Consider the following 72089-nt stretch of genomic DNA (forward strand, 5'->3'; position numbering starts at 1 on the left):
ACAAACCATTATGTCGTTCCGCTCGTTTTGAACTACATATTCGTGACATTTTGAAACGATTATGACGTTAATATCTTTTATAGATGTGAGATGTTAACGGGCTCATGTAAGTAGATAAAGGTAGTACATTTTATATCAATAATCTAAAAAGATTACTACTCCATCATTAATTCATGGGATTTTCTAAATGGTTTAGTCATCTATTTATGGATAGTGACATTTAGTGTCTACATGTAACAATTCATCTTCAGATTGTGACATTTAGTTTCTACGTACATGTAACAATTCAGCTTTTTTGATTCTTTAGTTTTCCAAAATGAAATTTAATGATATTTAAGAATTCATTTATGTAATGTTTATTTAGAATAACAAGATCGTATGTCTATCTATAGTCAGAGACGGTACCAGGAAAAAATTCCAAAGGGGGCAAACTTAGAAAACTTATGAAAATAAATCTAAAAGAGGGCAAAATGTTAAAAATCTATAGAAAATTTTTAAAATTTTCTGAAAAATTTAAAAATACATGACAAAATTTAAATTTGGAGAGGGGCATTGGACCTCTTTGCCCCCCTTTAGTACCGCCCCTGTCTATAGTTAAGCTTGCTTCAAATATCAAGTCACCATTACTAGCGATATAGGGTTAAATCCCGTATTTAATTTGAAGTATTGAAAGAATTTGAGTCTCAAAATATTTTAGTTTGATTATTTCTTTTGAGTTTTATTTACCAATTTGTTCATTACGAAGCATAATTTGTAACTAAATACAACTTCAATTGGAGTTGATGTTTTAAGTTTTTCTCCTCATAGTAATTACCGGTAATTACTTAAGCAATATACCTTTTAGTTTTTCAATCCCTTAATATAGTATGTCTTTTTTTTTTTTTAGTTTCACTAGTAAATTAATTCTAGAATTAATTTTTGAATATTGAACATTTTAATTGTTAAATGAATTAGTTTGTAAATTAATGCTAGAAATATAATGTTAGAGTCAATGCTTAAAAATACTATCCAAAAATAGATGACTAAACCATTGCCCTAACCATTGGCAATGTTTAGAAAATCCCTTAAAATATTAATCACTTAATGTGTAATAAACACAATATTTTTTGGATGATCAAATTTAAATATAGAAACCTCACTGACAACACAACTAACTGCCGTAGGTCACGGCTTTATCCTTAGCGAGTTAGCGGTGCTTATCCATTTTTTAATGTAGTGGTAACCCTTAAGCAATTACCGATGCTTGCCTCTCTACCGATTTTATGTGATGGTATCCGTTAGGAGCAATTATCGTTGCTTTTAGCTAGTTTTGTAGATTGGCGAGGAGCCAAGGGATGAGTATTAATTCGATACATAGGATTAAGAGTACTACGTACCGTACTTTTTTTAAAATAATTAATTAGTTGTATATAGTACATAAATTTTGTAGTTTGAAAAGTACATTTTGAGAAAAAAAAAAAAAGAAGGTAAAATTAGAAACCTCCACTTTATAGGATCTCAAATTGATAATGTGAATATATAGTTTAAATTTACATATGAATCTTCCTTCATATGTACTATGTAGTACGGAAATAACAAATTGAGGGTCAATTAACAACCGTAAACTAATAATTTGATAATGTGAATATATAGTTTAAATTTACATATGAATCTTCCTTCATATGTAGTACGGAAATAACAAGTTGAGGGTCAATTAACAAGCGTAAACTAATGTGTCACACGGAGATTTCATTACGTTGATGATGGGAAGCTTCCTTCAATTCCCATGGGCCATTGACGACGTCGTCTCATGAACTTTCCTCTCTAGTCTTAACTCTCAACCTCATGATATAAATAGTAACTGGCTCTTAACATTTATAAATCACACTTTCTAAAAATCATCTCAATCAAGAGACACATTCGAAATACACTTATTACTACTATTATCTTTCATCATATATTTTTTCATCTATTCACTTATAATGGCTAAGGTAAATACATTTATTATATTGTTTACTCTTTTTAATTTGTTCTGTTTTGCATTCATTTGTCGATCTCAATTTTCATACATTTCATTGTTTTTGCAGCAAAAGATTGTCGTGAAGGTGACCATGAACTGCGAGAAGAAATCTCGCAAGGCTCTAAAGATAGCGGTTGGTCTTTCTGGTATGATCAAATTCCGATCTTCAATTCCTTTTTTTTTTCCGTATAATTGTATGTTTAATTGTATAGTATGAACTGATTAATTAACTATACTTTGAAAATTGATCAAAAAACAGGAGTTGAGTCAGCGTCGTTCGTTGGATCAGATAAAGACCAGATAGCAGTGACGGGTGAAGGCATTGACTCGGTCGAGTTGGCTACGTTACTAAGGAAAGGTGTCGGGTACACCGAGCTACTTAGTGTCGGGCCTGTTGAAGAGAAGAAGCCCGAGACCAAGGAAACAAATAAGCCCGCGGTTGTGTCAATGCAAATTGATCCTTCTAATTACCACTACTACTATAATAATAATGGCTATGCCATGCCTTACTATGTTTATGAGTGGTGATTGTATACCATCAATTGAAACAGAGCCAGAGATCGATATATGAAAAAAAAAAAAAATTTAAATATATGTGGTTGGACTTATTAATGCTTAGTTAGATTCATTTCACTCTCATTTTCTTCATGCTTTTACGGATTTTTGTAAGGATATATAGACTGAGGAGGTTCATGTATATATATGAGTACATTAGAATGCAGTTTAATAATACTATGTGTACGTGATATTCACGATTGTACGGTTTCACTAAATATTTTTTTTATATATAATATCTTCTTTTGTTTAAGTGTATCTAGTGATTATTTATCAAGTAGGCTTTTGTCATAGTTTTGGTTGATAATTAATTTACACCACTAGTATCCCAACCACAAAGTGTGAGCCCCCATGTCTATAATGGTATATATGATAGAGTAAAAAGCAGGCCCCCTGTCATTAATAATCTGGTCGGGTTACCAAAATAATGGTCGGGATACCAGACGCCTTAATTTATATGCTATTGTTTCATGGCACTACAAGAAAAAAAAACAATAAATGACCGGAATTTTTTCGGGGAAGGCACTATGTCGCGAAATGTCACTGAACGATAAAAATATTAATCTTTTATTGATGTTTCCGGTCAACAGACTTTCAATGACAATATTATCGTCGCAAAAAAACTAATTTACTTCAAATTTTCATTTTTTAAAATGCAAATAAAAAGAAAAAGAATGCAGTCTAATTGATTACTGTACCTTTTCAATAATATTTTGATTAATTGATAATCTTAAATACCCAAGATTCAACCCGAGACCAAACTCTTTCAAACCCAGATTTAATCAAAAATGGTTTGGGTGTTGGAAAAACATGGCGGTTTGAAATCAATTTCGATATTCGAATGTTAGGATTGGGTAGAGTTTCGGTTGGGGTCGATTTTGGGAGGAAAAGGCCCAACTTTTGACCAAAACTGGTTTCAAACCGGTTTGGGTTTCATCAAACTCGGTATTTAATACTGTTAACCAAAACCGGTACGGGTAAGGAAAAAAAATGATTCCAGGCACGCCCAGGGCCAATTTTCTTCTTTAACAAAAAAATATTTTTTTTTTCCCCCTGTGGACCTTATACATAAGCAAATTGGGCCCTTAAACTCGATACATCCATTTATAGTATATAGTTACTGTTGATCGAAAGCCTTTTACAAAATACAGTAAGAATTGTCTAAACAATAAATTAAGTAACGATTGGTTCATTACTACATTAGTCATCACCGTGGTTGAATGTTTAGCATTATCAATTTTACACCAATCATACCCATGAGTATGGTCCATATGAAAAGATGCAAATTTAGGTTTGGTCCAAATAGAATTTCAAAAGTTTGTATTAGAAAATTAATCTGGTATATAAATCATGTATTATCTGTATAATTTACACAATTTATATTTATACTATTTGCTGTAAAATTTGGCCATTATGAATTCTTGAGCCAATGTTAATAGAACAATTCTACTTATGAATGGTTATAAACTTAAAAATCAATTGACAAAATTGTAATACAAATTGTATATATAACAATTGAAGTTCGAACTTCAATTGTTTTTTAAAATCACCACCAATTTTTTTTAATTTTATTTTTAATATAAACTTTATTTATTTGTTTTTATAATCTTTACCAAACTTCTATAACTTCTATTTTTGACACAAACTTTGTTTATAGTTTCTTATAGCTATAGGAAATTTGGATTGTTTAACATTTTTGCCACAAAATTTTTAACTTTTTCGCTTTTGGCACAAAATTTTTTTTTATTTAGTTTTTAAACTTTTATTTTTTTCTAACTTTTGTCACGAAAGTTATACTCTCTTTACTTTTTATAACATAAATTTACTAAAGTTTTCGCCTTTAACTTTTTGCCCCTTACGTGAGGGGCACATAATGCCCTTAACGGTAGAAAATAGATGGATCCGTCTGTTTGGACTAAGATCGCCACTAGGTTGATATCACGGGAACGAAAAAGCGACTTTGCATACGTTTTGATGATTCTTGCAAATAAAATGATAACACATGGACCAAAAAATTTTGTTCTAAATAATAAATGTCACATGTATGATGTCATTCCATCAAATGCATTTTTCTTACCTTCAAAATTCCAAGTCACTTATGGACTTTTAACGTTTAATGAGTATTATATATTGGGCAACTAATTTATAACATAACATAAATTTATAAAAAATTTATACTAAAGTTTTACATAATTATGTTATAAAAAAATTATAACATAAATTTACTAAAGTTTTCGCCTTTAACTTTTTGCCACATCACTTTCGTTTCTTTTACTTTTCGCACGAAGATTTCGTTTTATTTACTTTTTATACTTTTATTTTTTTAACTTTTGTCACGGAAGTTTCATAATCTTACTTTGCACCACATAACTTTTGTCACGAAAGCTTCATTTTATTTAATTTTTATACTTGTACATAACTTTGAGTTTTTGCACATAATTTTCAAATTTTTTTAACTTTTTGCACAGAAGTTTTGTTTTGTCAACAAAGTTTCATTTTTTAACTTTTTACCACAAAGCTTTTAGTTTTTCAAGTTCAGCCACCAAAGAAACAATTAATATTTGTTGGCAACGACCGGATAATCACAGACTAATATTAGAATATAACAATATGAAACGGTGTTTCTATTATAACAAAAAACTTAGCCTTTTAATATTATTTTGCACTACTTTTTATTATTCGTTGTATACCTTTTAGCCTTGGTATGCTTTTGTAATATACATTTATCGTTATGCATGTATTACTACTTCATATAGTTACAATTTATACGTATTGCTATGTGTTTCGGGGCAACGCCGGGCACAAAACCTAGTATTATACTATTAATATATTCTCTAATTTATTTTTATTAAAATAAAAATATAAAGAAAGTGTTCGAAAAACTAGTTTTATCTACCAATATATATATATATATATAACAAGGTGCTAAATTCATTCATAAACAAACAAGAACTCTTGGATGGATTCCATCTTTGATTTAGAACTATTAGATCAAATTTAATTATTTCATCTTTATTAAATGACAATATTAATACTTATACTTTTTATAACTATACAAAAAAATCCCTCTTTATATTTAATTTACACTTTTTGTTTTTCCATCACAAATTTACACTTTTTACCCAATAACTTTAATATAAAATATTCAATAGATTAATAGCTAATATATATCCTAATAATAGAATAATACTATTTATCTTAGATCTTATTCAATAGAATAATAGTTAATATCATATGAAAAATATAAAACATATTTTAATTTGAAATATTTAATATATGTTTCATATAAAATATATAGATCAATTCTTTATTAATAAAAATAATAAGCTATATTTTAAACAATAATAAAATAAAATTGAATATTAATAATGTGGTAAAAATCTATATCTACAATATATATATATATAATGTCGGGTTTAGAAATTATCAACGACAGTGTTGAGAAGGCCGAGTTTAGCTTAGGTGAGTGACAACTTTGGGAATGTCAACCTTTAACATTGATCTGTAATTTTTGGAGCATGTGGTGACGGAAAAGTTGCGCTCTATTAAACAACATAAAATAAATTATCGAAATTAATGATATATAATTTAGCTTCTAAATATGCATGACTATTGTGATTACTATTATAAAAGAATTTGAAAAAAATATAACGTTTTTACATACAATGTACATTTACCCAAACAAAAAAAAACCCTTTTCCAACCCTTTTTTTTTCTATTCTATTAAAAATAAAAATAACTTAAAATTTTTACTCTAACAATAGAGGGGTTTATCTCAAAAATAATGTTTCCAACCAAGTGATGTACTTTCAAATAAGAGGCCTATGACAACAAAGTCAATGATTGTATGTATTCTTTATTTATCAATACTTTGTAGGAACAAATTACAAAAATACCATTAAAAAAGTTTACATTGTACCAAAATTGGAGTGGGAACTTCATCCATGGTTATACTTCATAAATTTTGCAAAGTTATTATATAACAAAATCTAAACTCAATACTAATGTGTTGTTTATGATGAATTCTAACTCGGCAATTCAAAGTACTTAGGATATATTATTTTTCTCTATTTCGATTGATAAATATCACAACTTCAATTTTTTTTTTTTGTAGAAGGGGTAAGGGAGGAGGGGGGGGGGGTCGAACTCGGAAGGCGATTGTCAGGTAAAAAAGTGGGTGGTTTAGGTTTTGGTGGTTTAGATGCTCTTAATTTAGCATTAATATGTATAAATGGATATGACATGTGGTTCAAAATCTGAATTACGTTAGGTTTAAAATCATCAATGTGATTCATGGTTCTAAGTTTGCGTTCTCGTGTAAAACAAATAGTAATAATATGTAGGCAGATATATGTTCCTCATTCTCAGAGACACACTCGATTGCTAGCCCCCTTAAGATGTTATTAAAGAACAGTTGGGAGTGAAAATAAGACAATATTCACCAAATTAGAGTGGGGACTCCATCCATGGTTATATTTCATAAATTTTGCAAAGTTATTACAGAATAAAATCTAAACTCAATACTAATGCGTTGTCTATGATAGATTCTAACTTGGTAATTCAAAGTATTTAGGATATATTATTTTTCCTCTATTTCGAATGATAAATATCACAACTTCATTTTTTTGGTGGAAGGGGTAAGGGAGGAAGAGGGGGGGTCGAACTCGGAAAATGAAATGTAATGGATCTACTAGAAGGCAATTGTCAAGTAAAAAAGTGGGTGGTTTAGGTTTTCGTGCTCTGGATACTCTTAATTTAGCATTGATATTGTACAAATGGATATGACATGTGGTTCAAAATCTGAATTATGTTAGGTTTAAAATCATCGATGTGATTCATGGTTCTGAGTTTGTGTTCCTGTGTAAACAAATGTTAATAATATATGGAACTTCATTCTCTGGGGCACACTCAATTGCTAGTCCCCTTAAGATGTTATTAAAGAACATTTGGGAGTGAAAATAAGACAAGATTCACCAAATTGGAGTGGGGACTCCATCCATAGTTATATTTCATAAATTTTGTAAAGTTATTGTAGAAAAAATCTAATCTCAATACTACTGCGTTGTTCATGATGGATTCTAACTCCGCATGTAACACCCCGAGCTAGGCTTGAAATGCACCGAAAAACATGACACAACATGGAGTTACCGTAGAACGAAACTATATGAAATTAAAAGGATTCCGTGAACCCAACAATTTAGTTATAATGTCACAAAAGCATAAGGAGCATTCAACCATCAAAAGTTTACAAAAAATAACATTCAAAAGATGGCTCATGATCCTAAGCAAATCCCATCAACGGTAATGAATCACGGATCCATGGTCAAGTCCATCATCTAGCAAAAACACATCAAGCTCTAGGATTCTCTTGATTACTTGAAAAGTGTACTAAACAATGTCAACACTAGGTTGGTGAGTTCGTAGGAAAAATTGAACCAGAACACGTACCAATGTCATCCTATACATAATTATATCAAACATAATCTAAGATTTTGCACACTTGTACACAATGTCTCTCAATGTCCGCATGTCGTCCCTAATGTCATCAAGTTCCCAAAAGTACTCGTAAAATGTCATCAAGTACATATCGTACCCGTATAATGTCATCAAGTACATATCGCACCCGTATAATGTCATCAAGTACTAAAAGTACCCGTTTGTATTGTCATCATGCACTTTATGGTATTCATTGCACATAATTTAATCATCCATGACCCTCATTGTCCACTAGATAACCAAAACACCATGTCTATATATACCTCATACGATACTACTTTTGAAAGGTCTTTGATGCTTATATATAGGGTCACCCGCAACCTTCCCACCACATCTCCAACCTTACAAAAGGCATTACCGTCTTCCGTATATACACGACGTACTAACCTATAAACATCTCAACATACACATACAATAACCATACAATGAAACACATATTTGCACGTCTACACAACCATCACACAACATGTAAAATCACAAATGTCATCATGCACGGAGTACACTTTCCAGCCCGACTCTTTAAGGGTAAGGGAAACTACGAAAAACTCACCTTTGTCGGCAATAGAAGTTAAGATGGATATAAGATGAGATTAACTGTGATTTATGCGCTCCACACGTCCACAACCTAATAATGTATAAAAATACATGCATTATTTTCCAAGACGAGTCTCTAGTTAGGTTTTAATTAAGAAACGTGGCTTTGGAAGACCCCCGAGACCCAACATGATCCTTAGAGAGTTCACATAGTAGTTTGGAAATGAGTCAAAGTTGCCTCAAGGTCGTATCGTCCCTAAACTATAGCTACACATAATGTGGTTTTGTTAATGTCATGCATTAAGTTTCAAAAATGACACTTGACTTTGAACGACTCGTTTGTGATGTGTATAGCACCAATAAGGTCTTAAGAGGATGCGTTGGAAAGGTTGGGACGATCCTAGGATAAGAGAAAAAGAGCTAGGAAATGAATAAGCTGATAAGACCTCCAATTGAGCCGCAATGAATGGTTGCACCGCAACTAGATTTTCTGAATTTTTTGTTGCGCAGCAACTTGGAGTTGCGCCGCAATGAGCCCAGGTCTGCACCAGCATGCAGATTCGAGCCAAGAACAACCAAAATTGACCCCAAAACTCACATAAGGCCTCTAAACCAATTTTGAAAGCTACAATACCCAACCTTGAACACAACTAAACATGTTTCATCATTCAAATCCAATTCTTTAACATATTTACATGTCTAAATCGTTCTTGACCCATTTGAACACAAAATTGACCCAAACCTAGTTTTTGGCTTATAATTAGTTTTGAGAAGCTCTTGAACTCGTTTTTGCACATAATAAACTCATTTGAACATAACCCACTCAAAAGATTCACTTCATAACATCACATCACTTTTGACTCTAAGTTGATTTTTGACCTAATTGAAGAACTTGAAACCCTAATTTTGGATTTTGAAGCTAGGAAGATCAAGAGTGCTTAGATTTAGTTGATATACAACTTTAATAACTAGAAGTGATGAGTTTGAGATAGAAAACACTTACCAAAACTTCCACAAGCAACCAAACCCGAATTTGACCTAAATGAAACTTTTTCTTGTATTTGAAACCTTGAATTTTTGATATGATGCTAGAATGATGATGAAGATGATGATTTTGTTATGATTTCTACTTGAACACCATTAAATTTGTGAATTAAATTAGAGAGAGATTGAGAGCTTGAGTGTGTGTGATTTGTAAGTAAATAAGAAAGAGAAAAAGATGGAGAAATGGATGGGGGAAAAGGGATAGGGTTGGGTTAACTTTGGTGGGTCATGGGTTGGGCACAATCCATGGGTAGGATCCATTTACATTTTACTAGTTAGCTTGAAAGTCATCTTAGTGAAAAATCGATTAGCACCTATTAATGATCTCGACTAGCACATAATTCTCAACTTGAACAATAAATTGGCCCATATGAACACATTGCACTCAATTGAACTTTAAATTGCACTAGAACATATATTAACTAATACTTAGTCAAAAATACACATAGTCCAAGAGTCAAGAACCACATTTGTTACACCGCAATTCAAAGTATTTAGGATATATTATTTTTCTCTATTTCAATCGATTGATAAAGATCACAACTTCATTTTTTTGGTGGAAGGGGTAAGGGAGGAGAAGGGGGGGGGTCGAACTCGGAAAATGAAATGTAATGGATCTACTAGAAGGCAATTGATATGTATAAATGAATATGACATGTGGTTCAAAATCTGAATTACATTAGGTTTAAATTATCAATGTGATTCGTGATTCTGAGTCTGTGTTACTGTGTAAAACAAATGGTAATAATATATCGGCAAATATATGTTCCTCATTCTTTGAGACACACTCAATTGCTAGCCTCCTTAAGATATTATTAAAGAACAGTTGGGAGTGAAAATAAGACAAGATTTTGGAATAATTATTGGCTTGATGGTGGCAAGCTCGCAACTCGGTTTAGAAGGTTGTATGTTTTGGCACCATCTAAAGAATGTGTCATGATTGATATTTTTTATGATATGACATGAAAATCTGAATAACAACGAGATATTTGTAATGACATGGATAAATAATAACTTTTAGCATTGAAAAATTTATATAATCAGTAAGACTTAATGAGCAACACAACAAGTGTTGTGAAATTATCACGGTCAAAAAAACAAATGTTAATAAAGTGAAATTAAATATTTTAATTTGTTAGTTGTTAATTAAGAAAATAGTATTTTAGATATATAGTATAAAAATATATTTACTCGCGTATTACGCGGGATAATAATCTAGTTACTTTATATAACACTCGTAAATAAATAAAAATACGCGTGGTTTGTTGGATTATATATTCACATAGACATAGATAGGAAACTTCCCTTGGGCCATGGCATTGACGTCGTCTCTGGTGACCCATCTGCTACGTAGTAAGTACACATCAGTGCATTACTCAGTTTTGGACTCTATAAATACCAACCGACTTGTAGCATTTTTTTTCTCACTCTTTAAGCATCTTCTTCTTCTTCTTCTTCTATTTCTTGCTTCTAACCTTTGTAGAGACAACCAGCCCAAAATACATTCATCATCATATAAATCATCGCAATGGCCAAGGTACTTATATATATGATCTACATATTTTAATAATAATTGTCATTTGCTTTTACATAAATTTTGCATATATTCATTTGAATTACCTAGTTAAATTTTAACATTTTGTATATATTGAATTTTCAGCAAAAGATTGTGGTCAAGGTGTCAATGAGCAATGAGAAAAAAACCCGTAAGGCTCTCAAGATCGCGGTTAGTCTCTCAGGTAAGATCTTGTTTAATTCATATATAGTATCAGATAAATATTATGCTAACAACATTTTATATATAGTCCAAATAAACTTTTGAATTGTGTAACTAAAGTGTAATTTGGGAATTAAATTAATAAACAGGAGTTGAGTCAGCATCATTCGTGGGTTCAGATAAAGACCAGATAGCAGTGACTGGGGAAGGAATTGACTCAGTCGAACTGACGACGTTGTTAAGGAAAGGTGTAGGATACACAGAGCTATTGAGTGTTGGCCCGGTGGAAGAGAAAAAACCCGATGCCAAGGAATCGAAACCTGCGGAGGTGTTGATGCAATTTAATCCCTACCAGTACTATTATAATGGCTATGACTTGCCTTACTATGTATATTAGATGTGAGATTTCATCAGCTAGAAACAGAGCTCTTTTATTAATTAGCTTAATTAATTTGTTTCATCTCCCTTTAATAATTTCCTTGTTTTGTATTTGGATTTTTTGTTTGCAAAAAACATATATAGCGAGCCTTTATGTATATATTGTTTCCGTGATATATGAAATAAATGAAAGATTCATTTTGTGACGATTTCTAATAACATCTCTGGTGCAAATCCCAGTTTTATCTCATAACATTGTCATAGGGCAAAGGGGCTAACGTCCCCTCTCAAAATTTGAATTTTGTAATATATTTTTAAATTATTTATGGATTTTTAAATTTTTTTTATAGGTTTTAAATATTTTGTCTTATTTTAAATTTATTTTCACAGATTGTTTAATTTTGCCCCTTTGAAATTTTTTCTGGTACTGTCTCTGACCATAGCATTGTGATAATACTGAACCCTTTTGCCTTCAATAGTTCAGTTTCATACATCACTTTTTAATTAAAAGAATCTTTATATTAAATTAAATAAACATATTTGTTAATAATGAAATTAAAAAATTATATTTGATTAAAAAAGAATAAAAACATAAAGCTACTTATCCAAGATGAATTAATAGAGATTTTATTAATTTTTTTTAAATTTAAAGTTTCATCTCAAATATTCTTGTGATAAATAGAAGACTAAATTAAGATGGGTTCATGATCTTTTGACCATAATGTAACACTTCTTTAGTCCTGTACTATCTTTAAAATTATCATGGATTAGAGGAAAGATAAAGAGAAAAGTAAATATCTAGTGCCTGTTTTAACAAGCTATAAGTCCTAACATCATTTTTGACTTTCTAAAAGGGACAAGCTATTAAGTCCTAGCATCATTATTGACTTTCTAAAAGGGTGATTGAGATAAAAATAGTTTTATCCATTTTTAAACTTTACCTAACAAAAAAAAAAATGATTCCGGTGTACCGGACATGAAAACCGAACATTTATTTTGTACGAATATCTATAAATATGAAGGCTCAAACCACTTGATTTAAAGATAAAAAAATTTTGATGTTCCACCTTATTTATACATATAACTATTGTCAACTCACACCCTATATATACCCCATATATACTTTCAAAATATTTTTCTAACCCTATATACCCAAACTACCATATTTTTTATTCTTACTATTTAAACTAAAATATCTCTGACTAATATACCCATGATATTATTAACTAGATTAAACCCGTACGTTGTACGGGACTCATCAAGAATATAAATAAAAATAATTAATGGTTACATTATCATTCATATTTTATGATAATATAAAAAGCTATTAGATTACGATTGTAAATAGTAAAATTATAAGGTTTCAAAAATATTGATCATGGTTAAATGTTTTTCTCAATTTACATTTTCAAACTTGCATCGAGATATATCTAAGTTTAATTTAAAAAAATCATACTCATATCTGGTAATTATTAGTACTCCGTATATAACTATAACTATATAATAACAATATAATGATAATAATCATAATGATGGTTAGTAGATAAAAATACATGGAGTTTTATTTTAGTTAAGAAAAATATTAATATTAATTTTTAGTTAAATACTAAGTTTAATTTTAAAATAACCAAAAATAAGCAAAATTTATAATATTTTGACAACTAAGCAAAAATCCTAGTTGTTATCTAAAAGTGGGTGCCACATAGGAAAAAAAATATATAATCTCTTAGTTATATAGAGAGATGATATTATTTACAACATACTCCTTTCTACCCATATGTACGATAAGTACATTATATTTATTTACATTAATTTCTTTTACATTAATAACTATATTGCTACTGCAACTGTCGTCGCTACACATCACCTTGCACGGGTGTTGTAACGTCCAACCATTTTATCTTAAGTTTAAACATTGTGACATCATTTACATCACACTTTTCGTCTTAATAAAACACAATTTTGTTTAGTTCTTTTATTTCCAAAAATATAACTTTATAAAACAATGTATATTCATTTATTTTTAGAGAAATGGGTGGACGTTGATATCAAATCAAACGTCTAAAAAATTACTTGTACCTCTAATCAAAACCTATAACTGGTACAAGTTTCATTCTCTTCAGGCATCTCAAACATCTTTTCTCATATTTTACCTACAAAATGTTTAATAACGACGGGGTAATTAAGCTTTACGCTTAGTGAGTATATAAACTAGTATTATATAGTTGAAGCAAATTAATATAAACCATTTATTTCTATTATATAGTTGAAATTAATATAAACCGTTTATTTTTATTTTTCCACGATACAAACATTAAATCAACCAATACCAATCAACATAAAAACCTCAGTATCAATCATGTATAAGTTATCATAGTAATTAACTAACATAACCACTCATGTTAACATTAACTTCATCGTGGGCCCACGTCTAACTTATCTTGTCATATGACAACGGATTTCACGATAGCCCCATCATCACAACGGCTTTCACGATAGCCCAATCGTCACAACAATTTTAACGATAGCCCAATCGTTTTCAAACGGCTTTAACGATAGCCCAATCGTTTGCATGCAATATTGACACATATACTCGCAATCACTTGATATATCATATTTGACAAGCAATCATTTCCATTTTAATCAATATAACTCAAAACATTCATCTAACACAATTATATTCTCTAACTCGTCACGTATATCGTATATGGCAACTATAAACCAAACTATCACATTACAGATAAATCCGACTTATATTTCTTTTGCATATATAATAATAGTTTATATACTCACCTAACAACGGTTATTCTGTCTAACTGACTAGCTATAATAACTCCACACTCAAACCGAAGTTATCTTATTTGAAATATGAGTAATCGTCTCATACGGTTGTCTTCGAACATGCATAGGAATCGCTCACTAAACTACTTCAATTCTTTGTATTTTTGTTTTAAGTTATTTCTTCTTCTTGTTAAAACTTTAGACAGCCTTTATTGTAAGGAGGGATCGAGGTAAATGGAAATGTAATTGTGTCATATGAAAGTCGGTTCTTAATATATCTATATACTATATGACCACTTCCTTTGTATGATTGTATCTAAGTATCTTTCTTAGTCACCTAACTCACATAATTTTCCTTTTTATCCCAAGGCTGCTTAGACGATCCCGAGTGTGCTTTTAGCATTGTTGGAACATGACTAAGCAATTTTGCTCACTCCTCAACTGCCATGTGTCCACCTCTTTCTGTTTTGGCCGATTATCTTTGTTTTCCACAGTTCGTATAAATTGTTTGTTTATTTATAGTTTGTTATAGTAAAAAACTTATACTTGTATACTACTAGTATTAATTTTATAATTTAATTAGAGTTATATTCGTTAGTCTATCGTCGATCCATCTACTTTTCGTTATTTCATATTATTTTTAGTAATATAAAAATATCTTGAAATTTGGGATGTTACATGTGTCTTTTCAATTTGCTGTACGTAAAAATGAAAAAATAAATTAGAGAGTGAGAAAAAGAAAAAAGGCCATTCAAATTCTCTACCTTTTTAAGCTATAATAATGAATACATAAACGTATATTCGTATTTTCAAACTATGATTCTATGGATGGACAAATTAATTTTCGTATCTTTAGCGGTTATATAACTTGGTTTTAAATAAAATAAAATAAGTATTAAAGTAAAATAAATAAAATAATAAGTTTATATTCACTGAAAATCACCATGTATCATGAAAATCATTATGTATCAATTGTTTCATGAATCTCCATGCATCAATTTAACAATAATTAAAGGGTCAAAATCTTATTTTACTTTAATATATACTCGTATTTCTTTTACATTATCCAACCCTAACTAACTTAGTTATATTAGTCATTATATATTCTTAATCAAAAGTGGTCTTTATATTCTTACTCGTGGGTGTGAAACTTCCCCCAATACTGTGGGGCCAACGCGTTGACTTCGTCGTTGTTTCTTACTCTGGTCCAATGCCCCGTTTGCATGTTGTATTGATCCAAAATTCCTCTATATATAAATAGTCAAATACCACCCTCACTCGTATTCTTAAATCTTCTAATTAATCTAGTGTGTTTAGTGTAAGAGGCAATACAAAACACACACACACGTACTGCTTATATTATCGCAAATCTTATACCAAAATGGCAAAGGTAATTAATTAAATACATAAGTACGTACGTATTAGAAGTTCAAGTTTTGATTATGTTATGCATTATTCAAATAATTATAATATGAATAATTTGGTTGTTTTTATAGCAAAAGATTGTAGTGAAGGTGACCATGAACTGCGAGAAGAAATCTCGTAAGGCTTTGAAGATTGCGGTTGGTCTTTTTGGTAAGATCGTATTTCAACTCGTTACTAATAATTTTGTCTAAATTACGAATATATATTTATATTATACATTTGAGCTAGTTGAGCAATAATTTTGTCTAACTAATAAATCGACGAATATATATATATAAAACAGGAGTGGAGTCCGTGTCGTTTGATGGATCAGAAAAAGACAAGATAGTGGTGATTGGTGAAGGAACCGACCCGGTTGAGCTAACAAAGTTGCTAAGGAAAGGTGTTGGATATACTCATTTGGTTAGTGTCGGTCCCGTCGAAGAGAAGAAACCTGAAGTTAACGAAACGACGAATCCCACGATCCTGCCTTTGCAAATTAATCCTTACCAATATTGCTATAATGGTTATGGCATGCCCTACTACTATTGTTATGAACTACGAGATTTCATCAACTAATACATAAATCAGAACACATTTGTAGCTTAATTTTTTTAGTTTCAAATTGTTAATTAGTTGCTTAATATATATATATAAGTGATTTGTAAAACATTTGAAAACCGGCAATGTCGACCCGCCTATAATCCGTCTTGAAGACAATACATGAATTCTAAGGCAATGTCGTCCAGACATACCCAATAGATCGATTAATTAGCTTTTGCATAAATAATTACATAGAAATGGCTGTGATATAAATATTTTTGTGATATAATTATTTTTGTTGGTCTAATATATATGGAGCATATATAAATGAAAATTTTTGAAATTTTGTACTAGTATCCTCTGGCTATAATTAATTATACAGTGTATAACTACTTCACTTGACTAATGCTCATAAATTCTTTCTTCTGGTTTAAAAAAGAGAATTAATATTTGTATCACAAAAATTAACCATACAATATAATTATTAAAATATATTATATAATTCAGTAAAAGTAAAACATATTTATGAGAAATAAATTAAAAATTATGATAAGAATATCACCCTTTTAGAAAATGCAATTTATAATAAGAAGTGAATATGTGAACCCATAATATATAAATTATCAAAATATATTATAGTAATGGATTTTATTCCAATTAACAGATTCCAGACAACCTATAACCTATTTGATACTAAAAGATATGTCGATCTCATGATATAAAATTGTTGTTATTTCTTCCAATTGTTACCATTATCAATCAACTATATATTAAAAAAAAATTCGACATGTTGGCCATAAGTAACAGGCAACTGAAGTTTAAAGAAACTTATTAATAATTTGGATATATAGTTAGCTTTAATTTTATAAAATAAATGTTAACTAATTAGATAATTAACTACTTCCAATTAATCGTTATCAATCTTCTTTTTTCTCGAGGACATTTATCACTGGATTTGTAAAAAATCAAGGTTTTGAAGCAATTTTCTTGCCATTGTACCTACATATAAATGGTTTAATTTTCGTGTTTCATTTATAAACGTGCACAAGAGAATGGTTTAACAATTTGGATTTCATTTTTAATTTTTTTTTTTTAACGGCAAATTTGGGCTCAACGGCATGTCTTTTCATATACCCAACTTTGATTTCAGAGGAAACTTATTGTAGGAAAACCCATGTCTCCATTCGTGGAAACATTTTGCTCACACCAGGACTTGAACCAAGGACCCTTTAATATTAATAAAAACATTGATAAAGTTACAAATATTTTGTGTTTTATACTTACAAAATATGAAATATTAAAGGTGATAGGGACTCAAGACTTAATAATTTTATCTTTGAGTGGAAACATTATTTCGGTTTAAACGGTTTAGCCGGTTTAGACCAAACCGTGCCCATCCCTACAAGGAGGATTTGGCATTACCTCGCGGTCCTCACCAGCATTAATTTGAGATATCAGAAATCACTACCATCGTTTCTTTCTTCTTTTTTCTTTTTTTAATTCTAAAAATGCTCTTCCTTAAGGATGTCAGTCATGATGTCATACGTGATACAGTATATGATTGTCGTCAAACAAACACCCACGCGTTTTTTTAGTTACAAAGCGTTCATGCATGATTCAAAGATTAAAAGTTCTTGTACGAATGTATACGACAAAAGAGAATGTTGGAGAATAGTTAGGGACGTCCCACTTGACTAATTTTTAGGATTATTGGTTTCTAATCTTGTTTTTTTTTTTTTTTTTTTTACTTTAAGAAAGACTACTGATGGCAACCGCGTATGCAAAGTCCGCAGCCATGTTACCAAAATTCGTTTTATATCAATTTTCTCAAGTAATAAAAAGTTTAGAAATTAATGTTTATCAAAATATAAGATCTGAATTAAACATGGTCCCTAACTCCGTATGGATCAGACATGAGTGTTGGTACGTTCGTACACAAATAACACAAACGCAAACACTTAGTTAATTAGAATTTATGCCAAAGTACTTTTTTCATCCCTATGGTTTTTCGAATAAGCATTTTTCATCATCGCTGTTAACTTTTGGCTAAAATCATCCCTGTGGTTTGCATTTTGTCCCTGCCGTTATAACTTTGCCGTTAACCCCCTCACATGCAAGTCACGGAGGGGCATTTTCGTCTTTTCATAGAGTTAAGTGCAAAAATCGTCCATGTGGTTTATGTTTTTTGCATTTTTCGTATTCGCCGTTAACAAATCCAGGAAAAACTTTCAAAAAAAACATAAAATTACAGTACCAATTTAAACCAAATAAAACAAAAACTTATATGTTTACATTTGAGGATCTGCTCAATCACTATCAAATGCAAACATGTACATACAATGTTTTAAATACCGGTTGTATTATCCGTAATACAGGTATCGGAGGGTACTCCGGTACAACTATTTCTGATATTTTCGGTAATACCGTTCCGGTACTTCACAATTTAAACTTTTTGAATTTTTTTAAAAATTATTTTTATAATATTTTAATGTTATTTTTTGTAATTTGCGAACTTTCTTGTATTTTGTTATAAAGTACTTATTTGGTTTTTTTAGTGAATTATAATTATATTTTGACTATTTTCGTTAAATTGTAGTAAGTTTTATAACATTTTCTAAAAAAATAAAATAAATTAAATTAGTTGTACCGGCCGGTACTGTAACACCCCAACAAGGCGGAATCATGAGGGTTATACAAATAGCACAACACGACATGGAAATTATGTAGAGCAAAGCTAAATGCATAAATAGGATTCAATAATCCGTTCAATCATTTAAGAATACAAGTACGAGCTCATACATAAACATAACCCTTAGTCGGGATAATGAATCACGGATCCATGAAAAGGTCCAAGTCCAATCCTAGCATCCAACGAGACTTCCAATACATCTTTAATCCACATATTCACCTGAAAAGTGTACTAAAACGCATCAACATAAAGTTGGTGAGTTCGTAGGGACAAGTATTAGGAAACAAGTGTCGGGATAACAACCGTTTAACCTTGATATAAACATAACTAGATCATTAAATGATCATATAACCTTGAAACCTTGATTTGGATCGATAAACGATCACATAACCTTGAAACCTTGATTGGGTCATTATATGATCTCATAATTGGGATCGTTAAACGATCCCCAAGCCTTGAAAACTTGATTGAATCATTTAATGAACCCCATAACCTTGATACAAACGCATAAAAATCATACAACCTTCATTTACATTTCAATCGAACACATAACCTTGATAACATAGCCAAACAATCACACAACCTTGATTCACAAAGAAAACGAACACATAACCTTAATAAACTAGCCAAACGATCATAGAACCTTGATTCACAAGCAAACGAACACATAACCTTGATAACATAGCCAAACAATCATACAACCTTGATTCACAAAGAAAACGAACACATAACCTTGATAAACTAGCCAAACGATCATACAGCCTTGATTTACAACTAAACGAACACATAACGATCATACATCCTTGATTGGACAGATAAACGATCCCATAACCATAATTTGATCAATAATTGATCATTTAACCTTGATACGAACATATAACGATCATACCACCGATGAAACACCATGTACCTACACTTCGTACGACTCTGCATTCAAAGAACCTTCGATGCTTATATATAGGGTCATCCGCAGCCTTCCCACCACATCTCCAATTCTTTGAATGCATCATCGTCTTCCATGTATGTACAAGTATCATAATCTCAATAAACATTCATAACCACAAGCATAATCAATTGAGTAACAAGTCTATACTTCAATCGAACAATCAATCAATCCACCAACAAGCGAACAAGGATGTACACTTTTCAACCTAAATCTCAATTGAGTAGGGAAGGTTATGAAACTCACCTTGATCAGCAAAAGCAAGCTAATTTCGGGTTAGATTTGAGTTATAAACGCTCAACAACCGGCACGTAATCACCACCTATCAAAGTATATCACATTATCATCATTTTTAACTCTAAACCCTAAACAAGTTGGTCTAGTTAGTTTAAGTCTAGTCACAAACCCACAAACGCTTCAACCACCTTCCCGGGCATGAACAAGACACTTTGACTCGGCATTTTTATAAATGGACAAGGATTCAGCCCCAAAAGGATTATACCATGAAAAAGTAGACTTTCTCACGATTCTAACGATAGGTCATATGACTCGATTGGACTTACGGATCAAAAGTTATAAGCGTTTAAAAACTGACGAAAATCGCAGCGCGAGAAGCACAAGTGCCTCGCGGCGCGACCCCAGGACCTCACAGCGCGATTCAGACCCCTGTGACACTCATTTGATCGAATTTTAGCCCTTCTCGACGCTAGGAAGCTCACTCCCGACGCAATTTAGTCCCGTTCAGCTCAAGCACGACCCAAACACCTTCCAAACACCATTTTTGACTTCCAAAATGATTTGTGATGATCCAAAAACCCATTTTTTATGCATTGCTAGACTTAAATAAACATAACCCATCGCATAAACTCAAATCATAACATCTAATCCATGTCTTAATTTTCCCAATCCATATCAAGAACACCAAAACCGTAATTTTGACCTAATTGAAGCTTGAGCCCGATTTTGATCAAGGAACTCATGGGTTCGACTTAGGAACATGATTACAAGCATACGATGATTATTTGAAATAGATTTGACTTACCAAAGCCTTCACCAAAGTGTTAAACCCGTTTTTGACCCAAAAGTGAAGATTTCTTGCACCTTGAAGCTCAAACTTTTGATATGTTGTTAAGATGATGATGAAAACCCCTAACAAATTCTTGCTTGAAACATAACTTTTGTGTATTAAATTCTAGAGAGAGAGTGTAAGAAAGTTGGTGTTCTTGCAATAAAGATAGTGAGAGTTATGGATAGAATGAGATGATTGGTGGAAGAATATTGGTGGAGATAAGGTTGGGTTGGGTCATGGGTAAGGGTATGGGTATGGGTTAGCCTATGGATTACCCACAACCACAATACTAGATAGATTATACCTTGACTAACATCAACATCCAAACTAAAACGATTAATCGACCTTGATTAGTACCTTGAACACAAATTAAACCACGAACAAAGTCGATCGTACATTTCTTGTTTAATATAAATTAGTCAAACGTACTTATATTTAACGGGTCAAATTAAGTCAAATTTCACGAACGTTACATGTACTAAATTGGATCCTCATATGTAGGTGTATATATAGGTTTTTGATTTGAGTTTGTTTTGGTTTTTGATTAAATTTTTGTTTGGAGGTTTGTTAAATACAAGGATGAAAAATGCAAAAACGACAAACCATAAGGACGAAATTTGCACTTAACTATAGGGACAAATGGGTGAAAAGACATATATGCCCCTCACGTGCAGGGTTAACAGATCCAAGGAAGAAATGCAAACCACAGGGACAATTTTAGCCAAAAGTTAACGGCGATAATTTAAAGTGCTTATATGAAAAACCACAGGGACGAAAAAAGTACTTTGGCCTAAAATTTAATTTGTATCTATGTCCGTTCGTTTAATTTTAGTAAAACAAACTCACAAACACGATCACTTAAAATCTTATATGAAATAATTTGTGTTAGTTAGTTCGTTTAGGTTAACTGAACATATATAAGAACATGAACTATTAGCTAGGTTATATTTTTGTTCGATAGTTGTTATAAGAATTACTTTTGTTGGATGATTGGTTATAAAAATTTGAGAAAAGTTTGATACCTTTGAAAGCTTAAAAATTAATAATTTTATTTTGGAGCTTGTATGAATATATAAAAAGAGATCCTTGATGGAATTATAACTAGCATTGTGACATTAGCATCACTTTTTAATTGACATTATTATAACTGGGCTTACAGCTATGAACTATATAACACAAATTGGACTAACTTTTGGGCCCTCAGGGTATGGTTCGTGTTTACTTGAGCAGCCTGCATAGATTCGTCTGGCTTTGCTTGTTGGTCTACACCCAAATCGAACTCTAAAATGGATATTCAAATACTTGTAGTAATAAAAAGGTATGAATAAGAAAGACTGAAAGAGGTCATAGACTTACGTGGAAGGCTTCCCTTTCATGGGCCATGGCATTGACGTTGTAGTCGTTTATGTATTATTTTGACCCATTACAACCTTAATTTAAGAACCGTCTATAAATACCTTTAAATCTTAATTATCACTCATTCTCAAGTCTCAACTACACTCTTGAGTCCTATTAATCTAGTTGTTCTCGTAAGAGAGGTAATACGAAACATACCCATACACACACTACTCTATATTGTCAATTCGTTACAACATTCGTGTAAATGGCAAAGGTGAGTAGTTAGATACACTTGGTTAGACGTTTAAGTTGTATATGTACGTTTTGCGCTTATTTAAATCCGCTAATCTAATTACTTCTATATATTTAATCATTTTTGCAGCAAAAGATTGTGGTGAAGGTGACCATGAACTGCCCGAAGTAACGTAGTAAGGCTTTGAAGATTGTAGTTAGTCTTTTTGGTAAAATCATTTTTTGTAATACTTGTCTAATGAATTGTTTTAACAAACGATTGAATGTCGCATTAATAGATATGTGAAAGAGTTTCCAAATACTGTTTAGCTAAAGCAATGAATTAAACAGGAGTCGAGTCCGTGTCTTTTGTTGGATCAGATAAAGACCGGATAGAAGTGACTGGTGAAGAGATGAACTCGATTGACCTAACAAAGTTGCTAAGGGAAGGTGTTGGATTCACCGAGCTGGTTAGTGTTGGTCCAGTGGAAGAGAAGGCCAAGGAAACGAAGCCAACAATTGTCCCTTGGCAAATGAATCCGTACGGGTACTATTTTAATGGCTATGGCATGCCCCACTACTATTAATGGAGTATATTAGATGGAAATATACTGACCATATTTTTAGCTATACATAATAAATGATACAATTATAAACTCTATCATATTCTTTTAAATGTCATAGATTAATTATCAAAGTCTTTTATACTAATTTTGATTGTGATTATTTTTTATTTGTATTATATAATAGTAGATGAAGTTCATACCATTGAATGATACATAAACCTAATTCATTTATATATTACATTAAGTGTTATATAGAACTAACAAATTTATATACAATAAAAATAGAAAAAGATAAATTTAAAAAGTCAAATTTGAATATTTAAAATGTGGCTAAAATACAGATTTAAAAGTTGTTGTAAAAATACCTTTCCAATATTTGATACCATGTATATATTTAGTTTAAAATCATTGCTTGAATAAGTAATTAGATTTACCTGTTCTTACTTTGTAATTGAGAAATTGATTGTGTCGCTTTGACTTTTTCTGAATTGTTCTATCAAAATATTTTCTCATATACTCCTCAAGTGTATTCGAGTTATAACCATTTAGGTTTGTAAATGTCTATAAATTAAGTGTATTTGACAAATATGACCAGTGTAGTAAATATTGTGAGAAAGTATATGGTGCCGAACCGAAACTTTGTTTTAAAACAATTTTCAAGTTTTACTACAAATGACTAAGCTAAATATAGGTCGAATGTTGCCACATATTTTGTGTAACATCGGAAAGAAGAGTAATAGCAGTAGCTTATTAAAAAGATCGAGCAAGAATTTTGTCGAGGTTCATAAAAACATGTCTTGACTAGTTGACTAGCTTAAAGCAAAAATTCTATGTAATAATTATTTTCTATTACATAACAAAAGAATAATTTCAAAACGAATGACTGGTACTCTTGATAGATTGAAATTTCACACTTATGTATTACCCATAGGCCTTGGTTGATATTTAGGATATATAACCCATAAACCAAAAGTTATATATTTGTGACAAATGGTTTTTTACTTATACAGTATTCACATCGATCTATATTTATTACGAGTAATATTATATCAAATAACTAATTTCTTATAAATAAAAAGGGTTTTGTTAGTGACAGCCTTTAGCGTTGTCAATAAAAACTAATTGGGTTAAAATTTGTACATTGCTGTTAGAAAAATCAGGGGACGGTTTTTAATATATAATATATAGTACAAGTTTTTAAGCATGTAATATATTGTTATTTTAGGGCTGTCATTATCATTTTCCAAATAAAAAAGCATGGGATTATAATTCATATAAGAATGATTATTATCAGATTAAATGTAGGCTTTTATGCATGATGAATGTACCATAACTAGTGCTTTAGAGGCGTTAATTACCAAATCCCTTAAAAGACAAATATGAAATATCCGAAGATACGAAAATACTTCTGGCTTATTACTAATCCACTTACTTTCTTAAGTGATATCTCAAAATACCCATAATAATTGCTAAATTTATCTCTCAACTCCTAAAATAACTATGCTACCCATTTTTATATTAATTATCTTCCTCAATAACCTACGCCATTCGTCGCCGCCACCACCACCACCCGTCGTTGCCTCCATCGTTAGTCGTCATCACCACCACCCGTCATTGCTGCCACAACCACTACCATTCGTTGTCGCCATGACTAGATTGACAACCACCTCGCTGCCACCATTTTGTGCAGGTTTCCTCTAGTTAATTTATTGTTAACTCTTGTACACTATAAGATTAACGTGGAATAATAGTGAGATTGTGAGAACGTGGAATAGCAAATCGTTAATATTTTGGTGAATATATATTGAAAACAGTTATCGAATCTTTTGTTTACTGACACATATATATATCTATCATCTTTCAATTCAACAAATTAAATGAGAAGTTTCCTCGTTGAGAGGGTAAGTCATATGTTTGTTGCCTTGCATATATACATGTGGTCGTCGAGGACTGGAGGTGATAGATTCGACGGGTTAATTTGTTTAGAAGACAACTGGTCAAATGAATTTCGTGAAGTTGCCTTAATTTAGTCCCGAGTCAAATATTTACTTTCGCTACACATATATAATATCCCTATTATCTTCACAACTCAACAAACAGTTTTCTAGTCTCATTCCTTGTTGGAAGGGCAGACCACGTTTGTTGTCTAGCAATCCTAACATACAAGTGTGTAGGTGTCATAGATTTGGCTGGCTTAGGTATTTCTAAGACATGTCAAATAAATTTGGATCAAACTATGTCTATGTGACTATGTATTTTGAGTAGACACGTACGTTGATACTTGAGTAGATATAGATCCGTTTACTTAATTAAACACGTCTTTTGAATTTTGATAATGATTATTGATTGAATTATGTGGTTGACTCGTAATTTTTGACTCGGATTGAAAATCAGATTTTTGACTCGTGACTCGAAACGTGACTTGACTCGTAAGAGTTGGGACATTTTTATATACTAAATAATATTATATAATTATGCATATGTGACATGTTTATAGACAAGGTATAAGTTGATTAATTATCTTAATACATTACTAAAATATTATATATTCAATACTTGTTGTAAGAGCGGTGCCTAGCAATCCTAGTATAGTGTAGGTGTCATAGATTTTATGTAAGATACATTACCAAAATATTACATATTCAATACTTTTGAGTTATAAACTTACCTTTTTTCTTCAAATGCCCACTAAAAGAATAAAAAATTACATATGCAACATATAAAATAATGTAACAATAAATGTGATAGATAAAATATAATCATATTATCAAGATACAACAATAATAAGTTTGCGACTTGTATTAACTCGTTTCAAATTCACACCGCGACTCGTAAGAGTCAGGAAAAAAAAAAGTCAACAACGAGTCACCTAGTTTTTGTTGTAAATCGACTCGACTCATAAGAGTTTAACAACTTTTAAGCGTTTTTTCAAACTACATGTAGATTATATTTTATTGTAGTGACATATTCTATCTACTTATACTGACCCATAACTAACAGGTAATCATAAGTTCTCAAGTTCGTAATTAACATTTCAAAACCTATTTTGATAGAGTAATAATATGTTTTGATAATGACAGTAATTAATTTCATCCACTTGCTAAAGCGCTCATGAGAGTAGGGATGTGATACTTCTACTACTACTTTTGATAAATTTACTACAGTGGTGTATTAAAAGTTTATACAGTCAGTTGTATAATCTGTACAATATGATAAATTTATCGAAAACTGTGGTACGAATACTCATGAGAGTATGGACCAGTGATCAAGGTCGTCAAGTAGGTGTTCAAGACTCTACATTCCATGTTAGTGTAACTACTACAATTGTCTTTTAAAAAAGCCTCGACTACCCATGAATATATGTCAACGTGAATGTCAAGCGGTTTTTCATATGATGTCTTAATTGAGTTCATATTAAAAAGCTTTCTTGCAAAATAAAATTTTAGTTTAAACCTTTAAATAAAACCCATTATTACCTAGAGAATTAGAGAAAACTCACAAATGTATATCATAGGTGAATATTAAATACATATAGCCATCCCAACTATGTTTAGGGTATGAATAAAATTTAGGTTATGAATAAAATATGAAACCTCTTGGGAGTAAACATGTAGTCTTGCAACATTAACTTTCAAATCGGTATTTAGTAAGACCACCACTACAAACGGGTCCTCTACGGTTTAACCAAAAAGACCATCGGTTTCTATAACTGTTGGAACAGTATCTTCGATTGATCGAGATCGTCGGTTTAGTTTGTCCGGATAACCAAAGGGAAAAAAATAAAAATAAAAAACTAATTTCCATCAAACGGTCTTATGTAAATTCGAATCAACCTTTTATGTTTAGAACAAATTAATCACAATTTATATCATTCCATGTTTTGGGAGCAAAAGATTCCGGATATACCGAAAAGCGAACTCTTAAAGCAATGAAAATAGTTCGCTATTATTGATATTTTCATTCGTTCTTCATCACATAAATCTAATATTAATCAAACATGTAATTAAGTATGAAAAGCTTACATAAATTACATAAAATAAGTATAAAATGTTTTAAATAACTCATAGAATATAAATTATGTATAAAATATGATTTATCCAAGAGTTACTTTGTTTACCCTAACCAAGTACAGTTTAGATAATCAAAACATTGGTCGTAAAAGTTGACAATCGAAAACACATATTGACCTAAAAAAAGCTGCCTATTTATAATTTGAGGACATTATTTACTCAAGGATTATGTTTATATAATGTCGTAAATATCCATAAATTATTAAATAATAATACTAGTTACGTATATGATTTCACCTAACTATTATTATTTAATAATTTATGGATATTTATGACATCATATAAACATAATCTTTGAGTAAGTAATGCTGTCACATTTCGTAAGATATAATAATACCGGTGGAAATAGAATGAGTATTACCTTTCTTGTTTGATGACACCAAACAATGAAAATAAAATGATAGAAAATGGAAAAACTTTCATTCTCACCATTCCATGCAAAATAGTAAGGATTGACGAAAATTTGAAACAATCAAAGTTTATATATATATATATATATATCATGGGTTTTTATAAAGGGGATAGATTATATACTGTTGGCAGTATATAACTCGGCTCCTGCACCCTCACAATCAGGGGGTGGTTTTTATTTTTAATCACGTGTAAGTCGAAGAAGATGATGTTTGTGAGAGTAGCAGTAGTCCTGTTAACATCATAATAGATTTTCCCTTTTATAAATTACTTTTAGTTACATTGAGTTAATAGCTTAATGGTAAGAAAGTCTTTCCTTGAAGACTTGGATTTGAGGATACCCAACTTCAACTTCAACTCTTAGAATGCATGGTTTCCTCTAATGTGTTATCGTGTATTTGACTGAACTATTAGGGGGTTTTCATCCTACTTACTAGGTATAAAGTGAAGGGGCTCTCTAGCGTGGACCTAGTTAAGACAAAATAGTCTATACCCTCCATTATGATATTTGATCCAGACCTGTCAAAAAAATATTACTTTTAATTATTTATATGAGAATAGAATTTACATTTATGTATTTTTTTATAAAAAAGATTATATTAATTTTGTTTATTTTTTCTCTTACGTTTATTTTCTGTTTATACTAAACGATGTAATTATTCTCTATCCAAATACTTATTCTATTTTTTACAATTTTTATTCTTTGTTGTATTTTCATTTTGATGATATCCTCGTAACAGAGGTTGATTATTATAAAACAAGTATTATACTAAAAAAAATAAGATAAAATATTAATCGTTTTATTATAATAAAATTGATGAACGAAGATTCATATAATAAAATATACACATTGATGATGTACAATAACTTTTAATTAAATGAAAATATTTATTTTATTTGTTGTACCTTAATGGTATTTTACCAAACACCCCATGAAATTGGATGAATAATTTTTCGTAACATTAATAATACATATGATCAAAATTCATAAAGCTTAATCATACATGTTAAGTTAAAATGTAAAGAAACGAAATACGTGTATCAGTGTATTATATAATCAAAAAAAAAAAACAATATATGATATCATGTCGACAGCTTTAATATTGTTTAATTATTATCTTTAAAGGAAAAGATTAAATTAAAGGCGGTTGGTATCCCGACAATTAAACCAGACTATTTGCAGCGATTATCGCTGTAAATAATGATGTTTTTGTTCATATCTAACTATTTGCAGCGATTACTGACAGGGGGTCGTTATTTTTTGTTAAATTTGCCATTACAAACAGAGAGGCCCGTAATATTTGCAGCGACTATCGCTGAGTCGTTGCAAATAATATGTATGGTCTAGATATCAAAAATGTGTGATTGGGATATAAATCCCTAAATTGTAACTTAAACAAAAAGGAAATTAGTATTGGTATCAATATCGGTATCACGTAACATGACGGTGCATCGTTGACAGCTAATATATAACACAATTTCATTCTTTCCCTTTTTTCCTTAAAAATTCCCCCATCTATCTTTCTTGAACCTCCTCTTACTCCAGATTCTTCAATTATTTCTTCTTCTTCTTCTCCTTTTATTTGTTACACAAAATAATACTAATTTAATCCCAATTATTTTTTCTATATCAAAATATTGATCTTAGTAGCAACTAATTAAGAGAAAAAAAAAATGTCTTATGCTTATCTCTTCAAGTACATCATCATCGGTGACACTGGTATTTTTATTTCCCTTTTCTTTTCAATTTCAAATTTTTTGTTATATTTATATTTATTACATATGTGTGTATGTATTTATGTATGATGATATGATATATATTTTTAGTTGCAAGATTTTTTTGTTTTGAATATAGTTTAGTAGTAGTTAGGATACAACTAAGAATTTGTGATCTAGATGATTCGAACGGATGAGGTTTTTCGTATTCGAAAAGAATACGATTCGACGTAGAAGCTTCTAGTTCTGATGCAGTCAATTTTTTTTGGTGAGATGATTTAACTAAAAGTGTGTAATGATGAGATGTTCATTAGATTTTAGATTGTAGGTGTCAAGCTTAAAGTGATCATCTAATTAACAACTGCAGATTAACCTTTTTTTTATTTGCTAGTTGCTTTGGATTTGTAATTCGTTCGAATCCGAGTCTCATATATAGAGTAAAATGTTCATTTATTAGCAATGTATTTGTTATAGCCATGTTTCATGATATGAAAGGCTCTCCACACTGGAAAATACTGTCACATGTCAGTACTTGAAGTAGTTTGCCATTTGTTCAATTGTTTAATGGCTTCTTCGAGCAATCTTTGCAGTTAATTAATTATTGTATAAGTTAGGTACCTCAATGATGCTAACTTAAGGGCTCCAAATTTCCCCATAATGTATGTTTGTTGTTTTCTTTTCTTTTCTTTTCTCCTCGATCCTCACCCACCTACACGTACACAATGGGTATTAATCGACTATGATATGCATTTGTTTACCACTCAACCTTCTCAACGAGGAGGATATCTGAAATCCTAAAAATGTTTTCTGAGTAATTGTATTAATAATCTGGCCATTCAGATGAGTAATCATATCAATATAACGTAGTACTATAATTGTAGTACCTGTACAGTTTGCATAATTAGCTTATCATGGTCTGGTCCAGAACATCTTATGGTTTTACTTTGCTGTTCCTTATTCCTTGCTTAGGTTATACAGCTTTAGAAGGTCGCTCAACATTTTAATGCCGAAGACTTTTTAAAATTCTTATTTTCTCTTACATTAAAGTGGATTGTTTAATGCACCTTTGAAATATACTAAATTCCCATCTATCAAATAGTCTGTATCATTTAAGCACCAGTTGCTTAACTAGCCTCTAATGTTTTTCAGAACAATACAACATTGTTAGTGTTGTTAATCAAAGATGATTGTTTTATTCAGGTGTTGGAAAATCCTGCCTTCTCTTGCAGTTCACAGACAAGCGTTTTCAACCAGTTCATGATTTGACCATTGGTGTTGAATTTGGAGCCAGAATGATTACAATTGACAACAAACCTATAAAGCTGCAGATCTGGGACACGGTTTGTTCCTACTTTAGTGGTTTATGGCATTTGAATTGCTAAATAGTGTAATTTAAATGTTCATTTTCTCCTGATAATTTTTCTGTCAGGCCGGTCAAGAATCATTCAGATCTATAACGAGGTCCTATTACAGAGGTGCTGCTGGTGCACTTTTGGTTTATGACATTACTAGGTATATTCGGAAATTTTTTAAGCTTCTGATTCTCCCATATATTAGTTTTGTAGTTTGGTTCTGGTTTCCTGTTTATGGAGAGTGTTCTTAATCGTTTATATGCAGGAGGGAAACCTTTAATCACCTTGCAAGCTGGTTGGAAGATGCTAGGCAGCATGCCAATGCAAACATGACAATCATGCTTATTGGTAACAAGTGCGATCTTGCTCACAGAAGAGCTGTTAGCACAGAAGAAGGAGAACAGTTTGCAAAAGAACATGGTCTTATATTCATGGAAGCTTCTGCCAAAACTGCCCAGAATGTTGAGGAGGTAGACACACGTTTGTAATAATAACTCAGGATGTTCTATATGGCTACTTTCACACGTTACTATTTGGACCCATTTACTTACAAATGGGTTGATTGGGTTATGTTTGATCTCCAACAGTTTAACAAGCAAAAAGTATTTTTTTATAGGAAACGGGTCAAACATCAACCAAAGTGTATATATTATGCATATCATGCCGTAAATCATTTTACTCAAAATCTTACATTATAGTTGAAATTATAGAAGTTTTGCAATCATATTACACTATCTATTTACAGCAAGCTTAGATCATGTCATTATTTGGTCAAGTACCGTCTTGAGTCTGTATTAAACAGATATATTGACCCAAGTCCATTTTAGACCCATTACCCACCCTGCTACCTGTTTTGCCACCTATAGATGTTATTATTGTTTGCCTCAATATATATTTGCTATTTCCTCTTTTCAGGCATTCATTAACACGGCTGGAACGATCTATAAGAAGATTCAGGATGGGGTTTTTGACGTATCAAATGAGGTAAGTGTTACCCTATATCTTTTTCTGTAGAACTATTTTTATTGGTAAAGCGTGGTATTGGCACCACCCTTGGTGCGTCGCTTATCCATGGGATTTATGCAAAGTGCCACCTCCAATAAATCGGCCAAATCTCCTCTATGAAGGCTGATGGCTTGAAAGGGAATTTTTTTAGCCCTATGGGGTTTAAACTTGAGACCTCCTTTCGAAGGAACTCAAAACTTCACTAACCACTAGGCTAAGCCACTTGGGTTAAACTTTGTATTGTTTGCATGGACATAGTTACTGTCTTAAGTTTTAACATATTTAGGGTAGATCGTAATATTACTATAAAAAATGTTGATGATTTTGCTATTCCTTAACTAAGCTGACATATTGTATTATGGGTATGGATGACAGTCTTATGGGATTAAAGTTGGATATGGTGGCATCCCGGGGCCATCAGGAGGAAGAGACGGGTCATCTTCTCAAGCAGGGGGTTGTTGCAGTTAAAAAATGGAACAATGTCTCTCTATAAACAACTCTTTTCGGATTTGATGCATAATCTTTTTTATATTAAGATATAAATTTGGTAAATATTTGTGTTTGCGGTGTGTATTTCTTGCGTTTCTTCAAAATCTGTATGTAAAAATATTGCTTGTTTTTGGTGATGAATATGCACAATTGCTCTAGCTTGCATCTTGCATCTTGCATGTGATTGTGTTCTTTGATGGAGTCCATTCTTTCTTTAGTTTTGGATCTAAGTTGAGAAATCTGTACATATTGCTTCTGAAGTTTTTCTAATCAACTTATGATGATAAATACTAGAGATTTCGATGGTATTAGTCGATAAGATGTAAACATGTATTGGTTTTATAAATGTTTCTCATTCTCATTGTATAAGAAAAATCTTTTGTTACGCTACTGTCATTACCACCATCCACACCGACACAAGGTGGCCCTAGCCCCAAGTTATATACCCCATTAAACTTTGTGAATTTGAATAGTAAAATACAAACCATTGTATTAATTCTATTAAGTCCCCTCATGAAACTAGCATAATCCACCCATAATCCACCCAAGCCACTTATTGCCAAACCCATGAAGCGTAAGCCCATTAGCGAAACATGAAAAACCCATGAAGCCCATAAACGAAACAAGAAAATCCCAATTGAGCGAGTCATAGGCTTTAGCTATATTCAAATTAGGGGGTGTTTGGTACAATGGAATGGAAATGGTGAAAATGGAATGAGAAACACTTCTCATGTTTGGTTGTAATGGAGAATGAGAAAGAGAATCGAAAATAGGGAATCAATTTCATTCCCTCAATTCTCTATGAAACGTAGAGAATTGATGGGAATGGAAATTTTTTAAATTTTATTTTTGTTTTAGTGATGTTATATGTATTAAATTTGATTATTATGTAAAATTTAGTATTTTTTATATATTCATTCTCTGCTTGTACCAAACGACGGAATCAATTCTATTTCCAAATATTCATTCTCTTTCCCACTATATTCATTCTCTATTACATTTCCATTCTCTTTAATTCACTCATACCAAATACCCCTTATGAAGTAGTCCTTGACTCCTTTCTCTTTTCTAACTTTCTTGGTCGATCGGATCAACCTCATTATAACTTTATAAGTCATTAGTATGGGTTGTCTAAGTGTCGACTATTTTAATAATTTTTATGAAACATATATGCTATCAAATGTTCTAAAAATTACCAGTTATAGCTACAATAACGACCTTGTTTACAAGCAAGTTTTCTCAAATATAATGTTAGTGCTATGGGCACCTTGTCACGGGCAGTACCAGTAAGGGGTAGAAGTGCCAATACCCCTTTAAAAATTCAAATTTTGTCATAAATTTTTAAAATTTTCTCACGGGTTATTAAAAGTTTTTTTTTCCTATACCACCTTTGCATATTGTTATCAAACTTTATACAAAATTCATTGTTAATTCGTTTTGTAGACAAAGGAAGAAAATAGAGGATTCTTATCTCTTAATTCTAGAGCCGCATTGTCCAGTATAAACGGAACAGGGGATATTTGTATATTCGCAAATAATATACCATCTTTACGTGGCCTCACACTCACTCAAAGTAACAAGATCACGTGATCCCAGTCACTAAATAAATAATTTACATAAAACAATGTCGTCGTATCAAATAGTTCTAAATCTGACTGATAAAGGTTTAATCACATGTTACCTTTTAGATGGTACTAAATTTCAAATCAAGTTTATAACACAAGATAATTAATCAGTATTACCGACTTTACATGGTTTAATAATAAGTATTTCAAAATTGTTCCAGAGTTCATGTTTATTATAATGTCTCAACTCTGTTTATTAATATTTGATCATATATCGAAAAAGAAAAGTAATGTGTAAACCATCTAAAGGTATGGGTGAGCAAAACCAAACCATAAACCACAAAAACCACAAAAAACCAAAAAAATCAAACCACAAAACCGTTCCACAATGAAAAACCGATTTTATGGTTCTTATAATTAGAAAAACCAAATTAATGGTTCAGATTTTGGTTGCATATAAAAAATCAAACCGAACTGCATTATATATTATCAATAAAATTAAATATAATTTTAATATTAATGTAATTAATATATATTTATATATATCTCAATATACTATACCCTAGCCTTTCATACGTATATAATGGATCAGTCCATTTACTTTCGTATTGCTCAAGATAATGTACCTTATAATTATATTAAGTACACTTGTTCATTATCAGCGGTGTTTATCTTTTTTTTAGTGGTGCTTCTCCAACCTACAATATCACATGTAGAACTGAGCAAAATAAAATCATAAACCACAAAAACCGCAAAAAACCAAAATTCAATCCGATAAACTGGAAAACCAAACCACTATAAACCATTTATAAATGGTTTGAAATTTTAAAAACCCACAATAAAAGTTTGATGTTTGGTTTTAATTAAAAATCGCATCAAACCGCACCATACTCACCTGTCTAAAATATTGATGTAGATACGTACAAAGGGAGTAAGTAGGAAGAATAGCAAGTTTTCCACTTTTTCCAGATCTACAACCCCCACACATACACACTCACTCTCACACTTCACGAGAGGGAAATAGAGATACAGTCTCTTTCGCTCACAGTCACACACACTTTCAAACCGACTCCGGTGACTAATGGCGTCGTCTATCGTCGGACCATCTCATTTCTTCTCGTCTTCCGGCATTGTCACCGCCCGTCCATCATCATCATCCTGCCGGACCTTATCATTTTCATCTTCTTCTAGTCTCTCCGGTGACAAAATATCATCATCATCCGTACAACGACGACGTCGTTTTGCAAGTAGAAGTTCCGTGATTGTTTCTCCTAAAGCTGTTTCTGATTCTCAAAATTCGCAGACATGCCTTGATCCTGACGCTAGTCAAGTACTGTGATCTTTTGATATTTCTAATTTTTCATTATTATTATATCTGTATCTATATGTATATGTATATGTGTTATAGTTAGTTGTTAGCTCATATCACGTAATTTTCGGAGATTTTTGAACTGAAACCTCTGTTTAGATCTATGTTAGTAAACTTAGATATTTAATAGTTTGTTAAGAAATTGATTATAAGAAGAATGGAGAGATGACAGCTGTAAGTATTTTCGTCTTTTCGAGACGGTATTTAGGGCCTCATTTACTCACAATTAGATAGTATCTCCTCCAAAAATGTTGCTTGAAATGCACTAGGAATAGTGGTATAAGTATTAATGTTGTTGATTTATGGAAGGTGATGGACTAAGCTCGCTTGGGAAGAGAAAGGTACTTGTCTCATGACATGACATAGCGATACGATAGCATTACCCCCTGCAGATCAGTGACGATGGTTCTGGCAGCAGGAATTTTAATTGATTTGTGTGTGTTCTAGCCGCAATTTTTGGACTTCATGACGGTGGCATAAGAGACTGGCGAGGATGACGTGTCATATTTATATTGGCTAGGGAAAAGAGGGTAACTTGTGTCACTCTAATTGGCTGCGTAACTAGCATCTAATCGCTTTATATAGTGGTATATAGATATAGATAGATAGATGACATGTAAGGAATTGTTTAAACATGGTTATGGTAGTGGGAAATATCGAAGTTTATACTACATTTTAGGAGCAAATCGAACGATGAATAGCGTATATCTTTACTTTCTGGAGCAAATGGTGCTTTTTGATAGTATCTAATTTTAAGTTAAAACGATGTGATTTCTTTTGTGTAATATACAATGTTATGGTGTTGGCAGAGTGTGTTGGGGATAATACTTGGAGGTGGAGCTGGTACACGGCTTTATCCTTTGACAAAGAAGAGGGCAAAACCCGCTGTTCCTTTGGGAGCAAACTACAGGCTTATTGATATTCCTGTCAGCAACTGCTTGAACAGCAATATTTCAAAGATTTATGTTCTTACACAGTTCAACTCTGCGTCACTCAATCGCCACCTTTCACGGGCTTATGCAAGTAACATGGGTGGTTACAAAAACGAAGGGTTTGTTGAAGTCCTTGCTGCTCAACAGAGTCCCGAGAACCCAAATTGGTTTCAGGTAACTATGAAGCCAATCAGTACATGTTATATCCGTGTTTTTGTCAGTTACAATTTCGAATATGTTCAATTGGTTGCAGGGTACTGCTGATGCTGTAAGGCAATATTTGTGGCTATTTGAAGAGCATAATGTTTTGGAGTATCTAATCCTTGCTGGAGACCATCTATATCGTATGGATTATGAGAAATTTATTCAAGCTCACAGAGAAACTGATGCTGATATCACTGTAGCAGCTCTGCCAATGGATGAAAAACGTGCCACTGCATTTGGTCTGATGAAGATTGATGAAGAAGGGCGTATAATTGAATTTGCAGAGAAACCAAAGGGAGAGCAGCTGAAAGCTATGAAAGTTGATACCACAATATTAGGACTTGATGAAGAGAGAGCTAAAGAGATGCCATATATTGCTAGTATGGGTATATATGTTGTCAGCAAAGATGTGATGTTGAATTTGCTGCGAGATAAGTTCCCCGGAGCAAATGATTTTGGAAGTGAAGTAATTCCTGGAGCAACTTCTATTGGGCTAAGAGTATGTTACATTTCTTTAATTTTTATTTAATTATCCCATTTTCTAACATCTTCTGATAAAATAATCACAACTGTCCAAAATCTATATTAAACAACATTATCAATTGTATAAGATTTATATGTCAGAGAATATATAGGTTTTTAAGATTGCATATAATTACAGTTTAAGGGAGATATTAAATTATAATAGAGTTAGATACCTCGTCATTATTTGCAAAACTTGGAAGCTTCTGTTAATAGTGATTGACTTTATAATATTGTATACTAGTAGACAAATATATATGTATATATATATAATATTATGTATATATATATATGTGTGTGTGTGTGTGTGTGTGTGCGCGCGTGCACCTGAACAATTGTTGGATGACTTAAGTTTTGCACAAACCTGAAAAATAAATTACCCATCTACATAGGTACAAGCGTATCTTTATGATGGCTACTGGGAAGATATTGGTACCATTGAGGCTTTCTATAATGCCAATTTGGGAATTACAAAAAAGCCAGTGCCAGATTTCAGGTAAGTCCATTTTTGAAGTTGTTGATGTCTCCTAATGTTGATGAACCTATTTACAGATACAACTAATGTCTTCCCTTAGTACTAAAAGATCTTGTGGTCTTGGATGCTTGATGCAGCTTCTATGACCGTTCGTCCCCCATTTACACCCAACCCCGATACTTGCCTCCTTCCAAGATGCTTGATGCTGATGTCACTGATAGTGTTATTGGTGAAGGGTGTGTGATTAAGGTTAGAAATCATGATTCTGGTGCAAGCTCCTTTTTTTTTGGTAAAAAAGGTTAATGCTCATATGCTAATCTGTGTCTTTCTCTCAATCTTGGTTGTGCAGAACTGCAAAATTCACCATTCTGTTGTGGGACTTAGATCTTGCATAGCTGAAGGTGCAGTCATTGAAGATTCGCTGCTAATGGGAGCAGATTATTATGAGGTAATATTCCTTTCAAACTAGTCAAGTGTGTCATTCTCACCCTAAACTAAAGGGAACCTTTTTGGAATCTTTTTCTTGGAATTGATCGCAACTTTGTTTCGCCTTCTGGTTGATCAAATCCCAAAATTTATTATTAAAATTTCATTGTCGTCGTTATTGTTCTCCAGACTGATGCTGATAGGGAGCTTCATGCTGCAAAAGGTAGTGTTCCAATTGGTATTGGGAAAAACACTCATATCAAAAGAGCAATCATTGACAAAAATGCACGCATAGGAGACAATGTGAAGGTGAATTGCAACATGTTTTCAGTTCATTAGAGATAATTGATTGTTCAAACAAGACTGGTATACTTGGCAAAGTAGGTTGGTTGGGCGAGTTATTGCTACTCCAGGTGAAAGTAGGCTGGGCCAGTTCATATAAGAATATTATTTTAAATCTGAATGAGACCCTATAATATTACATTGATAGTAGAAGTGTGAGACAAGAAGTTAGGAGACATTATGTCTTATGTGTAAATTTAGGTGACTTTTTTTTGAGCTGAACTATTAGAAGCTGCCCATAATTGGCCCATTAGAGATATAAACTGTATCAAGTTGAAATTACCAGCTCTGTATACTTTCATAGTATTATTCTGAGCTATAGCATCAGTTCGAAAGGGCTTACCCTTTACTGTCTTATTTTTGATTTCAGATTATAAACAGTGATAATATTCAAGAAGCAGCAAGGGAAACAGAAGGGTACTTTATAAAAAGTGGAATCGTGACAGTTATCAAAGACGCACTGATTCCTTCCGGCAGTGTAATTTAGACGATACAAAAATCATGATAGCTATGAGTGAGGAGTCGACTGTAAGTTACATTATGATATCTTGTTACAGAACAATCGCGAGGTGAAATGTAAAAATACAATTTTATTTAAAATAAAAATAAAGTTCCTCTTGTTTACCTGTGTTGTAGGCTGTAGCCTAGTCTGCCTAGATGAGATTATGATTATGAAAGATGGTAAAAGTCATAAAGATATAAATGTTCTCCCGTACATTGTACATTAATTAGATGAATCACATTAGTTTATAGTACAGATTACATTACATTTGTTTCAATACACATCATAATAGGATTAATAGCTGTTACTCTGTTAGCTAAACACAACGAAAGACTTGGGATTCACATGAACACTGAACGCAAATATCAAATGCTCGATTTCATAGACATTTATGAGTTATGACTAACAATTTTTATTTAAATTGCCACTTAGACACTGAACAGTAATGCATCAATTACCTTGTGGAATAATTTACATATAGTATATGCTCTCCTGAGTCCTAAATGTGATATGTTGGGGGCTTGGGGATGGCATGAGGTGGGCTAAGTGCTTGGGCCGAGTGGGCAACCGCCCAAAGACATCAAAGATCTTGAGCCATAAAATATTCGGTCCAAGCTATGTTTCGATCTTATCTGCTGACCGGGCAAAGGTGTTTTGATCATCGCATATGCACCCCGCAGTGTTAGAATGATGAGATAAATAAAGTCTAATATGGTGCCTGTTGATATATAATCTGTTAATAAGTCCTGGGTATAAAGGTCAATATGTAATAGTTAAAGTATGGGTCAAATATGTATATTTAGAAGTTTATAACCGTAATTTAGTGAAAGGATGTGACAAACGGGTGTGACTGTTCGCGTAGGGATGTAACCGTTATTAAAGGGGTGTCTTTACAACCCTATATATATGTGTGTACGTAGAAACAGACTTGTAACTATGACTAAATAGAAATTCAGTTTTCTGTCAATTTGGTTCGCTGGGCCAACAGTGCCCGCTTAATGTGGCTAGGCAAATATTTTATACCATTGTTATAAATTTATTTGATATCGGATGGTTTTTGATAATGGTTGTTACTTTGTGAGTTGTGTAAAAGAAACGAAGATATTGTAACATAATTAGTAAGCTTCAATGTTTCTGGCTATAAGATAGATATTAATGAATCAAAATCAAGATTCTTCTTAAAAGTTAAGTTATAATTAGCTAATAACATTTTATGTCTCTTAAATTTAAAAATTGATTAAATGTATAATTAATACAAAGAAGGAAATAAATTGAAATCTAATGAAAAATGAAATTCATAATTTATGGATCAACCCTAATTTTAAAGTATGACGAGGGCTTAAAACCCGTCCGTTGGACGGCGGGAATGAAGGAAAGTGATTTTCATGATAGAATTGTTTGGTTTTGTTTAAGAATTAAATTATACCGAGTATATGTTTAGTTTGTCTACTAACAGGAGATGGTCGTCCAAAAACACAGTTTCACTATGCTTCCCTCAGATTTTGTTACCTTTTTCATTGATGAGGTTAGTTTTTTCAAGAGTAAGATGCTATAAAAATTGCAAGGTCGTGGTGGTGAAAGATTTGGTGCGTTGGCCTATTTATAGACTCCATCAAATATGCAAACCTTAGGATGTACAACTGAAAGCATCTCAAAACTACCATGATCATCAGTTTTCATTAATAAGTTATTTTATATCATCAATAATCCACTCACATTCCTTCCAACGATTAAGCAACATAAACACTTTCTCTATTAATGATTTTCAACTAATTAAAAATATAATATGCACACACACATTATAATATATCTGATAATAAATAAAGTACAAAATAACATGACCTACCGAATCCAGAAAATAAAAAATAATTATATAACAATTTATATATATTCATATATCGATATAGATACAAATGCATGATGATATGAAATAACTATAAATATATTTAATTTAATTTATTTTTTTGGTATTTATAGTCCCATTATACATGGACTAATTAACAAAATCTGTTTAACAGATAAATTGTGTATATGTGGAATTAGGAAGAAAGATTTTGGAATAAAGATTTATTTATGAACAACAGTGGTGATTAGACTTAGCAAAATTGCATCTTCATTATCGGTAGAGATCGACCATATCGCCAACATAGTCAATCTGAAGGCATGACTGACGGTGGAAGTCTCACTACCGTTCTTGAAGAAACCAGCTAAATGCTAAAGAAAACTCTCATGCCCACCTTATTGGCAAATACTTCCCAATATGCTAAAGATTAATACTCTTGGTTTTCCAGAACATCTTTTGCATGTCATTAACTTTCCTACACACATAATTTCCCTTCGAATTAACTTCCATGTGTATAAGCAATTAGTTAACTTCCTTTCACACATAATTGACTCTTGAAACTCATGTTACATCAGAGATTGCAACTAATTAATTTTCTTAGAGTTTTAAGACTCTTTTAACATGAGTAGTTTTTACATTACAATTTAGTAAGATAAATGATGTAGTTTTAGAATTGATTTCAAAACTCAACTTCTATATTTGTCTATTTATACACAGACTAATTATCGACATTTGTTTAACAATTAAATTGTTTATATGTGTAATTAGGAAGAAAGATTTAGTAATAAAGATTAATACTCTTGGTTTTCTAAAACATTTTTTGCAAGTCATTAACTTTCCTACACACATAATTTTCCTTTGCATTGTAAGTAATTAACTTCGATGCATGTAGATAATTAAGTTCTCTACACATAATTGACTTTTACAACTTAGGAAGAAAGATTCTTACTTTTGGTTTTCCAAAACAGAATTTTCCCTTTGAATTAATTTCCATGCGTAACCCTTTGAATTATCAACCGAAATGGATATGTGAAAGGTCCACTTTGATCATATAAAAGAATCATGCATATATATGTAGTAAATATATGCATATTATACAAACACAATGAACTACCATTAATTCATCATAGTAAATTCATCAAGTTTGGTTCATATAACCCAACTTTTATATATAAAAACTCACACATAGTTAGCCTTTGCAAGTCATTTAATTTCTTACACACATAATTAGCTTTTGCTAGTAATTTAATATAAGTAGCTTTAAGTATAGAATTTATTAAGAAAGATGGTGTTGATTTAACATTGATTTCAAAACTTAATTTTTATATTATATATAGATATTAAATTATGCTAATGATGTGTAGCTTAATTGGTAACGGGTGAGAATATCTTTGTCATGAATAACACAAGTTTTGGGTTTAAGTCGAGACACTTCCATGATCACAATTGCCAAGTTAGTAGCCCCCACTTTATGAATAAGGAACTAAGGTCCATTTCTCTTTTTAATCATTAAATGTTGACTGTATTAAGTGGTTGAATGCATTAAGAATTTATGTGTGTATTAAGTAAAAATATAAGTAATTTACGGTTATCTTGTTTATTAAGTCAAAAAAGAAACATGAATTTTGACTAAATGATTAAGTTCTTAACTATTAAGTTTATTAAGTAAAAATGAAACAAGGCTAACTGTGGGCCGTTTTGGGTTGCCAATTACTGTATTAACTTTTACCACAAATATGAAATTTTTTAGCTTATTATATGGGAAAAACCAAAATGTTGTTAAAAGCATAGTGCAAGCATGTTTCTTACTCACAAATTCCTCCTTAAAAATCACATGTTTGAATATAAAATCTCCCCCTCCCCCTTCCCCCTCTGAAAATCATGGTAGAAACATACTGCTAGAAGTTTATTATATACTCAATATATCTCATTTTAAATTTCCTAATTTGACTTTTAAAATTTTGTTTTTTAAAGTTTTGTTCTTAAAACTTTTACCGTAAATATTTTTATTTGTATTATATACGCAATAGTCTATAAATATGTATCAATGACAAATATATTTAAAAGTGAATCCATCCATATATAAATTATGTCAAGAGTAATATAATACAAATTCAATTTTTTGCGGAAAATTGAAAGAACAACTCAAAAAGCAGACAACAAAATTTAAAATGAGACGAAGAAAACATTAATTATTAATTACAGTAATATATAACGAGAACAGTACTTGTGCGTTGCGACGGTAATGGAGGTGATGGAGGACTGGTGATGTAATGGCGGCGACAACATTGATGGGATGATCTACCGCCCGTACGGGCTCCGTCTTCGTATTAAAAAAATCCATTGAAAGTATATCAAATGAGATCTCTAATGAAAGAACATGAAATTTTAAGAACACCCATAAAATTTTTATAATTTATCGATGTATGGTTTTTGAGATAAAATTTTGAATGAATTGGAGGAATAAATGATTTATGGAGGAGAAAAAAAAATGATTGGTTGAAATTTGAGGAGAGTGAAAGGGTATTATAGTTATTCTAGGTAAATATAGAATTGATAAGGGACATTTTGGGAAAATAATTGTAATTGATGGAATTTGATGGAATCTTATAGAATTGTAATTGAATTATATTCCTTAGTATGTTTAGTTGTTCAAAGAAGAATGGATCACATTACGTAGGAATGTAAACAATCCATCATTTGGTGGAATCTCCATTCCTTAGGGATGGAGGGAGGAATTTCATTCCTTTAAACACTTGAATTTGAGAAAAATCAAAAACATTCCGTCAAATTTCATTCCTTCAAATTCTAATTCCTTTGATAGATTACATTCTTTCAAAAAAACATTCTGTGAACCAAGCGCGTTTAAATGTTGAAAATTTAGACAGAGTTAATTTGGTTTATATTATAGTATAGAATAGATATACAATGTAAAATTGTAAATTTTTGCTGTCATCGTATAGTACTAGGGCTGTCAATGGGTTCAGGTTCGGGTTGGTAGGTTGAAAAACTCTGACCCTAACCCAACCCACTAAAAGTTTCAGGTCAGACATTTCAACCCTAACCCACAACCCACCAACCCGTCAACCCATGTGACCTGATAAACAAATATATATAAGTTATTTTGAATCCTCTTCCTATTTCAGATTTGAAGTTATTTTAGGTTAAAAAAATATGAAAAATGAGAATGGGCGTATGGATTATTGTAATATAGAGTATGAGCCATTATATATAATTAAAATATTTTAAAGTTATCGGGTTGGCGAGTCAACCTGACAATCCAACAACCCAACCCGGACCTAACCAAAAAAAGATCAGGTTGATGGGTTGGCGGGTTGATGGGTCGAAAATACTCAACCCTAACCTAAGTTTTTTCGGGTTGGGTCGAAATTGACACCCCTAATAGTACAATAGTTAACAAACAAAAGGGAGCTTTCATGCATACATATTCCTTGTGCTTTCCTTAACCATTTTCTATAGATGGTTTAATACAAATCTTTCAATAAATAACTATATACGTCAATTCACATTTCTAGTATAAGATAAGGACCTATTTCTCACACCATGTCAAAGCATCCAGGCGATGATGAAAATAGACGTTCATGTTTAGTTTGTTCGAGAGATCGATGATATGCAGGTGTCGGCCGATCAATTGATCGATCACTAGTACGTTGCCTTATTAAGATTAAGGAATAAAAGATTACGCGTAGGCAGGTCGCATTCAATCTCTAATTACTTCATGGGTGTAGCTATTTATATTGTTATAGTAGTGATAGTTGTGTGCTTTTTTATCATTATTTTTAGATGTGTAACTGCGACGCCAGACAAAAGCAGCAATCAAGCTGACAACGGTAACAACCCCGAAGAAAGTAAACGTAAGGAACACGAAATTTCTATAGGTTGTTGTGGTGAGGGTGGAGGTGGTGGCGGTGGTTGTGGCGGAGGTGGTTGTGGAGGTGGTGGTTGTGGTGGTTGATGGTTAATCCATGATCTATACGTACGTTAATGATATATATATCCATGCATGTGCCTTGAGTTTGATCTCCAAATTTCGATTTTTTATTTTTATTATGTTAATCATCATTTGATATGATGTTCAATGATGAGTTGTATTTGTTTGTTTATGATGCAATTTTAATATTGAAGTATATATATTTTATTACCACACATGCATAGATCGAGTTGAATCATTTATTATATTAAATTACAGTTGTTCTAATAGCTTATTAACTAATCAAATTTAATTTTTTAATTTTTTAAAATTTTCAATTTTGACCTTTATTAATGTTTTTTCCATATAAATAAAAATATACCCACGTATAGATGTCGACCTCATTTATCAATAAACTAAAATAGGATTGAGATGTTTTTTAAACAACACGTGGCGTAAACCTTGATCGATACGTGTCATTTTAATTAATTAATTTTTTTAAATTAGTTTTTTTAATTGTGTATTGATTCAATTTTCTTATTAGACTTAGAGTTAAAGTCTAACTCTTGGCTTATAAATACAAAACACATTTTAACCTTATTTGATTTATCGTTCTTATTAATAAAATTACTTATTCTTCTTTCTCAATTTGAAATGACACGTTGCCTAATCCTTGATCGACAAGTGTCCTTTTAATTAGTTTAATTTATTAAATTAGCTTTTTTAATTGTATATTGATTCAATTTCCTAACTAAACTTATACATAATACATTTTAATCTTTTTTGATTGATTTATTATTTTTATTACTAAAATTATTTATTTTTCTTTCTCAATTTTTCAACTCCTATTACTTATAATAAGTTATTAACAATAAGTTATTAACATGAAGACTTCAAAGTTTTGAGTTTACGATCCGAATCCACAAAGCTATTTGTTGTCATCCACTATACTTGACAAGTTCTGATGTTGATGTGATTTTAAAAATTTAAGGTAAATCCAAAACTTTAGCTAAACAAATATTATATTTATCATTATTGTTTATTATAATTTAGTTTCGATCATTGGTTTACTTTAACAACAATTTATTTCATTTACACAAATCATGTATGAGGCATATTTAAAATCTTTATGATACAATTTATATAACTACCATACATCATACGGGTATTAGGACTAGTAATGATATCTATGAGGTTACATAATGATAAATATGAGGTTATTATAAAATTCAAAAACCTTGAAATAAATATTATCTTATTAAAAAACATTACAAGATGATAGGTACCAATATGTATGTTAATGCTAATAATCGATTTTTCACCAAATATGTATAATACTAGTGCTCAGGCCCGTTTAATAAATAAGTAATTTTAAAATATATAAATCAAATATCAGAATTTAATCAAAACAGAAACTAAAAATGAAACATATAAAAATTAACTTCATATAAGTATTAATTCCAGTTTACCTTTTTTTAATATATATAACTTTAGTTAAATAAATACTTCATAAATATTAAAAAAATAGAAGATTAATAAGGAGAGAGTATTAGGTTAAATGATGGGGATTAGGGGTGCCAAGTGTTCTCTCAACCTTCTCTTTTAATTATATTGTAGATTATATTAGATTAGATAATTACACATTACAGATACAAATGTTTAGTATAAGTATATAACACAATTTGAACTCTATATTATTATCCTAAGTCCTAACCAATATGTATTCTAGATCAATTCTATATCTCAATCAAAAAGATATAATTTTTTCTTTTATTATATATTAATATTGTATATTAATGTTTATAGTCACAATTGTCACTCAAAAGTCTTAACTGATATCAAAATATATAAAAACAGCTCTAATTTAAAATAAATGTCGTTTATAAAAAAGTTTTACAAAAGATGAAGAAGCACATATGCTTCTTATATCGATTTATTACATTATTTTGCTTTTAATTTCATAACACTCCTTACTTTTGAATTGAACAGTTAGTTTTTATTTATATCTTCAATTTTGAAATTAAAAGCTTTTTTGAGTTATATATATATGAAGATCTAACATTAATAATATCGTAAGCCTCTTGTTTAGTGTTGGATACATATCTAAAATCTAGTCTGTGTTTTTCAAATGGAACATTAAATTAATGATGGAATAATTAATTATGTGAACCATGTAGTGTGGTTCACTTGGGAAATGCACTTGCCTTAGGTTGGAAGTGTGTAACAAGAGGAGGATTTGGGTAAGTGTAGGAGACTCATTTTTTAATGATGTTAGATAATTGATAGAAAAGTAATTGATGTAAAGGTTAATGTGAATATTTTAAAAGAAAAAAGGCTGATAGTATTACATACTCATTAAGGGTATTTTAGTAATTTCCTTTCATGTAACTTTCAACATGGGAACTATTTTCATTTATTCATTTTATTGTATAGTATAGAAATATAGATATAAATATATACTTAATAATTAAGAATTTAATGCATTTAGTCAAATTTCATATTTGTTTCATTTAATTAACTAAAATAACTGTCAATTACTTTTTTTTTTATTTAATATATACATATATTATTTATACATATTATGATACTTAATAAATGCAACACTTAATATATACTAAAAAGAAACGAGCCTTTGACAGTTCAATTTAAAGTTGTATGTTGAGACATAATTGGGCCGGCTGTCCCTTAATTGTGATCTATTCTAGAGTGGGCCTCGGGAAAATTACTCGATATTTTGCCGTTGTCATTTTGTCAAAGCTTAATTAGATAGGATTAATTTGACCTGATCAGGTTCTTTCCCCCAGCCTGCTTGTTTAGATTGACCCATGTGGAATGATCATCTAGATAGCTAGTGCCTAGTGCCCGACTGCCCGTGATATAATTAAGATACTGCTTGATGACACCAACACTTGATAGTTGAAAACGAACTTTCAAAGATACATAATGCTAAAAATTAATTATATAACTACTTTATTAAACAAAAATATACAGCACGTATATATTATCATAAAAACTAGATTGATGTATATGTGATGCAGCGACGATGGTCACGGTGATAGATGGCAGACGTGACAATTTTGGTGGTTGTGACGCGGCGAGTAGTGTAAGATATCTATGTAAACAAAGTTTTAAGAACCATAGTCATATCGGTGTGACAATATATATTTTCTGATATTACCGGAAATACCGCTAGCTACAACTATTCTAATTTATTTTATAAAAATCTTGCAAAACTTGTTACAACTTAACAAAAATTGTCAAAATACAATTATAATCCACTCAAAATTAATACCAAATAGATATTTTATAACAAAATATAAGTTTTAAGGTTCACAAGTCACAAAAATAACATTAAAGTATCATAAATGTAATTTTTAAAAATATTCAAAAAAAAATTTACCTGAAATACCAGAATTGTAATATCGAAAACTACCGGAAATAACGGTCGATATTAAATAGTAAAAATACCAAAAAATTATCGGACTTAAAATACCGGGGTACTCTTTGGTACTGATAATACCGTTAATACCATCCAGTATTTACCGGCATTTAAAATATCTTTAATATATACTAAAAGAGAACTTTTAATTCAAAAATAGAGTATTCTAGACCCTTTATTAAATTTTTTTCTTAATTCTCCACCCTTAGATCAAGATGATGACATCATCATTGATTCAATTTTTAATCAAAAACTTTTTTAGTCCTTCAACTATGAATAAAATGTTTCAACAATACATATTATTAATTAATATTCTACTAACCACATTAAAATTAATATTTCTAACTTTTTGAATACCTTTTAATATGTCTAACTTTTTTAATACTCTTTTTGATTCGCATCATCGTCTATCTTTAGTTTAATTTTATTTTGATTTCATATTTAATTTTCTTCTAAATTTTCTTATAGATTAGTATTATTAAAAAAAAGTTACGCTCTCTTGAATTGTTAACAAAGAATGATTGTTTCAAAAAGTTACGTCGATCCATCTTATAACTTTTTAAATATTTGATTTTTTAATAAGTATTAGCATTTATATTTACAGCTGCTTAATTTGCACCAAGTAATATTATGATCTATCTTCCATTATAGTTTATTTTTCATATATGATTTTCTTACAAATAATTGATAACAAATAATATTGTATTGGATTATGGTTTAAATTAACCTTATGTTATGAAGTATAACTATACACTTGATGATATATAACTAAGGTTGGTGAATAGGGTTCTTATTGTTTATAGTGAATCATTTGAATGAGCTCATAGGAACTATTGTGACAAAAAATCATTATCGTGATATGAAAAATGTATAAATATTATACATCAACTATACATTAGTATAACAAAGATTACATATTTGCTTCCATATCACTATATACAATATCATGGCAGATCAAGTTGTGTTCGATAGGATGGCTGGCATCGATGCATTCAAGGAATCTTGGAACATCTATGTTAGAATTGTATCTGGGTTAAAATTGTCTTACTTTGAAAGCAGACGTATAAGTACAAAACAACCCAAAAATTGTTCCATTTGAGTCTCTTTTTAATGAAGGAGGTGTTTGCGAAATCAATAACTTCGCTATGGCTTCAATGAAAGTGATTACATGCATGTGGATCATATGCATAAAATCATCTTTTACAAAACCACTACTATTTTTAATATTTGTGTATCCAATTATCTTGTGAATACCTGTGAATCCTTATAACTTTTTATACTATATGTAGTTAACTACCTCCATGTATTGGACCAATCATTTTAGCATTCAATTCACTAGAAAAACACGTATGATTTAATTTTTAAAAATATAATCATTTGTGATACTACATTAATTTATAAAACACCTGTAAGGTGGATGAGAAACAATTGTCAAACCTTAGTCACAGAAGTTATATTTATACTATGGTTGATTTATGAAAAAACAACCCGTTTGTTTTCATTATTTTTATTTTATTTATTATTCTGTCATTTTTTATATATCTTTTAAGTATTTATTATACCACTGTGTTAACTTTTTATACGTCTAAATGTAAAAAAAATTTATAAGTTTCTTCCGCGTTTCACGCAAGTTATAATCTAGTTATATGTAAAGCATGTAATTGATTTAAACTAAGTAGTTTAATTATTTTAATAGTTGGGAGATACATATTGTAAATTATTTCATTAAAGTTTAAGAGTATTTATCTATGTTAGGTGTTAAATATATTGATTGACGAGAGACATTTTTAGATACTTCAAATATGTAAACTGAGAAAAAAAAGATGGGGAGGGTCTTTATACAGTAAATTAATATATATATATATATATATATATATAGAAGACAAGTTGTGCAAGTCTTGAACGGCCACGAACATAATTTTATACTCGTAATTAGTTAACATGTACGAGTAATTAAGTCGTTAAGTTGATGTACACGACAGTCAACAAACAAACGAGAGCTTTCATGCATACATATTCCTTGTGCTTTCCTAACAATTTTGTACGGATGATTTAATACAAAATCTTCCAATTAATAAACAATTATATATGTCAATTTACTTTTCTATTATAAGATTATTTGAGGACCTACTTTTTACACCATAAATGTCAAAGTATTCAATCGGTTAATTGATGAAAAATTTAGACGTTTAATTTATGTTTAATTGATTTGTGTGAGATATAATCATGCATGCAGACTGGTTGTCTTGTTCAGATTCAAGGAATTAATACTATATTTTTCACTTTATCATGAGTGCAATTCTTGTTATTGTTCTAGTAGTGATATTTGTATCCTTTATTATCGTTGTTTTTACATGGGCAACTACGCCAGACAAAAGTGTTGATCAGGTTGACAACGGTGAAGGTGGAGGTGGTGGTGATGTCGGAATAACAATAAGTTGTTGTGGAGATGGAGGTGGGGGAGCTGATGGTGTTGGTGCTAGCGGTGGTTGTGGCGGTGGTGGTTGTGGAGGAGGTAGTTGATGTCTATCATCTATACGGTGAACGATTTCATGTGCCTTAAGTTTGATCGGTGTCTGAACTGAAAACTTTTCTGAATTTTATTTTTATCTTTGTTCTCTTTTAATGTTCAAATGATGAATGGTACTTGTTTGTTTAGAATGCAATTTTTTTACTAATATTGAAGTGTATTAGTGGATATCTAATTTCCAGTTTGCCAATTGAATCTGTGTAACTAGAGTAAAAAATAATCAATGATGGAATAAATTATGTGAAACAGGGATGATCCTGAAAAATACAGGCCGGCCAAGCCGAGAAATCCTGAAAAACCGGACCAAAAGTAGCCCAAATTCCAAATATATGGGCCGTTCATATATTTAATTTCCAGTCATATTCAGATTAAACATGTTGCACACATCCATTTTTTCCCAAGTCATAAGTTGGAAACCGAGAGTGTATTAAAGATATTGAATAAAACTAGATCGGCACTTATAAATTACTATACGTTATTCGCTTCCTGTTAGTGTATCAATCATCTTGTGGTATACTGTATCATATATTGTTTTCTTATTCACCGCTGCCTGTTAGTTAATCATAAATTTTTGTGTGTATTACGAAATGTGACTTGTACTATAGGATTACATGAGTAAAATAGTCAAACAACTTTCATTCACTTGAATAATACACTACGGGTCAGATTAAATAAATGGTTACATACATATAAAACAATGGTTATATGGAGTATTCCACGTTCGAGCCGATCTTCTTACGTGAAATATGGCCACATGTTCAGAAAAGTATATGCCTCCATCTGCCATAAACATCAGAAGCTATTAATTAGGAATGTGATAAACCTAAAATTTTAAATTAAAAAACTTTACAAGACCTTGACAAATTATTAAAATTACACACTTTAACATACCAAGTTAAATTGTGCGATATTTCATTCGAACTTTATATATGTGTAGATATAAATAACATTAAAAATAGATATAGATAACATTAAAAATAGCAAAAAAGGAACTTAAACCGAATACAAGTAAGTGAGTAGTAAAATCCGAGCTTGTTTTCTTTTATATGAAGAATACTGTAGAAGTAATTTCTAAAAAAATAAAAAGGTTGACTTCAAAATTGGACTAATAGTTACAAAATTTGTTTCCTTTTAAAAATATCTTATCTATCATCTCTATAGAACTTTAAATTGCTCAATGATTTCTTTTTCCCTTTGCAGACTTCATTTCTAATCCAAGAAACAATCATCTGATCAAATATCATCCGTATGTGGATGAGACGTGTCATCTGATAAGTTGTGTACGTGGTGAATTTCGGGCCTCCGGGTTTGGAGGGGTACATCGTAAAAATCTTTAATTGATTTAATTTAAAGTATTTTATTAATTTTTGGCATTTCCACAAAACAACTAGTATTTTTCCTGTTCATGAGTTCTCGCACAATTTTTTCAAACTCTAAATGCTCATAAAGCTGAAAAAAACATAAATCAACTTAATCCATCGATAAAGTCTTAAAGTGATCTAATGTCGTACTTAAACAGAACGAACTAAAATGGAGGTAAAAGTCCTCGCACACCAGTATCTCTCTAATGAGACTCAATTTCCCCACCTAAGTGTTACCCAACTTTTTGGAAAGGTTACTTTTTTAAAATTAAGTAAAAGAAAATAGTATTGAACTGCTTTGCATCAAAATTTCTAGAAATCACATTAGAGAGAGTCTATTTTTTGTCATACATTAGAGAGAGTCTATTTTTTGTCATGCGTTAATCCATAAGATACATTTTTGTTTATTTCATAGCACAAGATTAGTGTACAAAATCTTCTTTAAGCAGATAATGTCATTTTTAATGTATAATATCTTTGTAAATGATGCTCTGAAACCCCCCCCCCCCCCCCGGTCTCTACGTCGCTCTATTTCTTTCCATTACTTACAGATCTAAAAACCATTTGATTATTGCTTCGAGTTTATTTTTAGGTCTGTAAGTAATAGAGGGAAATGGAGCGATATAAAGAGAGAGAGAGAGTAGGTTAGAGAGAGTGTGCGATTGATTTTTTTTACAGGGATGAAAATGGAGGTAGTTGATGATTAAATTTGGGTATAAAAGGTAGATACAAGTGCCAAAATACAGAAATGCCCATCACGTGCAGATCACGTGATGAGCCTTTGTCCGTTTTGAGATTTTGACCTAAACTGTTGACATAGCAAACTTTTTTAGACCAAAAGAGTAATATATAAAAAGTAGGGATGAAAACGGTAATTTTTAACCCTCAAAACTCAAAAGGGACCAAAAATGTAATTAACTCTATCATTAAAGTTGAAAAGCAAATCAATTCACACTTTAACTACCGAGCCAGTTATCCATAAGGCCCAACGATATATTCGGCCCATAGTTGACCCAAATGATAACATTGGTCGGCCTTTAGAAAAAAGGATTCGTGTATCTGTTTTTCTTGTCACTGGAAATTGTTGCTATTTCTGGTTGGTTGTTTGAATTAATACGTTCAAGATAAAAAAAATTATGATTAAATCAGTTAACTTTTATAAGAGATTTCTATCTAATTGTTTAGCCTGAAATCTGAGCAAATTATGTTGCAGATATAGACTGCATTTTGTAATATGACTTTTTTAAGGTAATTAATTTTAGCTCTTTTGATTTATTTATAATTTTCCGACTCTTTCTTTTTTATAATTTTTTTTTGCTGTGATATATGTGTGTAGGAGGAGGAGTTATAGGGAAACTGAGGTGTTACCATCTGCATTTCAAGATCTTATTGCAGCTATTGGCAATAAATATCAACATAAAACAAACCCACCTGAACCTGATCAAGTGAGTTATGGAGCCCGGGGCGATTCCGATGTCGTTTTCGGTGTGTTGGATGCTATGCTTAAGTCCACTTTGGAGCGAACCAAACATATGAGGTCAGTCTTATATAAGGTTTTAGCTTGTTATTGTATCAGTTACGTTTGTGTCTGTGTGTATTACTTGGTTTTGTGGAAATGCCAAGTTTTCTCAACCGGCTCTCACAAAGACCCAAGTATGTTGGATGAAAATTATCTGAGAGAATCAAAATTCTTCTTTTTTTTCATTATCCAACCGACTCTGACTATTAAGAACCTACAACAAGGCTATAAATTGTGTTCTTCTGGAAACTTAGTGACAATAACAGGAGCTAGATGTTTATAGTTTTTATACTCTTAAAAAGAACTTAGGAATTTTTTTTATTTTTTTTGCTCCAATGCTTTCCGCGCTTCTGTAGTTCTGGAATGTGGGTCAGGCAAGAACTGGGCTAACATGAAACCATATTTATAGATAAAGTATGGTATAAATGATCATTTAATACACCCAGTTGTCCATAGAATCATGCTGTTTATTTATTCTTATTCCTTTTAATCTATATTAAGAAACTTTTAGAAAAAGAAAAAGAAAGTTACAAGTCGTACTCAGCTCGAACAATTTAGTTATTATCCATTTAAACTGCTTAAAAGCTGTGAGTTTTGACACAGACCCATTTTGACCAGTTACCCCACATGACTCAACCTACTTATTTTCCCATGTTGTTGTGTATGATATCGTTGATGTCTCCTGAAAACGTGCATGTATGTTGTTAATTATGGCCCCATTGATGATATTTTCAGGGGAAAAATGTCATGGGCACATTATGACTGCACTTTGAAGGCAAGTTACTCTCAACATGTAGATACAATTAGGAATTTAATTTTAGAAGGTAAGGTTGGAGTTGCCTTGTGGCTGCGTAACGGAATGATACATAAAGGGGTTATTCCAGATGTAGTTACGCATAATTACCTTATTAATAGATTTTGTGAAGTTGGGGCACTCGAGAAGGCAGAATGGCTTGTAAGAGAAATGTCTTTCCGGGGCCCATCTCCAAATTGTGCTACCTACAACACTTTGATGAAGGGCTATTGTACGTTTAATGATATTGATAAAGCTCTTGATCTGTTGTCAACCATGACTGATGGTAAGGTGAAACCAAATATAGTCACTTTTAATATTCTAGTACATGCCCTCTGCAACAAAGGCTTGTCAGAAGAAGCTAGATTACTTCTTTTGAAATTAACAGATGAAAATAGTCAAAAGAATGTTATAGCCTCGACAATACTGATGGACAATTGTTTCAAAACTGGAGATACATCTCAGGCTCTGACACTTTGGGCAGAAATCTGTGTAAAACAAGTGGATGTTGTTGCATATAATGTGATTATCCATGGATCTTGTTTAAACTGGGAAGTAATTGTTGCATACAAATATGTAAGTGAAATGTTCAAAATTGGTTTGCTCCCTGATAATTTCACCTACAACACTCTCATAAATGCTCTTTGTAAAGCGAGGCGGGTTGACGAGGCTTGTTATCTCTACACCGTTATGCCAAGAATGGGTCTTGCTCCAGATCGGATATCATACAGCTTACTGATTCAGGGTTTATGTATGGTTGGCGATGTAGGCAGGGCTGATGAGTTACTTAATCGTATGTTAGAAAGGTCAATTGTTCCCGCACCTCTTACTTACAATATTATCATGGATGGATATAGTAAACATGGAGACAAACAGAAAGCATTATATTTATGGGATAAGATGATGACATTTGGTGTTCCACCCAATGTATTTACATATAATGCTTTGATTTACATGCTTATAAAAGATGGAGAAATAGGCAAGGCTCATTCACTAATGAAGGAGATGCTGGTCGCTGGTCCTTTACCTGACACAGTCACTTACAATCTGTTGATAGGTGCTGAATCTGAATCTGGACACCTTTATTCTGCATATCAAGTTTATGATGATATGTTAAAAAGAGGGTATGATCCAGATGTTGTCACATACACAGAATTGATAAAAGGCTATTGCTTAAGAGGTAAAATAATGGAGGCAGAGAGGGTTTTCACTCTTGACATGCTACAAAAGGCTAATTTAGCAATTGATCATGTGCCGTTTCAAATACTCATCAAAAACTATTTCAAGATAAGTGATTTCGACAGTGCATATGGTGTTTATCTCAAGTGGTTAAAAATGGATCAAGGAGAATGATCTTCTTAGTAAACCATCGCTGTTAGCATCAGAGTGGCGATATGAACACATTCTGTTTCATGCTTACTGCATGCGATATTCTCCAGGCTGTAAGTATTTCTTCCATTGTGCTTTTGCTGATACACTTGTCGCTACTTTTTCCCTTCTGTTGGCATGCTTTTCATGTTTTAGTTACTGGCTGATTAACCATGTAGTTATCTCCTTTTATCTGTCTTATTTATTCTATAACACAACATATCAATGGGATCTTTCACCTTCAGATCATCTATACAATACACGGGTTGTTGGTATTGAGAATCGAAAACGGATTATGTAGCCTCTAAATAATCACATAGCATTAATTACTTTCACTCTTCCCAAACATTGACACCGGTTAATCGTGACTTGAAAGCACTAGGTTCAGCTGATCACTTTATTGCGTTCTATTCCAAACACCTTAGAAACATTATAAGTTTTTGCCAAGATACACATCCGATATTCTGCTAATCACTTTCTTTAGGTTATGATTTTATACCACGTCTAATAATGTAAAGCTGTTGAATCCTTTGCAGGTGTACAGAAAGGAGAGCAAGCATCTGTTGAGCAACCATTAAAAATATTCGAGGGACCAGTGAAGGGAGTCTACGATTGAGCTGCCTGCTTTACCAATTCCTAAAAGAAATGCCCGGTAATCTCTCGTTTAAGTTAATTCACTTTGTAAGATGAGCTGGGTTTTAAATATGCTTTGTAGCTTTTCTTTTCAATAAGGGTACCACAATGGCTTTTTAGATTTGCTTAAAAGCCATGGAACGTTTAAATAAGAACAAGAGACTTAATACAAATATTCTTATTCGCTATCCTAGACCTTCTGACATGTTTTAAAAGACAACAAACTTCATGCTTTTCACTATGCGTATGCTTTTCTTGGATGTCTTAATCTAATTGTAAATCTCAGTGTATTGGATGTTGCTGAGTTCATTTTCTTAGCGTATTAATCACATGAACTATTGTCAGCAGCAATCATTTCGGTTACGGGGTTGGAGTTAAAATAGAGTTAGAATGGGCCAAATTTAATCAGCTCAGTTTCACATTGGTTGAAACAGCTTCATGTTGTACCTTAGCTTGACCACCAACAATTATCAAGGCAGTTATCAACATTGAGTTAAATACTGTGGAATTGGAGGTATAAAGTTCAAACCTTTGCTAGTGCAAAATGAAAAACAGAAAAAAAAAACTGACAACCCTTGTTTTGTGACACCAGTCTCCCTTTGGGAGAGCTTTGACTGTTTGAGAAAGTGTAGTGATGGGTATGGTCCACGTAGATTATCCACCAAGTTGGCCAAAGGTCTTTGAATAACCTGAAAAACCATATCTTACTATAACCGACTTTTAGTTTGTTTTCTGCTTTATAGTTTCTGTTAGCAAAGTCCTTTCCATTGGTTCCCTATTTATGGGAAAGATTATTATTGCTCATTTTCTCTTATATGTATCCACCACCAGAATGCTGAATACTTTTCGACCTTTTTTTTATTTTTATTTTGTCAGGATAAGAACACTAAATGCACTAGTAATAACTCATTCTCATGCTGATCTAATTGGAGGTATCAATATTGATTTCTTGTATTACATTTACATGTTTATAATGATTTTGTATTAGTTTCGCATGCGTACCCTGAAGTTGGTTTGATTTACCTTTCCAGGTTTGGATGACCTTTGTGACTAGACAAACATCCAGCCTTATAGCATTTTGAGATCCAAAGTTAATTCTTAGTGAATGCATAGATTTCAAATATCGAACATTTTGTAAGTTGGCGTGTTATATATTGATTGCAGGTGATGAAAAAAATCCACAATTATCTGTAGACAAGACTCACTAGTGTGGTCACTCCTAAACTGGAGCTGCAGTTGCTATTTGATATCATGAATGAGAAGCCATCCACAGTACATCATCTTAAGGTTGGAATTTTCCCTATCTTGAAATTTTATCGAATGACTCCTCTCAGTTGTTCCTACCTTGGATCGATGATATACTTTTGGTTCCGATTTCAAGATCTCTATAACAATAAGGATGTGATTTCCAACGAATATAAGTTAGATTACATAGTTGAAAGCATAAAATAGGACAATGTTTTCCCTTCGTTCCTGATATGATCACTGGACTTTTTAATCTGATTAGTTTGAGTTTTTGGATTTTTGGATCAAAAACTTGTGACATGTTGACAAAGCTGAATGGTTTCAAAATATGAATGATTTTCAAATGGTAGGATGTTTTATTAGCAATTGTAGTTGTTTACCATCACCAAATTAGTAATGAAGTGAAAGTATGATTCTATGCATTGTGTTTTGGCCCTAATGATACTATAATATTGATACATTTAAATGTTTAATTTTGTGGTGAAGGTAACAACTAAGTTAGCACTAAAACTTGCATGTAAGGGATTTTGGGTCAACGGCTGGACTTGTTTACAGGAAAGTAGTCAATGATATATATGGTTTACATTATCTTACTATGTGGTGACGAGTTGTGTGTCGTGTCATCAGTTTACTCCACTACCAGTGTGGCATGGTCATAACTATCCGTTCCTTGGGCTTTCACTTTGGCGACGTTTGTTACATCAGGTAATAATGAGAAACCAGTGCTCTAAGTTAATTATATACATAGATACTTTACCTATTTTGTTATTTTAAGAATTGGATTGATTTGGTTATTTTATATTCTTAAGTTGTTTAATTTGTTAATTGGACCTTAATCTAAGGCCCTTTTCCTCTTTGCCTATGATGTTGTACATGTTTGACCTTTACATCAATAAATTATATTAATTTACCGTGTGCTGTTGTCTCATTTGCTTCTTGATTCGATAACACTCTAATTTATAGTCTACTTCACCAATGTATCATTCATTAATTAGTAGCAAAACCATTGACTTCGGAGCATCAACTTTCCGAATTTTTCACAATTAGAAAAATACAGTAATCATTAACTTTGACTGAAAGCACCAAAATTAAATTTGAAGTCAAGATGTGGTCAAGCCTGAAAACCAAACCTTGGCGGCTTTTTTTCAATCTATTGAATAATTGAAATGTAGTGATGTTATCAATTAACAGTTTATGCGCCTAGTGTAAATTTGGGCCTGCCAGATCAAGACAACACTACGACTGGGAAAGCAAAGTGTGCATGCAGGCTGGTAAATATGGGCCTTGGAGAAGAGCTTCATCAGAAGCCCAAATATCTTATTACGAATCCTCAATCTTATGCTAGGATTAAAAATATTAGTCAATATACTCGTATAAATTTAAAACTAAATTATTGTCCCGCGTAATATGCGAGTAAATATACTTTTATATTTATAATATATGTATATATATATATATATATATAAGGAGAGGTTATTTGTGAACTCCTAAAAAAAAAAAACCCAAGAACTCCTTTACACCCTTGGATCAAAGAAAATGGATGGACAAGATTAAAAATAAAAAACCCCTCTCAACACTAGAGGGGTATTTTTGTCAGCTCCTTTTTTCTCTCTCTTACTTTAATAGAATTCTATCTAATTCACTAAAAAACTTTTATCTCACAAACCGTAAATCGTTAGACAAAAGAATTTCGATATACTTTTGACGACTTTTTAAATTTAGATGACAAATTTCGATATACGTTCATCTTACACATGTGTAAGTTGTACTTACTCATGGGCAAGTTGTACTTACCCCTAATACATCCCGCTCTAGGGTTTAGAGTTTGAAGGTCGAGTTCGGGCGGGTCACGGCTTTCCTTCACACGAGAGCATGAAAGCGTGACCCGGCCCGTGAAGGTTCAGGTCGGGTTCGGGCGGGTCACGGCTTTCCTTCACACTTTTTCGGTTTTCGCCTTCACCCGACCCGACCCGGCCCCGACCCGTCCAACCCGTGACCCGCGAAAACACCAAAAGCTTGACCCGTGACCCGGCCCGTTAGGGCTTCAGGCTGGTTCCGGGTTGGGCACGGGTCAACGGTTTTTTTGCTCATCCTTACCCAAAACATATGGGTAAAAACCAAAATATTTAACTAATTCAAAGTAAATATCTAACTTTAAGTTTTGGGGTTTGCTAAATACAACCCTTAATTAGGACTGTGTTTAATGTACATAAATTATTTGTACATTTACCATAAAAATCAAGAGGTAGACTTTTAATATGAAAGGTACAAGTTTTTTTATGCACGTTAAATACAGCCTTGAGACTGTATTTAGCATTTCCCTTAAGTTATTACTAATCAAAATATTTTTAATAGAAAAATGTTAAATGAATGTTATATGGTTGCATTTAACGTGTATTAAAAAATAATAACATTTATATTAAAGCCCAAACTATTTAAATTTTATATAAAAATATGTATATAATTATTTAACACATCTTAGTGTAGCCCTTCAAATTATGTTTAACAAAACAAAAAGGAAAGGCAACATCGTACAGTTGGAATATAAAACTAAAATATATAGATTGAATCCGGATTAAGAAGCGTTGTAACTATCTCTTTTATGTTTGTTTCATTGTTTTTATGATTTTGTTATGCTTGAGGCTTGTAGTAGGTAATCATGGTGTATAAAATATTTATATATTTACCATCAATTTTAAGGATTATTGATTCTTGGAGGTATAATTTTTTAAACATTAATTTATATTTAATATTTTCCCTTTTTGTAATATATAGTTGATTACGTACCGGTTGCTAATAATACACTACAAATAATATTGTTTTTGTCTATACTTTTAATTAGCTTAAACAAATTAAAAAATTTATCACGTTTTTATGTGTATAAAAATATGAAGAACTAAAAGTGTGTTTAATGCACACTTAAAATTATGGTATTTAAAAGTTTATACTTTTTAGTGTGGACTTTCATATTTAATTTGTAACATCATATTTGTTCATGCCACATACTTAGTTAGTGTGGACAAATGTGAACTCTCATATTAAACAACGGTAGAAGAGTAGACACTATGACTATAGAGCATGGAAATACATAATATATACTTGACTGAAATTAGAATTATCTTAGATTGTTCGTATCATTTGGGTAGTTGTAAAGTTTGAAAAACACGACCATCTTAAAAGTTTTTTAATGCATTTACATCGCGCAATCAATTATAATTCATCCCCGTCTTACGAGTTTAAAACGTCTCCACTTATATAATTAATTAAAAGCATTGATGGTGCAAACTTTTATACACGGATCGGAAAACGTAATATATGAAACCTAGGAATGAAACCACTGATCTAATTTGTAACTATGACAGTGACCAAATATATAATTTGCTCAATGATTTATTAACGTGTTAAAAAATGAGCACCACTTAAACGTATTTCTAGATTCTTGAGAAAATATATAACGTACGGCATATCTGGTTCATACGAATTCAATTTCTTTTCATACAATTCAAACCACAAAGTAGAGGTTATTAAGTCTATATCGTGCGCGCGCAAGAAATTAATTGGATAAGAATTACGTGTTAGAAAAAAATGCAACCTTAACGAAATTTCTATGATTTTTCGTAATATATGGTTACAATTAAGTGATTGACTTGATGATTGGGTGAAACTTCGTATAGCCGTATAGGTATAAATTCAAACGAATTAAAGGCAAAGTAACACATTGAACTACTATATATACACAAATATAGCTAGCAACCATAACTATTTAATTAGTTATATCAATTAGCTAGTACTATTTTGTAATTAATCATAGCCATATGCATGCATGGCTCGGTTATTGATTGGTCTTAATAGTGGGCAAGGAGGAGAAATTCTCGAGTTTGGGGGCTCACATATCGTCTTCATGCTCTGCATGATTGTTGTGTCGATGTCGATTTTGTCTATGATCATCTTTGCTTGTTCTGATGACGGTGATGATTCCAGTAAGAAACATCGTTCTGATGGTGGTGGTGGCGGCGGCGGCGGCGGTTGTGATGATGGCGGCGGTGGAGGTGGTGGAGGTGGTGGAGGTTGTGGCGGAGGTGGTGGAGGTTGTGGCGGAGGTGGTGGAGGAGGCGGATGTTAATTAAATATTAATGTATATATTAATGAAGGAAAAAGATTTTACATAGCAGTACTAGTAAGATGTGTTCAATATAAGTCTTTTGAGAAAGAACTAGAACATCATTACACCTATCCCGATGTATTCCGATACCTGTGACATTAAAGGCGTCACCGAGATTTTTTCGACATTCTGTGAAAAGTAAACGCTTCGACTCCCTTATATACACCGAATTAAGATGATCTTCTGGTTGTGTTGTTTTTACTCGTAGAGATATTATGTATAATTTTCATTTGTAAATTTCATTTATTATTATATATGTGTATCTAATAAAGTTGCGATATCATTACATCATATTAGTTGCATGTAGTAACTTTTTTTTATATATATAGATGCCTGACCTCTATACCCTTTTTTTTATATATATGTTACCACGCAATAAAGTAATTAATTTGGAATCTAATTTGTTTAATTAATTATTGATTTTCTTACTTAATAATTTGTATGTATACATAAACCTTTGATTAATTAATTAATATTACAAGAAATGTGACGTAACCCTGTAATTTTTCGGCAAACATTCAAAGCCCAAAGGCATGCAGGTCATTCCGTAATTCTCAATGGCGCCATTAATGCCGCCTGTTTAACAACGTCTTTGGCAGAGAGTTTTTCTTACTCAAATGATCCTTCCGTCAAAGAGTTTCTAACGTAAACACGTACGGTCAATGTATATCTTCCTCAACATTTGTACGTAATTTATATATTTAAAAATAAAGTTTTGCTAACAGCTTTTTTAAAATAATATGTAGTACTAATTAATATGGAAAATTAAAAATATTTCTATACATGTTAACTAGCATTTTCCATAGAAATAAGTCTGCTTTGACTTTTAGGTTTTTAATTCCTAATAACGAAGTTATTATCTTTGTTTTCTTTCTCAAAATAAAATATTTTTACAGTAATTAGATATTAAGAAAAAGAATTTTTTGTAATACTCTTTTCATTTCATAGTAAGTGTGATAGTTTTATTTTTTGAGTCTTTTTCTTTTAAGTTTAACTGTAAATATTTTTGTTTGTGTTACATAGTGCTTGATATAACATATATAAATTGATTGGGTTTTGAATGTAGTTTTTATTATTAAAAAATTTATCAACTAATACATAACACAAACAAAGATATTTACAATCAAAGTCAAAAAAAATATATATAAGATAATTAAAATGACACGGATGGAATAATAATTAAGTAAAGATATCAATATATTTAATAATTAGTAACAATAAATATACAAACAACACGAAACAATGGAAGCAAAAAAAACTTGATCGAGCTACGTACACAATACTTAATGAATTGGAGATTTTCAACTTGAAATGATGACAAACTAATGGAGTCAAATACTCGTATATCCAATTCGGCTATTCCTATACAACCCAACCCGAATTAATCATTTTATGTTAGGGATTAAATTCCGAACTTTTTCCCAATAATTACCCAGCTGGTAGTCTGGTACTTTCCATGCTTTTTCGTATAATAGTGCTAGTGTGTATATTCAACAATTTGACTCCATGACTTTGTCAAACGCTATACTATTACATTCCTTCTCCATATTATTATTCCTTTCCCATATATCGTATAGATATTATCAATAAACTAAAACATGATTGTAACATTTACTGATTGACATGTGGCATAATATATAAACGAAACATGATTGTAACATCAACAAATAAATAAAGGTTTTCTTTTCTTTTATTTATCTTATATTAAAAAATGTTAGCTTATTAATAAAATAACAAATTATTCTAAACTCTAAAAACTTAAACATTACATTTATGTAAATTCTAAAGTCTTTTATAACTCTTATTTGCTCAACAAAATTTATCTATCAATATATTAAAAGAGGATGGATACATATCATTTAAAATTTAGGTAAATAACTTTTAATTACCTTATATACTTTCAAGATATATATCTATAAATATATTTTTTTGTATTTATTATTCTCATACAATGTATCTATTTGTTTAAGAAAATATCGTTAATAATACTAATAGTTTATTATAATATAGTTTCGATCATCGTTTTACTTTAACTATAATTTATTTCATACTCACGAATCATATATGCGAATATATTTATTATACAATGTATATAGCTACCATACATCGTACCGGTATTAGGACTTTTATATATATATATATATATATATATAAGGGATTTGCTAACTAGTGACCTTAGTGCACTAATTAAGAAACAATTAATGGACTTGTTATTTTCTTATTAATCAAAAAATATATTTAATGTATATTAATTCAACCTAACAATTTCTATTTTTAAATGAATAATTAATACATATTTTCATATTTTAAAAAAGTTAAAATTCAATAAATACTTTATTAAATGCTTCTTAACTAGTGCACTAGGGACCTAGTTAGCAAATCTCTTATATAAATTGCAAAGTTACATATACTACTATATATGCCTTCAATTCCATTATACTAGCTACTATATATACTACTATATATGCCTTCAATTCCATTCATCATGGGTCGATTAATTAGCCATGAGAGCAGTATTACCAAATCAGGAGGAGGAATATTATTTCTCAAGTTTGAAGGCTCGCATATCGTGTTTATGTTTTGCATGATCATCGTATCTATTTCTATTTTGTCCATGATCATCTTTGCTTGTGGTGACGACTCCAATAACTCTCGTAAGAAACATCGTCGTCATAATGGACATGGCGGCGGTTACTTTTTTGCTGGCTCAACAGTTGATGGTGGCGGAGGTGGAGGTGGTGGATGTGGCGGAGGAGGTGGTGGTGGTGGTGGTTGTGGAGGAGGTGGTGGCGGGGGCTGATGTTGTGGTTGTGAAGAAGTCCAGTATATATACAATATCAAGAATAATACGAGTATTTATATATCTAATTAACATATTAATTTATATGTACTTTTAGTTATTATGTACGTGTGTAATTAGTAATTACAAATTATTTTTTTTTATCATCTGCATATATATACCTTATTGCTTTTATATTTATCAATTACCTATGTGCTTGATTTATAATTGAAACCCATTACGTTATTTTTGGTGTATTTGAAATTAAATAACTAATTTGGTAGGTTTGATACGAAATGAATTCCTTCATGTTGGATTGGTTATAGAAGGTCTGGTATTGATAATACTCCATTACTTAATTTCATTACTGTTGGCGATATATGCAAGTTAATTTAATGTAATAGACATATCGTTTTTTTGTTCCAGAATTCATGGATCTTATCATCTTACTCAAGTTTTCTACCAATACAATATTTTGAGTTTTATGTTTTCTTTAAAATAATATCACATAAGTGCAAAGTCAAAACTCAAAACCGACGGCAGCAAATTCATCTGTCGGCCACACCACTTCCTTCATAATACTAATTAAAGTTTACGAATATTGATTATTTTTGGTTTTGATTCACACCTGATTTTTGAGGTAAAGACTAAATACCGGGATAAAGATGGTTATACGAGAACCAAACGTCAACTACTAACTAGCTACTACAAAAGACTAGCTAATGTGCCAATTACAATGAACGTCACTTAATTGCCCTGTCTCAGTAATGTAAAGTAAGGCCCGTCTTACTCAAAGGTCGTTTTTAAATCTCTTCTTAAATGTCACGTCTGTTTTTTTCAATCTAAAAACTACCTCTAGCATTAAAACCTCTTCTGCACCTCCTCTTCCTAAACTTTTCTAATTCTATTTTATTTTAAACTAAATATATTAACAAAACTTTTATTTAAAATAAAAGAATTTCAAATGTGGCAACATATAAGTCCCTCATTTCAAATTTCAACTTTCGAAATATGGGAAAAATAGCCCCTAACGTCTAGTTTTTGTAAAACCACTATATATACACTAACATTCCACACTTCAACTCACACAAATTCATTTTCATTTCTTCATACACTAAAACACAAGTTCAAACACCTAAATGGATCCAAACTTTAGGCCACTCACGACTGTGTCCGAGGCTAAACACTCGATGCAAGGTCACATGCTTGACGACGACAAGCATATAACAGACGTAAGGGCTGTGATTAACAACGTTAACCAACAAAAGACGGCTCACATGGCCGAAATTGGACGCCTTCTAAATTTAAAAAGTTGTTAAAAGTATATCGAGTCTAATATCTAATGAAAAATGACGAAATTTTAAGACTACTTATACATTTTTTTTTTTAATCTAACGATTTATAGTTTATGAGATAAATCATTTTGAATGTTTTGGATGAATTTTAAATTTTTATTGAAGAGAGAGAAAATGAGTAAAATTTGGGGTCCAGAATTGTTTTCGCATTCGTTTTTATTTGTGAGTTCTCAAGATAACCCACGCGTTTGGTTCACAGAATTTAGTGGAATTGAAATTGAATTTCATTTCTTAATGCGTTTGGTTGTTCAAAGAATGCGAAATTACATTCTGTAGAAATATAAACATTCTATCATTTTATGGAATCTCTATTCCTTAGGAATGGAGGAAGGAATTTCATTCATTCACACACTTAAATTTGCAAAAAATAAAAAACATTCCGTCAAATTCTATTTATTCAAATTCCAATTTTAATTTTTTTGATAGATTGCATTTCTTCTAAAAACATTTTATGAACTAAACGCACCCAATTATATAGTTGTGTTTAACAAAACCGAAAGAAAAAGATACATCGTACACTTGACCTTATCCAAACAAAGAATATAAAACTAAAATATATAGATTGAAATTTCCATCCGGAATAAGTCGTAATTATCTCTTCTACGCTTGTTTGTATGATTTTATTAAGCTTGAGGCTTGTAGTAGTACTCATGGTGTATAAAATATTTATATATTTGCTATTAATTTTAAGGATTGATTTCTGATATGAAACACATTAATTATATTTCATATTTTCTATCTTTGTATTATAAGTTGATATATTACTGGTTGCTAACTAATAAAATAAGAGTAACGACAAATAATTGGTTTAACTTATCTTTCTAATAAATCTTTCTATGTCCTCATTTCATATATATTTACTGTAATCCAGTAATTCTTTCTAATCTTTTAATTGTACGAGTATTATCATGTATCATGATTATATTTTTAATAGGATTTGTAGGAGAATGAGTGAGGAGAATTAATAATTTTCATAATTAAATATTCCTCTTGAAAATATATGTACAGTATCAATTATATATATATATATACTAGGTTTTTTACCCGCACGATGTTCGGCTGTTTAAAAAATAATTTGAATGAGATGTTGGTTTTACATAATAATTAAACGTCAATAATTATTAATAAGTCACGGTTGTTAATAAATCTTTAAAACCTGGATTGCCAATTTTGGAAAACAAAATATATAATAATGAAGAAAAAAAAGAACAATTATTACCATAAAGGTCTGTCATTCAGTTTATTTAACATTGTATCCATCTGTAATTGATAGAACATAGCTTAAAAATGTTAGCTAAAGATTATTAGAAAAATCAAACTAAAAGTGAAAAAAAATGACGAAATATTGCTAAAGGTTGATCCGATGATGTGTATATGCATTATTGCCTTCTTGTGCTTCTCTCCTACGAAAATAATAAGCATCAACAAAAAAAAAGGTATAACTCGTAATTATTATTATTATTATTATTATTATTATTATTATTATTATTATTTTTCTTTAGTTTAATGGTTAAATTTTACAAATGCATGCAATCTGTGGTTAAAAAAGATATACATATAATTTTGAACATCTATTGTCAAATCAAAATAGACATGCATGGAAAATGGAACTCACGGATAATTGACATGGTCAAGTTACAAACAGCAATCATTTTAACTAAAACATGATGATTTGCAGAGAAATCACCAAGTTTCTCTCGAAATCAAATTAAAAGACATAGTGAGAAATTTTAAACTTGCAGACAATTCCTTAGTGAAGGTGCTAGCATAATTCAATAAAGTGACTATACCTGCCAATAACATTTGAATTGAAGATCAGTATGAACCTTTAAGATATGAACATTCAAAATGTAAGTGTGAAAGTATGTAACTATCTCACCAATCCATTATTCGTCTGAATCATAGAATTAAGGATCACAATTGTAGAATCATCCAATACCCGAAGCAACAGTGCAACACAACGTCCTAAAGAAGGGTACATAACAATTTCAAGACAAATTATAGAATGTAACGTATGGGCATAAAGGTTATAATTCTAACCTTTAGATAGCTGATTCTGTATGTCCGATGAATCTTCGATTAGGTTGGCGGATATTTAATCGGTATGGCCTACATGAGTTACCATTAAGTTTATAAAACTGTATCAAGTAAAAAATGCTATCGGAACCACTATACGGAATTTGTAATTCCTTAAGTGGAAGTGCGTGTCTAATTTAATTTCCTCCTGTGTAAATTAATAATATCAATATATATTTTGTGAACGAAAGCATTTACTAATAGATAAACCCTAATTACTCCTCCCAATATTGACCAACCCACCTCTTGTAATTGCAATACTAAATTCTGACTAAACCTCCAAACATCAATAAATCTAGCTATAAAAGACAAACACCAATCAAGTAAGCTAGGCATCCAGATTTTATGCCAAACCTTGAAACTTCTATTCTAACATATCTTTAGTTACCAATAATCCAACAATCCAACAATTCCTGGCCACTAAGTTAATACGAAAAATATATATGTACAATTAAACTTTAAAATATGGACTAAAGTCGTTCTTAGAAAAAACCAAAATTAAGGACTAAAATAAGATTAGATTAATAGTTTGAATTTACCTTTGGAATAATGGAATTTACTGGATTTATAAGTCGAAAAAGTTAACTGAACCACCGACTTCAGAGGAAAAACTTGTTCTAACTGATTGATTACTGATTAGGATTGCAAAACCACTCTTCATCTCCTATCCATGTAAAAGAAGAAATTAGGGCATGAAGGGTGTGGGAGGAAAAAATAAAACGAAGGAAGAATATGATTAAACGGGTCATTGAAAGAACCGGGTGGGCTGCAAGGTCTGCGTGTGTTTGAGTTTTTATTTTTTAAACTGTATTGTTAATTAATGTAATGTGCAAATATATTGTTAAAAAAATGTGGAGATGATATGTAGACTAAAAAAAATTAGGCCCTTAGGGCTGTATTTAATGTGCATAAAAAAACTTGTACCTTCCATATTAAAAGCTCGCCCCCTATTTTCATGGTAAATGTACAAACAATTTATGCACCTTAAACACAGCCCTAAGGGCTGTATTTAGCAAACCCCTTTAATAAATATATAGAAGATATATATAAAACTATACGTATTCTAGTTTAAAAGGAACATCTAGAGATGATAGGTTCTTGAGCATATAATGAATTTGAATTAAATATGATCGATCGAGTAGGTGTGTTTATCTCCTGATTGAACTTTCCATGCTTAATATTTCCTAATAGTGAAAGTGTATATTTACTATACTTATTTATACAATTATCAAAAATTATAAATGACTCCTATCCTATCCTACGTATATGTATGAATTGCAAAACATATACAACTTTCATTATTGATCATGGGTCGGTTTATAATTAGTCGTGAGGGCAATAATGAAGCAGGAGGAATATTTGTCAACTTTGAAGGCTCGCATATCATTTTCATGTTATGCATGATAATCGTATCTATATCTATTTTGTCTATGATCATCTTTGCTTGTGGGGACTCCGATGATGATGACTCTCTTCATAAGAAATATCGTCCTCACATGGGACGTTCTGGCGGTTTCTCTTTTGCTGGCAAAACAATTGGGGGAGACGATGGTGGTGGCGGTTGTGGAGGAGGCGGTGGTTAATTTCTTTCAAGTCCAACATATGCAAGAGCTAGCAAGAATAATAGTAGTACGTATATAGTTAAATTTAACATATATGTACGTACTATATATATATATATATAGTTTTTTTGAACGGCAAAAACGTACTTAATTTTGTTATTCGGTGTGTATGTAATTACATACATAGTGTTTTTTTTTTTTATCATCTTTATTTACTCTTTATTGGTAATTATTATTGGTTTGGCGGATTTGAGTTGTAATTCCAAATTAAAGCAAACACTTTGAGTGGAAATGAAATCGGTTCTTTCATTCTCTTATAATTAAACCAAATTACAAATCTTAAATTACCCTTATATTTTTTCCATCGTAATTTTTCAAAATATATCCTAATGAGACCTAGGCCCTCGTCTCGTCTCAATATATATAATTAGTTTGTTATCCATTTTTTAAAAATGTATTATATATATAATTTTTCTAAAAGTAAACATGCATAGAAGGGTTGGTATGTATGGAGTAGATGATACTCCATTACTTTCAATATTGTTTGCTGATATCTTAGATGCATATATCAATACGGAGTGGTAAATAGATAATCTCACGGCACGGGGATTGTATTTGCAATTTGCAAAGTAAAGATAAAATAAAAAGAATATATAGAACATTAAATTTAAGGTTAAAGAAGATCAACTAAAATCAACATCGAATCAATCTAAAGGATAAACATGATCAAAATTGCAAAACTTGTTCAGTAATTTAATTGCATCAAATTAAGTAACTAAATCTTAAACTCCAAAAACGAGTGTCCTAATTAAAATTATAATTTGTATTATATCAGTTGTATTTTACATACGAGACTAACCCGAGTTCAATCCGGGAAGTTTAAACTTTAAAGTTTTTGTGTAAATACATAACTATTATCACCATGAATCGTAAAACGATCCTAATGTAAAGATGCCCCAATTTTTGTGACAAGTTACCAATATTGCTCAAATGAAAATAGAAAGGTTTAATACTTCTTTAAAATGACCATTGATCATTGCGGTAGACAGAGCTGAATACCATCACTTTTAAATTTTAATTTAAACATACTTAATCCTTATTGTAGGCATCAGTATTTTAATTTAAATTTTAATTTAGTTGTTGTTGTTGATGGTTTCCTAAAAATTATATATTATTAATTGATAGATTGGAATATTTGATGAGTGAAATTATAAAAAATTTACAATAAATAGAAGATGTACAACAAATACAAAGATATTAATGGAAACTAAATTAAAATATATGATCTCATATTGTTTTTCTTTTTTATCAAGGTTAGGGAGAGGGAGCCGAAGCTATCAACCTTCTCATCTCCCTTCAACTATCCAATCAAATTACTCCACCTCATTTTAACCCTCTAACCTTTTTCAACCTTTTTTTAGTGGCAACCGAAACTCCCAACCTTTTTTTCATATTTTAATAAATTATTTTTAACATTATAAACTTTACATAACTAACCCTTTTTTAATTTATATCTTTTATTAATAACAATATACATTACATAACACTTAAAAAACATTATATTTTAAAAGTAAAACATTACATAATTAAAAATTTTTTTTTATATTATACAAAAAAAAACCAAAAAAAAGAAAAAAGACTTATTACTTTTTTTTATTAATAAGCAGCTAAAACAAAAAAAAAATAAAAACACTTGCGTAGCTTTAGAAAAAAACAAAACAAAAGTTTCAGCAAAATGACAACTTTGGTCCCTGGCGCTTTCTTTCTTCCACTTTTGGTCCTCTAACGGTCAAAATGGAACTTTCCAAACTTGCCACTTCCGGTCCCTGTCTTCACCCCTCTCCTTCATCTCCCTGCGAGTTCCCAGCTCGCCGCCATCTCGCTCCAGTTACAGCCGAATCTCGCGGCCATCTCGCGGCCATCTCCCTGCAAGAACCCCTTTCTAAGGGGGGTGGGAGCCGAAGGGGAGGGTTGAGGCCTCCCCCTAAAAAGGGGTTCTTCTAATGCCAAATAATTTTTATTTATTCAATTGTTCATTAATTATTATAATAAAGATTATTATAAAGAAGATTAGTAGGTTATAAAAAGGGTGAAGTAAATTTGAGAGAAACATGAGATTTACTTGCGAAAAAATATATCACGAAACCCATCAAATTCAATGGCAAATAAGATGAGCTTTTTGTAAAAATAGGCTAGTTTACAACCTGCTTTGTAAATATAGGTTAGTTTCTTTTTACTTTGTAAATATGGGTTAGTTTGTAGTTGGTCCCCGCCATTACATACTATATGTTTCAGAATTTTCACTTCAAACCTTTGACCAACAAATTATATATACTTTCAGGATTTATTATTACCATTATAAATCGAGCAAAACTCACAATTTTGAAAAATTATACATTTCAATATCGTAAAATCCTTCTTCATCATTACACCTAACAATTTTAATCAAGTTTCTCGTTAAGAGTTAGAAAAGAACATACAAAATGACATAATATATTAAGTTATTAACTTGAAGAATATTAAAGAACAACACCATACTTTATATATTTTAATCAATTTTCACATTATAAAATACTATTAATTAATACTTCCTCATATATTTTGTTAAACTTAACATTTTCTCTTATATATCAATATTGTTGAAAATCAAAACTTAAACCCAGAAAACTAAACCAATAGTGAATACTTTGAATTTAAGAGAGCCCGACCCGAAAAATGAAATGTTTATGAAGTAAGCTATTTAAACTAAATATTGCATACCCATAAAAAAAAAAATTCTAAATCCGCCACGGTCTAAAATTATAGGAAAAAAAACCATCAGAATAA

At 31.1% G+C, this 72089-nt stretch overlaps 6 protein-coding genes and 1 long non-coding RNA gene across 9 annotated transcripts; all 7 read left to right on the forward strand.

The window, feature by feature from the left end:
- Positions 1–1876: 1876 nt before the first annotated feature.
- Positions 1877–2632, forward strand: LOC122593880 (heavy metal-associated isoprenylated plant protein 47-like). Its single transcript, XM_043766334.1, has 3 exons — positions 1877–1970; positions 2067–2145; positions 2259–2632. Exons 1-3 carry the CDS (start codon positions 1962–1964, stop codon positions 2525–2527), a joined length of 357 nt encoding a protein of 118 aa, XP_043622269.1. The 5' UTR covers positions 1877–1961; the 3' UTR covers positions 2528–2632.
- An 8430-nt stretch (positions 2633–11062) lies between these two features.
- LOC122593915 (disease resistance protein RGA5-like) lies at positions 11063–11939 on the forward strand. The gene is made up of 3 exons (XM_043766374.1): positions 11063–11165; positions 11289–11367; positions 11495–11939. Exons 1-3 carry the CDS (start codon positions 11157–11159, stop codon positions 11740–11742), a joined length of 336 nt encoding a protein of 111 aa, XP_043622309.1. The 5' UTR covers positions 11063–11156; the 3' UTR covers positions 11743–11939.
- A 3872-nt stretch (positions 11940–15811) lies between these two features.
- LOC122590514 (disease resistance protein RGA5-like) lies at positions 15812–16525 on the forward strand. Its single transcript, XM_043762712.1, has 3 exons — positions 15812–15894; positions 16001–16079; positions 16213–16525. Exons 1-3 carry the CDS (start codon positions 15886–15888, stop codon positions 16485–16487), a joined length of 363 nt encoding a protein of 120 aa, XP_043618647.1. The 5' UTR covers positions 15812–15885; the 3' UTR covers positions 16488–16525.
- Positions 16526–22715: 6190 nt separating this feature from the next.
- LOC122590553 lies at positions 22716–23317 on the forward strand. Its single transcript, XR_006322531.1, has 3 exons — positions 22716–22764; positions 22873–22951; positions 23073–23317. It is a non-coding gene; the product is annotated as an uncharacterized LOC122590553 (long non-coding RNA).
- A 5953-nt stretch (positions 23318–29270) lies between these two features.
- LOC122592487 (ras-related protein RABB1c) lies at positions 29271–32488 on the forward strand. The gene is made up of 6 exons (XM_043764727.1): positions 29271–29488; positions 30685–30824; positions 30914–30996; positions 31102–31306; positions 31752–31820; positions 32217–32488. Exons 1-6 carry the CDS (start codon positions 29443–29445, stop codon positions 32307–32309), a joined length of 636 nt encoding a protein of 211 aa, XP_043620662.1. The 5' UTR covers positions 29271–29442; the 3' UTR covers positions 32310–32488.
- A 2350-nt stretch (positions 32489–34838) lies between these two features.
- LOC122591099 (glucose-1-phosphate adenylyltransferase small subunit, chloroplastic/amyloplastic) lies at positions 34839–38789 on the forward strand. The gene is made up of 8 exons (XM_043763303.1): positions 34839–35225; positions 36074–36370; positions 36450–36899; positions 37315–37418; positions 37535–37646; positions 37747–37845; positions 38013–38132; positions 38536–38789. Exons 1-8 carry the CDS (start codon positions 34977–34979, stop codon positions 38650–38652), a joined length of 1548 nt encoding a protein of 515 aa, XP_043619238.1. The 5' UTR covers positions 34839–34976; the 3' UTR covers positions 38653–38789.
- A 14141-nt stretch (positions 38790–52930) lies between these two features.
- Positions 52931–58244, forward strand: LOC122593596 (pentatricopeptide repeat-containing protein At5g24830-like). 3 transcript variants are annotated; one of them, XM_043766026.1, is made up of 7 exons: positions 52931–53019; positions 53108–53308; positions 54026–55525; positions 55988–56103; positions 56961–57016; positions 57116–57371; positions 57816–58244. In XM_043766026.1, the coding sequence occupies exons 1-3, from the start codon at positions 53006–53008 to the stop codon at positions 55434–55436; spliced, it is 1626 nt and encodes a 541-aa protein (XP_043621961.1). In that variant the 5' UTR covers positions 52931–53005; the 3' UTR covers positions 55437–55525; positions 55988–56103; positions 56961–57016; positions 57116–57371; positions 57816–58244. The 3 variants fall into 3 exon arrangements, 1 of the variants encoding a protein (XP_043621961.1); XR_006322843.1 differs by lacking the exons at positions 52931–53019; positions 53108–53308; positions 54026–55525; positions 55988–56103 and adding an exon at positions 56397–56598; XR_006322844.1 differs by lacking the exons at positions 52931–53019; positions 53108–53308; positions 54026–55525; positions 55988–56103 and adding an exon at positions 56437–56598 and having other exon boundaries at positions 57249–57371.
- The last annotated feature ends 13845 nt before the right edge of the window (positions 58245–72089 follow it).

This window comes from Erigeron canadensis, chromosome 3, assembly GCF_010389155.1.
Source record: "Erigeron canadensis isolate Cc75 chromosome 3, C_canadensis_v1, whole genome shotgun sequence".
NCBI lineage: Eukaryota > Viridiplantae > Streptophyta > Magnoliopsida > Asterales > Asteraceae > Erigeron > Erigeron canadensis.

Excerpts from the sequence above, each read along its gene's own strand:
- LOC122593880 (XM_043766334.1), top strand. Across the intron at positions 2,146-2,258 it reads GATAGCGGTTGGTCTTTCTG|GAGTTGAGTCAGCGTCGTTC; the intron begins GTATGATCAAAT and ends ATCAAAAAACAG.
- LOC122593915 (XM_043766374.1), top strand. Across the intron at positions 11,368-11,494 it reads GATCGCGGTTAGTCTCTCAG|GAGTTGAGTCAGCATCATTC; the intron begins GTAAGATCTTGT and ends ATTAATAAACAG.
- LOC122590514 (XM_043762712.1), top strand. Across the intron at positions 16,080-16,212 it reads GATTGCGGTTGGTCTTTTTG|GAGTGGAGTCCGTGTCGTTT; the intron begins GTAAGATCGTAT and ends TATATAAAACAG.
- LOC122592487 (XM_043764727.1), top strand. The coding sequence starts at position 29,443 with ATGTCTTATGCTTATCTCTTCAAGTACATCATCATCGGTGACACTG. Across the intron at positions 29,489-30,684 it reads CATCATCATCGGTGACACTG|GTGTTGGAAAATCCTGCCTT; the intron begins GTATTTTTATTT and ends TGTTTTATTCAG. Across the intron at positions 30,997-31,101 it reads TTGGTTTATGACATTACTAG|GAGGGAAACCTTTAATCACC; the intron begins GTATATTCGGAA and ends GTTTATATGCAG.
- LOC122591099 (XM_043763303.1), top strand. The coding sequence starts at position 34,977 with ATGGCGTCGTCTATCGTCGGACCATCTCATTTCTTCTCGTCTTCCGGC. Across the intron at positions 36,371-36,449 it reads AGAACCCAAATTGGTTTCAG|GGTACTGCTGATGCTGTAAG; the intron begins GTAACTATGAAG and ends AATTGGTTGCAG. Across the intron at positions 38,133-38,535 it reads GCATAGGAGACAATGTGAAG|ATTATAAACAGTGATAATAT; the intron begins GTGAATTGCAAC and ends TTTTGATTTCAG.
- LOC122593596 (XM_043766026.1), top strand. Across the intron at positions 53,309-54,025 it reads GAGCGAACCAAACATATGAG|GGGAAAAATGTCATGGGCAC; the intron begins GTCAGTCTTATA and ends TGATATTTTCAG.